Raw genomic sequence first — 72,089 nt, 5'->3', positions numbered from 1 at the left:
CAATCCGAATTCCAATTCCTATTAACCAAACCTTACCAATACCTTAATAACCTCAAATCCAATCCAATCAATCCATATCAAGTTCAAATCAAACTCAATTTGATCCAAACTCAAACCGTATCCAAAATTATACCAAAATTACCAATTAACAGTCCTTCTAATAACAAATTATCCCTCGAATCAAGAGCAATCGAACACCGAAAGCTCTAATACCACTTGTGATTACCTTACTCAAACCTTAGATCTCATATCTGATAGAAAATTAATAACGATTACGGATCTAGTTCATGATGCTCTTATACGGATTATGTATTATTGTTATATATATTAGTTAGTATTAAATATGTGTATGTATAATATGTTAATGAAGCTTGAGAGAAACGAATTGGGCAGAGGTTCGATAATCTAAACTCAAAACTTAAATTAATAGTGGAATAACACCACTATATATAGAATATGGATCTAGTTCGTTACACATTCCATAACAAACTAGCCTCCACTTCGTTACATTACAATAAATGAAACAAAGATAACGAATCACCCCCTGATTCGTTAAACATCCTTAACGAATCAGGAGAGAACATAACTTAAACCTAGTTCGTTAAACATCCTTAACGAACTAGTCGATACTTTAACGAACTACATTAATGTCTTTAATAATTAATACATTAATTAAAACGACAAATACATTAACGATAAATACAAAGACTCTAGACGCAAAACCGTGTACTAAAAAAAACCTTTCTTTTCTTCTCCGACGTACTGTTCACCGGAAAAACAAACACCACGATGATCAAAGCGCCAAAACCTTGGATCTATGATATCACAACCGAGCCTAGAATAGGTCAATAGGCTCTGACACCAATTGTAAGTTCTTAGAATGGATCTTTCAAAGTGATATCAACGCTCTCGTTGTTATTGCGGAATATAACACGAGATGATTCAAGACAAACGAATAAAACACGTAAAGAACACACATAAGATGCTTCAAAACACACGTATACTAACGTTGGGTGCTTAAGCTCTTTCTTACACAAACACACGTTCAACAATGATTATGAACGGCCAAGCCTTTACCCTAGATACAATACTTGTATATATATAGGGACTATACCTAAGCCCAACAAAAGCCCAACGTCCACCGAGAAGCCCACCGAAATCATAGAGATCTCGGTTTACACATTTACCCAAAACATAATACAAAACAAACGCAAACCAAAGTACAAACCAACTAATATAGACCCAACAATATTAGTAGTAATTGATCATCTTAAAATGAGAATGATTGGCAATGTTGTGAAAACGGATTGTCGACATTCATTCACTAAAATCGGTTATTTACTTTTCAAGTAGATAGCCCATTTAAAACAACTCTTGGATAGTTATTACATGAGTTATATAATTGTCCAAGAGTTATGTGGGTTAATACTTGGTAATTCAAGGTTAATCCTTTACAACTTAACTAATCTTAATTGGTATTTTAAGTATAATACAAAGGTTATTTTTACTAAAATATCAAGGACAATTCACTTAGTAATTTACGGGATTGTCTCATCTTTAAAGTAAGTTATCTTATAACTACTTAATATAAACCACTTACTCACATAAAATGATATTTTAGTGGAGGTCATGAAGTTATGCATATCTTTTTCTTTAATTATCATGGAATAACATGACTTAGAAATAAGGTGTTATTCCCACATTTAATTACCATAGCAAGCTTATATCACATGATGACCAATTAATTGTTAAACCAAGTTAAGAGGAGTTTTAACCAAGATGATACACTTTTATCCTTAATCATCTCTAAATATTGTTTTTAATTTATGCTTTTAAATTTCTTTTACTTGCCAAACCATAATTACTATGATTTTTACTTCCGGTTAAAAATAAATATAACGATTTAGTAGTACAAATCAAACGAGTGTGTACATGGATCGATACTTGGTTCATACCTATAATTTACTACATATACGATAGGTAAGTTTGCCTATTTGTGCGTGGTTTAGTTAAGATAAAAATCATTTTTATAAATTTAAAAGTAGAAAATGTGTGAAACAAAGATTTAAAAAACTTAGAAGCTTTTGTATACCATCTCTCACGCACACCAATAAGCTTAACGAACGACACGGAAAAAGGTCGTGTCAGTTTAATAGTATTCGTGAACGTCTGGTAACGTCCGGCCGATTATGTCCGTCCGATAATGTCTATTTAATAGTGTTGTGTATGTTGAAATTCCTTGAAAAATGAAGAATTTGAAGCTTGTTTCTCGTGAAACACTAGAAGTTTGTGGATTTCGAACACCAAAACATTATTTTGATATGATTATGTGTTTGGTTACTACGCTAAGCGTTAAGTATTTTTGTATATCATGTGGTGTAATTTTCATTAGTGTTTATGTTATGTATTTTTATATGTTTATGGTTGTTTGTCCATTAATGTTCATTAGTGTCCATTGGTGTTTGTTTGTCCATTAGTGTTCGTTAGTGTTCTGCTGACCATTAGTGTCCGTTAGTGTGCATTTATAATACTAACGAACGGACACGGACAAAATCAATTCCTTAATGAACGGACACGGACACAAATTTTTGTTTGGTAGGATGTTAGTGAACCGCCCGTTTGTCCGATCAACGCTTAACGGACAAACACGAACAAGGTCTTGTCCGGTTCGGTTCGGTCCGCTTGCAGCCTACATGAACTCAAGCGGCTCGAAGCCAATTTTTGTAAACTTAAACAAGTTACATGGTGACAACTCGACCTATTCCAACCGTTTTCATGAACTTAGCTTGCTGGTTCCTCACATTGTTACCCCTCTTGATCGAGCCATCGACAAGTATATTTTCGGTTTGCCTTACTGCTACTATTGCCCTTGTTACCACGCTTTCTGAATATCATGTTAAGGTCGGGACTTTGACGTGAAAGTGTGCTAAGAAGACCGTTGAAACAGATTCGATCGAATCTCCTGGTGGGGTCAAGGCAAATCATCTTCGAACCCCAACCATTCCAAAAACTACCAAACCAAGAAGCGTAGGAACTTTGCTGTGACCAACTCCACCCCCCCCCCCCCCCCTCCTCAAAAACCCAAGAAACTTCAACCCAATCCAACAAAAAGGCCTACACTAGAGTTTTCCCTTCATGTAACATATGCAAGTTTCATCATTTCCTACTTCGCAATGCCGACAGTGATTTAGATGTAGTTGTTTCAATCATTTCGTTAACACTTGTCGTGAACCTGTGTAAACTCAGCATATGGCTTAATCCATTGCTCAACCACTTGCTCAACCTCGTGCTTTTCCGTATACCTAACCATTCTCAAGCTTACCCGACTACTCAAACTTGCTACAATTTTGGTGATCCAAGTCATCTTCGCAATGCATGCCATATACTTGTGTATGCGAATCAAGTTCAAGTCTACGCAAACCAAGCCAACCAAGGTCAAACATGTCAAACTTAAACCTATCCAGCTCAAGCCTTCAACCAAGCTCCTTGTGTGCAAACCCAACTAAGCTCCTTGTGTGCAAACCCAACTGATCCAACCTATTCAAGCTATTCCAACCCAATCAAGCTCATTCAACCAACCTCTTAGAGATTAAACCACTCAAGGTACCCGTGGACGAATGTTTTATGCCAATGAATTTCAAGTAACCAACAACTAAGAAGTTGAGCTACCAACAAGAAGACATTTACCACAACTCATATTCTATCTTAATTATTTTATTTAATTTAATTTTTTTTGAAGTTATTGTAGTTACTCCTTAATTAATTATTAATTTGAATTATATGTTTGGATTATATTACTCAATATCAATTAATCTATCCTCATTAGTGCGCGTTTCTCTCATTACTATTGTATGCGTGGTTTATTTTGTTTTCATTACTCAATTTCACTATCTCAGTATTTGTGATCTTTAAGATTTCATTTACTTATATTTTTTTTTTTGAGCTTTTTATGATACTTACGATGTTGGAATTTCTTCATTGTTTTGTTGATCACTACCTTGAAAGTTCTAGTTATAAAGATTTTCATTTGCTTATGACAATATTTTTGGCTTCAAAGATTTTCGTTTATTTTATTAATCTAAAAATTGTTTTGACTTTATATTATCCACAAACTATATTTTAAATTTTGGGTAGTTTTGCTATCTAAAACCCACACAATGAAACATATTATGTGAACCGTTCGACGATCTAAGCAATTATGGGTCGATACGTAATTATTTAAGTCCTCGTATGGAAATCGTACGACATACGATTGTGTCAAATAACTCACAACCTAAGGTGATTTTGGGCAACGGTGCAAAGGAAATATGATGAGGGCGTCGTGGATACGCCATAGTACTTTCTATATGTAAATGTTCTTGTCATGTTTTCATTTATAGTGTTTTTCGAGTCATTCGAAGACTGTGTTATGTGATTTTTTTTATATAAAAATCTTTTTATTTTAGTAAATGACTTATGTTGTAGTTCTTCCTTAATATTAACTGGGGTGTGGAAGGAAACGAAGAGGGGCATTTCGTCGTTTCATACAAAACTAAACAAAAAAAAGTGGACGGTGTTAGTTAGAGTGGTTTCAATTGCAACTTACTTGAAACAGCAGGGATTAAAAAGTGTCGATTTTAAACTACTCAACGGCAAATGCACTATAGTGTAAACTAAAAGACCCAAATTGTAGAATCAAAGAAAAAGTCAAGAAACTTACGAAATTGAATATTTTCCAACTATCCATTCTTTACTTGTTAGCATTAACTATCCACTATAGTGTAAAATATTTTCCAACTATCCATTCTTGACTTGTTTATTATTAGTCACTCAATACGTACATTTAAGCACGAGTACAAAACTCAATATTATGTTGGATGGGGTGGGGGTGGGGGTGGGGTGTGTGTTTAGTTAATGGTAAGATAGGAAGATAGTCACTTAGTCATGGATAGAGGCGCACAACTTCAGTTTTTCAAATATTTGATTTTGGATATAGAGTCGTGTTTAGGTATGATCGGGTATTGATAACACCAGAGTCGGGTTCGAGTCTGGGTATTGACTCTAAAAATCATACCCTATGTATCGGGTTCGGTTTAGATTTAGAACCATGTATTCTAAAATTGGGTATTTAAATAACATATTTTCGGGTATTAGAAAACCCTATTTTCGAGTTTTTTCGGGCTTTTTATGTAATATTTTTCGGATATAGATTGTAATTTTTAAGAAGATGCACTTTTTTGGGCTATTTTTTGGGTATTTTGCATGTATTTTTCGGGTATTAATCGGGTATTTGAGAACCCGGTTTCGGGTATTGGAAAAACTAGGTTCCAGGTATGGAACCGATTCGGGTTTTCGGGTATTACCGGTACAAATCGGGTCCGGTTCTGGGTAGAGTACGGGTTCGAGTATTAAAAAGCCAGGTATAAAAAAACCCGGTTTAGAAACTTTTTTCCGAGTTTGATTCCGGGTTGGGTTTTTGTGCACCTCTAGTAATGGGTTATAACCTTGTCGAAGGTAAAAGTTAAATTTCGTAATTAAAAATAAAAGAAGTAGCAATCTCATTAATTTATTAATTATTGATAATTCGATTATTACTGATTTGTAGCATTTTATAAACTCTTAGACGACATCCACTTCAAGGATTAAGAGCAATAGTGGTACAAATTGCCGTTAATGTGTTGACACTAATACAAGGTCGCTAATGATGACGATGATGAAAAAAAAAAGGACACCTACTAACAATGTCGTCATTTACAGTGTTAAGTTGTCAATGATGTTCGATGATCTGTATCGCGTATTTTTCTTCGCATTCCCAATATAACCAGTTTTTTATAGTTACATACATATACTAAAAATACATGTAGATTTTTCCAAATGCATACCAAAACCATCTCTCTCTCTCTCTCTATATATATATATATGTAAGGGTAAGTTAAAATAAAAAGAGATAGTTTTCTAGGAAGAGTAAGAATAAATCTTAGCCATTAGATCATGTTAATCAATGGTTGAGATTTAAAATTACCAAAAACCGTCATAGTTTTCTAGAATTAATCTTCCACCTCTATAACCAACATAGTTTCCTAGAATTGTTCTTTCACCATAGGTTGTAGTGCCACATGTCAAAAATCTATTGGTTCTTATCATTTTTAGGAAACTCTTTATTTTTATTTGAACCCTTTTCTATATATATATATATATATATGTATATATATATATAGAAAAGGGTTTAGATAAGAATAAGTAGTTTTCTAGGAATGGTAAAAACCAACAAAATTTTGACATTTGGCATTACAAATAATGGTGAAAGAATAATTTTAAAAAACTATGTCGGTTATAATAATGAAAGAGTAATTCTAGGAAACTATGTCGGTTATTAGTAATTTTAAATCTCAACCATTGATTAACATGATCCAATGACTATGATTTATTCCTAGTCTTCCTAGAAAACTACTTATTTTTAGGATAACCCTATATATAGGGGTGGGTTATAATAATAAGAAATAGTTTTTTAGGAAGAGTAAGAATCAATCTAGGCCATTGGATTTACTATCTAATGGTTGAGATTGATAGTTTTTATACTACCAAATAGTTTCCTAGGACTAAGGATTTATGCTACATAGTTTCTTAACTCTAAATTTTGTGTTATTCCTACTCTTCCTACAAAACTATGTATTTTTATTTTAACCCTTTTTCTGTATTATATATATATATATATATATATATATATATATATATATATATATATAATTACATAAATGTTAACTAGGTCATCTAATTTCTTGTTTAAGTCAAACATAAACCAATTAAAACATCAAACCAGTTACTCCATATCATCATTCGCCTCCTTGTCCGTATCATCGTCGTCGCCTTTATTTGAAGGCTTATTCGAAACCATAAATATGAAAGTAGTTCTTTAAAACTCGGATCTTGAAAAAACTCGCCAATAGATCGATCCAACAAAAAACGTTATACACTATAAGTTAAAACAAAAGTACATACTACCAATGCAAATACTTTTAAACTTGACTAAAACATTTACCAATATACAACATTTACGAGAAGGTTCAAAATGATCCGAACCCATTTTGATACATTTAACACGTCCAATTTTTGGTATACTGAAGTTCACCCCGGCCATCATTTTGACAAGTTCAACAGTTAGATGGTTTAAGTCAAAGGGTAAAGTTTTTCTATGAAAGGAAACAAAAATAGGAAGGATGAGAAGGATTTGTAGCAATACAAAAAAAACCCCTTAAAAAATATAAAAAGAGATTAAAAAAAATCATAATTTAAAATTTAATAAGAAAACTAAAAAAGTAAAAACAAAAAAATGTTTCAACTATCTTTCTCGTTCTAAAAAAAGGAACAGCGTTGAATGACAAACATCATTGTTTTTTTATTATCATTGTGTTTTGTGTTTATTTTCGTCATTGATTGTGTCTTTTTCCTTGATATTGTGTGTTTTTTCCTTGATATTGCGTCTTTTTTTCCTTTTTATTGTGTTATATATTGCTTAACATTGTGCTATATTTTGTTTGGCATCGTGTTATATTTTGCGTTCTATTGTGTCTTTTTTAGTTATAATTGTGTTTTTTTGTTCATTTTTGTCGTTGTGTCTTTGATCTCGGCATTGAGTCATTTCGTCAAAAAAAAATTTATTTTTTTTACGGGAATGATGGTGAAAACATTTTAGTTTATTTAATTTTTTCGTTTTTTATTTATATTTTAAGTTCTGGTTTTTTTTATTATTTTGTTTTTGAATTTATTTTTAAGGGTTTTTTGTATTGTCACAAATTTTTCTCAAACTTTTCATTTATGCCTCCCTTTGTATTTTAACTTTACCCTTATAAATCTAATAAGCATTCACATGAAATTAACATAGCTAAAACGTTCCAAATTCTCAAACGAAACGCACACTTCAAATAATTTACGATACATACCAATCTAAACAGCATACCAAATTCACAACACATACCAAATGAAACATAAATATATTTTTGAACTTAAACGCTCTCGGGTTGTTCCCTCTCTCGGATGGCACAACCAGATTCATTCTTGGGATATTAGATTTTAAAAATCCAAACTTTGGCCTTTTAACCGGTACTAATCCCAACTTAATAAATTTTCTAGCTTAATCCCAACTGTTATTCTATTGGCCTCCATTGAGCATTTTTTTAAAGGAAACTAGTCTGGTTAGTTTTAAGGCAAAATATGTCATTTTTTCAGTTGTGGGAGACAAATGAAAAATGTTATTAAATTAAAAAACTCTCCACCACAACCACCGTTGCTGTCGGTGTCGTCGCCACCACCACCACGGCCATGGCCGCCACCACCACTTGTTTATGAAGAGAGGGTTTGAAAATTTATATGATAATTATTAATTAATACATATAGTGATGAAAATATAAATAATACATACTATATGCAGTTTAATTAAAAACAATGTATAAATATTATTATTATATAAAAATTGATTAAGAATAGCAGACGGGCTGAGCTTGGGCTTGAAAACCACTCACGAGTCAAGCTCAAACTCTATGTAAGTTGAATGAGCTGAGCTCGAGCCAAATCGAGCTCGGGCTTGGCTCTGCTCATTTGCGCCCCTAGTTGGAGAAGAGAAATTAACATGGGTTATTTTGCCTCAAAACTAATTGAGTTACTCTACGTTAGAAAAAGACTCGGTGGAGGCCGATATGTGAAAGTTGGGGTTAACATAGGGAATTTCTTAGGTTAAGATTATTTCCGGCCAAAAGACCAAAGTTTGGATTATTAAAATCAAATTCCCTTCATTCTTTTGATGAATTGTAAAATATTTTACGTTTGACTCGTTTAAATAAAAAAAAAATCATGACTTATGGATCTCATCAAACCTAGATAACCATGATATTCCACCTACTTTCATCCTTTTTTCGTATTTTCACTTTCGTCCGCCACATTCACTCGCTGCCTCCCCTTCCCGGTAACTAAACCTAATCACAAATCTTTAAACTCAATTAACCTAGTCCCCAATTACCAACAATAAAACTAAACAAAGCAATAATCCTTACTATTTTTCATTCAGCTTTCTTTCAATTTTGAATGTGTTTTCTTGATTGAAGGCTTTGCAAATAACAACACTAGTTCAACACTTCAACAACCACGACCACAACCAACGATAACACTATCAACGACGGTTGCTCCGCCGTTGTGAAGGATTCCATAGTGGGCCCTACCAAGCGTGCTTTGAAGAATTGCTTGCCAAGTATGCTAATTTTAAAACTTTTGGCGTATGTGAATCATTGAAGCACAAGAATACTGGAGTACTACTCCATTCCCTGTTATATCCTTTCAATTACATTAACTCTTCTCCTTTTCTTTTCAATTAACTAATATTTTTTATACATTAATATGTTACGACGATATTGGGATAGGGAACAATGTCCGCTGCCTAAACCAAAGCCTTCCCAAGGATGTTGGGGTTGTAGGTCTCTGAGACGGATCTACAACAGGATTATCACGAACTCTAAGGGTGTGGATTCTTCTTAGTCTTCATGTACGAGTATGAATAATACGTAAACGATATCTAAAACGGTAAATACCACAAAAGGATAAACACAAAAGGATTTCTCATGGTGATCTTTAACAATGTAATTATAAACTAGATAATTGAAGAGGTAGGTTCCCGCAAAGCCCAGTTGGACCCACAAGACTCACCTTGAAGAGGTACATCTACGCAAAGACCAACTGGATTCGCAGGACCCACCATGCTCAGAGAGATGAAGACCTTACACGCAGTAAGCCAGCTGTCCCCGCAGGAAAGCCTCCCTTGGTACAGTACCCTGCCAGTCCCCGCAGCTGTGGGTACAAGCCAAGAAGGAAGGCTACCCGCACTAACAGTAAGGCTACACGTATAAGGCACTAACTCTTATACTTCAGTAATGTCACCTGAAGAAGGAATGAGCAGGGCGGGAATATTCCCGCCCAAAAGAGCCAGTCCGTACGCTTCTAGAAGATCTTTTGTACTATACCTACCAAGGTATAGACAAATAGACAAGATCTGACAAAAGCAACCCGTGAACCAATCACAGGGTGACAGCTCACTGACAATAGTACGAGGAGGAGCACGCTCCAGTACAAAATGTCACTATCAGCCGCTGCCTACCCACCAACTCCCATCATGGCACGAACGTAGCCCATAGTTGGTGGAAAAGGAATATTATATACAGCTGGTCGTACCTGCTTGGAAACCTACCTTCGGCTATAAATACTCCAACACCCTGGAACGGTATCATTATCTTCTCTCTAGCTATTTCTCTCTATATACACTTATATTCAGAGCAACCTAGTCTGATTCTCACGCCGGAGGGTGGTCACAAGGAGGAACCCCCCCCCCCTTCTCAGTGACGAGCTTACGGTGTCTGTTTTGCAGGTTGAGAAGAATAGCCATCTTTGCCGGACCTAACCCTCGTGGGAAACATCTACTTAACCCTAAGATTATCCTTAATCTGTCGGGGTCACTTAGTGTTTCTTCATTGGCGCCATCCGTGCATTAAGCTAGAACTTACTCTTCTTTTTCTCAGTTTTTTCAAACTTCTGGAAAGATGGTTAAGGTTACTCCGATGCCAAAGCCACCGGGTAACCAAGAAACTCCGGTAACCACAACCCCAGCTACTGGGGGGAACACCAGTGAATACACGATTGTTACGAACACTACCCCGGTTACCCAAGCCGGGGCAAGTGCAGTAAACAATCCTCTCCTGGGATTCATTGATACCCAGTTGAGGAAACAACAGACGAGACTTCCCCGATAAACACCAGAACAAGTTAAAGCTTGGGCGGAAGCACGTCTGAAAGAATTCCAAGCCGAGTTGGACGAACGTTACGTTCACTCCAACAGGCCAATGACAAATTCGGAAGCACTCGACAACAGCTCAACACGAGCAATGATTGCGAGTATGTGGATGATGAAGATTGGGAAGAATCTGACAGTGACGCAAACCTACGTCATAAGGCAAAAGGGAAGCGTAAAGAAGCAGACTTCCACTCGAGAAGAAATTTCGAAGAAACTTTCAAACCAAAGAACATGGGGGGAAATCCACGTGACTTCTCCAAAACTTTCAGACCAACTGTTGCGAATGCGGGAACGTCCAAATTTGCAAGGGACATTACGGAAGCAATCGCTCCAAAGAGTGCCAAACAGATGTCCAACATAGGCACTTACGATGGCATATCTGACCCGGACGATCACATGAACAGATTTATAGCGGGGGCAACCGTCAGTAATTGGACGGAACCCACATGGTGTTACATGTTCCAAATGACGCTCGTCGGGGCAACCAGAGCGTGGTTTGATCGTCTACTGGTCCACCACATCTACGATTGGGCAGACTTCCAGCACAAATTCAGCCAGCACTTCAGTCAACAAAGAAAATATACTGAAGAGCAATGGACGATCCTCAACTGCATCCGAGAAGAAGATGAATCTTTGCTAGACATCATCACTCGCTTCAACTCAAAGAAGCTAAGTCTGGGCACTATTAGCGAAGATCTTGTTCGAGCCGCTTTCATCCAGGGCGCTGAGTACCCAGAGCTCATCCGCACGTTGACAGGTAAAGATGGCATGCCACTCACGTGGGATGCCATCATGACGGCAGCTAAACGCTTTGCCGAAACGGAGAAGCAACTGGGTAGAAATCTTCCCCAGAGCACAAACCTCTACACCCAGAGAACAAGAGAAAATAACGTCCGTACCGGCCGACAAAACAAAAAGAGGAAGCATGGTATTTGGCAGTCAAGGGTAAACTTTGACACCTCATCCAGCTCTCGCCCTCTCTTAGGCGGAAGGGACAACATGCAGTCGTCGAACCGGAATCCCAGATGGACGCCACTCACCAAAAGCGTCACCGAGATATTTGCCACCGAGAAGCTCCCATGGCCAAAGGCTCCAATAATCCGACAGCGTCAAAATGCTGATCAGAGCAAATCCTGTGACTTCCACGGGACAAAAGGCCACACCACGGAGGAATGCACATCCTTGAAGGATGTCGTCAAAACATTCGTCAAAGATGGGAAACACACACACCTCGTGGCGTCAATCTAGAACGGAGGGAGGAAAGACAATCGGTACAAGGGCAATGGACGGAGGCCCGTCGACATCAGCATTCACATGGTTCACAGCAACATCAGAGAAAGAAAACGACGAACAACAGAGCCAAGTGCGTGGAAGGAAGCAGAAGTGCGCTTCCCGCGTGTGCCATGGGGGCCCAACAAAGAAGGCCCCATAGTCATCAAAAGCCAGCTGGGGCACCACATCACCTCCCGCACCCTTGCTGATAATGGCGCTTCATCAACGGTCATGTATAGGCAGTTCTTCGACAAGCTAGACGACGAAGACAAAGAACGCCTAGAAACAGTTTACGCCTCGATGGAAGGGTTCGACGGCAGCACAAACACCCCCTTAGGAATCCTATCTTTCCTCGTCACTCTCACGGACGGGAAGTACTCCCGCACAGAAGACGTGGACTTCGTTGTAATGAGGAAGCCACACCACACATACGACATTCTCTTCGGGAGAGATGGGATGGCAAGATTTAATGCCGTGGTGTCTTCGGTCCATGGTATGATGGGATGGCCAACAGCTGAGGGCGTCGCTATGATCACGGGCATTCCCCAGGTATGCATCGCATCTGTCTCATCTAAACCCAAACCAAAAAAGGCTAATCCAACCACCTCTGAGCCAGAAGAATGGGCCTTTAATGGCAAATACCCTGACCAGGCTGTTACCATTGGCCCAACGATCACTAATCCCACACGCACCTTACTCAAACGCTTGTTGCAAAAAAATGCCGACATCTTCGCGTGGACACCAGCTGACATGACTGGTGTACCTCGAAGTAAGGCTGAGCATAAGCTCAAGTGTGACCCGGCGTTTGCGCCGGTCATACAAAAGCATCGCGTAATGGGTGCTGAGCAGGCTAACGCGTGTAGAACCCAAGTCAAGGAACTCCTTGACGCAGGCATCGTACGCGTTAGTAAATATCAAACATGGGTTGCAAATCCCGTCATGGTACCAAAATCCAACAAACAATGGCGCATGTGCATAGATTTTAAAGACCTAAACAAAGCATGCCCCAAGGATTGTTACCCGTTACCCGAAATTGACCTTAAGTTAGATTCATTAGCACCGTTTCGCCTTAAATGCTTCCTTGATGCGTATAAAAGGTACCATCAAATCCACATGGCTGTTGACGATCAGGATAAAACCGCATTTCGGACGCCCGATGGCACATTTTGTTACCAAATGATGCCATTCGGACTAAAGAATGTCGGATCTACATACCAACGCCTGATAGAAAAAGAGTTTCATTCCCAAATCGGGAGGAACTTGGAGGTTTACATGGATGACTTGGTCATCAAAAGCCTCGAGCCAGTGGCGATGTTGAAAGACATAGAAGAAACTTTCAACACGCTCAGAAAGATAAACATGAAGCTCAACCCGAGCAAGTGTTCCTTTGGGATGGAAGATGGGAAGTTCTTAGGAGTCATCGTTACCAAAGATGGCTTCAGAGCGAACCCCGAAAAGGTTGAAGCCATTATGAAAATGGAATCACCTACTACCATCAAACAGGCTCAGACACTGAATGGACGACTAGTCGCACTTAACCGCTTTTTGGCAAACCAGGTGGATAGGTCGTTCCCATTCGTGTCAACATTGAGAAATTGTTTGAAGAAAACGCACTTCCGCTGGACACCAGAAGCGGAAGCAGCCTTTCAAGAGATTCGGTCACGCTTGATCGAACTCCCAACACTCACAGCACCAGAAGTGGGGGAAGAATTAATTCACTACCTCTCCACCACAGACAGAGCAACTGGGGCAGTCTTACTAGTAGAACGAAAGGGCATCCAGATGCCCAACGACTATGTAAGCCGCGTCTTAACAGACGCGGAAACCCGGTACTCCACCCTGGAAAAATTAGTCTTCGCGCTTGTACAGGCTTCACGCAGGCTAAGACGATATTTCCAAGGCCACCCAATCACCATTCTCACCAACTTTAAACTTGCAAACGTTCTAGGCAAATCCGAGTTGTCAGGGCGCCTAGCCAAATGGGCAATTGAATTGGGAGAATACGCGATAAAGTACAAGCCAAGACCAGCCATAAAAGGCCAGGTCTTGGCCAACTTTATTGCAGAAGTCCCCGCTTCGCGGGAAAAAGAGTGCCAGGAAGAGGCTCAACCCTCTCCAGCACAAGATATTAACGATGTCTGGCGACTCTATACTGATGGAGCAGCCAACAACGAAGGTTCAGGCGCTGGGTTGAAACTAACTAACCCAGCAGGCCAAGAATACACTTACGCTATTCGGCTGGATTTCCCAAGTACGAATAACGAAGCGGAGTACGAAGCATTCTTGGCCGGATTAAGAATTGCGCGTAAGATGGGGGTAAAAAACTTGGAAGCCCACGTGGATTCCATGCTAGTAGCCAACCAGATAAACGGGACGTACAAGGCCGTGAACGACACAATGGCCCTATACCTCGCACAAGCAAAAACCCTTATGCGCGATTTCAACGATTGCAAAGTTGTGCACATCAAGCGAAGCGAAAACAAATCTGCGGATGCGCTAAGCAAGCTTGCATCATTAGCCTTCACCCACTTGGGAAAGGACATCCGCGTTGGACTTCTTGGAGCACCATCAGTCCCGCACAAGGAAATTTGTGTCATCCAAACCGGCACGGAAACATGGATGACGCCAATCATAAATTACCTTGCGACGGGTGTACTACCAGAGTCAAAGACACAGGCAAGAAAGATACGCTGTAAATCACTGAACTATCAACTTGTTGATGACATACTTTACAGGCGTAATTTTCTTGGCCCACTCCTCAGATGCGTTGACGACAAAGATGCCGACTACCTCCTAAGGGAAGTACACGAAGGCATCTGTGGAGTACACGCAGGTCCACGCGCAGTTGTAGCTAAGCTAAACAACGCGGGATACTTTTGGCCGAGGATGCACACGGATGCGCTGGCCTACATCAGAAAATGTAGGTCCTGCCAGCTCTACGCACCCAACACGCATCGCCCGAAGAACAAACTTGTTCCAGTCACTTCTTCATGGCCATTCCAGAAGTGGGCCATCGATGTTACAGGCCCATTTCCCACAGCAGCAGGGAACGTTCAGTTCCTAGTGGTAGCCATCGACTACTTCACCAAGTGGATAGAAGCAAAACCCCTAGCCCAAACAACCGCAAAAAATATCAAAAAAATTATTGGGAATTTATTATTTGTCGTTTTGGACTTCCACAGAATTTGGTGAGTGATAACGGCACCAAATTTGCTGACCAGAAGCTACAAAAGTGGCTGAAAGAGCTTTAAATCACCCACACCTTTACCTCAGTGGCACACCCGCAGGGTAATAGTGAGGTGGAAAGAACAAACAAGAGCATCGTCGACGGCATAAAGAAAAGACTCTTGAAGCATAGATCCGGCTGGGTGGACGAAGTTCCACATGTCCTTTGGGCAAACAGAATGCTGAAAAAAGCAAGCACGGACGAAACCCCATTCAGCCTCACCTATGGCACTGAAGCCATGGTTCCAATCGAGATTGGTCTACCCTCACCAAGAGTCATAACTCAACCAGAAGACAATGAGGCGGAAAGACGGTTAGACCTTATGTTGACCGAAGAGCGCAGAGACTTAGCCGCAGCGCGTGAAGAGAAATACAAGCAACAAATGCAAAAGCACTACAACACGCGGGTAAAACTCTGCAACTTCAATGTCGGAGACTACATACTGCGTAACAACGAGGCTTCGAACCAGGAGCGCCCAGGAAAGCTGGCCCCGGTCTGGGAAGGGCTATACATTATTAAAGAAGTTCTGGGAAAGGGCGCATACCGGCTCGAAAGGCTCAATGGCACCCCCATCCCAAGAACATGGAATGGAGCTCAATTACGCAGATGCTACATGTAGATCAATTCCAAACTTGTAACGAACAGGCCTAGAGCCACTTCTAATGGAAATGATTCTCCATATCACATTGATGCTGATAGCCTTACCTTTATACTTATGATCTGACCACACTGATATGCCGGTATTCACCGCATAAATAAGTGAGGGAGGAAGTAAGTCGTTGCGTGTGGAAAGCGACACAACCCGCATAAACACAAATAAACAGTAAAAATTTCTAAGGAAAAGATGAGGAAAACCTTCACTCAGGTCAGATATAGATGAAGTTTGGTCATCCTACTAAGTGAAAGTGACGGTCCTACTCGCACAATCATGATAGAGGAAACAGAACATTAACCTATTATCTGACACGCGTCGAAAGGTTAACTTATTCAAAACACTTAGAAAATTGCTAAGTTAAACTAAAATATGCATGAGCAAATCATATAATGTTTATAAGGCAAGGCATTAACAAAACATTTATATTCACGATAAAAGTTATTCAAACATTACAAAATGGCTAGGTATCTACCCGCCTACAAAAAGTGCAAATCTATCCTAACGGCTTGGAGGAATCTCAAGATTTAGGCTTCGGGACCACTCCCTCCAAACCCACTTGAACCCGCACCATCAGTTGGCTGCGGCTGTTCAAGGAAAGCTTTGAGAACAGCTAGCCCGTCATCAGCAGCAGCAACCTCATTCACCTTTTCCACGACCGGATGAGAGAAAGCAGCATACTGGTTCACAGCTTGGTCATAGGCCGCCTCAGTATCAACATCGTGTAGAGGAAATCTGGAAGGCGAGATACCTTTCTCTGCAAATCCTAGGCCAAGTAAGAAACCAACTTTCTCTCCATCCTCATGAGAAGCGTTGAGGGCTGTGCTCATGGCATCATCATAGGAGGTGTTCGCGAAAATTCGATGCACAACCTACAAAAAAAAAAAAAAAACTTTTCTAAGTATAAAAAGCAAAAAGCAAAGAATAATTGAGCTATGCGTACCTGCAGCAACGCTTCTCGTAGAAGCCAATCCTTATTAGACAGAGCCCCTTGAAGGGTAGCTTGAGCTTGATCGCGTGCGCGTTCGGCCTCATTCTTATTTAGGTTGGCAAGCAACACTTCCTTGGCAGTAGCCTCCTCAACGCCTTTAAGCTTGCGCTCAGTGCGATCAAGCACACCCCTCTGATCCAGAAGCTCCTGTAGCTTCTTGGCGTCCTCCAAAGCCAAAGCCTCATGAGCCTGCTGAAGCTTCTCCAGTTTATCTTTCAGTTCTTCATTCTCAGTGCGTAGAGGCTCAGCAACAGCTTCAGCTTTTGTGGCCCTTTCAGTAGCATTACGCGCAGTTTCCTTAGCCAACCTAAGCTGTTCATTAACAACTTGAGAAGCCTTGGAACGGGCCTCATGCCTAGCTTGCATTTCGGCCACAAGATCCTTGAAGGCCTTTTCTCTCTCAGTAGCGGTGGCGGCAGGCTTTTTGTTTTCTTCCCTCAGCGATCGCACCTAAGACCCCTCTAAGCTACGCGCAGTCTTTAACTTATCGTTTTCACGACAAAGTAATTCGACACGCGGCTGCATCCGGGCGAGTAGAATTCAGAGCTCGGTGGACAACCTGCCTTCCTGGTAACTAACCATTGCCTCCCCCAATGCACCACTTGGAGCGGCATGGCGCGTCCAATCGACGCAGTCTGCAGCCGTCCTGAGAGTTGTTCCTTGGCGGATATTCCACCTTGGGGCATAAACCACATTGGAATCCGAAACTGCAACAACAAAAAACAGTCAAGAAAAAATGACTAAGGATGGATAACAGGCCAAAGTAACCCCACGCACCTGTAGGGTCGATAACAGGCCGATAGCCGCTAAACTCATCACCCGAACCTAAAGGATATCCATCCAAGAGGTCAATGAGATGGGAAGGAGGCAAAGATCGGACCCCCTCATCAATAGAGGTAAGTCTATAGGTCCCAACTCTAAACATACCTGAAGAACTGGCCAAGGACGAAGTAGTCGTTGACACCGAATGTGACACCGTAGAAATCACAGAGGTAGAGACCATTGGAGATGAAATCATTTGAGATGAACTCATAACCGTTGCAGTCGCTGCAGATGAGCTCATCGCAGATGAGCTCCTGAAAAAAGTCACCGCCGGTCCGGTGAATGACGTGGTAAATATGGCACTGACGGCTGGCGAAGAAGTTGAACTGCTCAACGCAGCAACGAAAGTGGACACCATCGTCGGCACAGCAACCATGACAGACGACGTCATAACCGGAACAGTTGCTTCAACAGTAAAAGCAACAGAACCAGTACTAGAAACAGACACAGCCACCTGGGTCATCGCCTTGGATAGGTTGACCAAACCTATCGTCGTGGGTCCTGAACCAACTCCTCCCGCACCACTCTCCTCAAAAACAGATAAGTCTACTTCTGCATAAAGAAAAACCTTAAGATATCAAAAACGAAGGCGGAAGGAGATGCGGAAAAGGTACACAAAAAGTACACTTATTGGTTTTCTTGATCTTGAAAGCCCTGTTAAGCGGAGATGGACCCGATGAAAATGGCCTCTTCACGCCAGTTACCTTCGCAATGCTTAGCGGCTCGGAAGTGACAGTCGTTGTCTCAACCTCTGAGATAATGGTCTCGTTACCACCACCAAGGTTCCTCGCCGCCTCCTCACTCTCAGTCTCGGAATCAGACTGATCCCCCAAGTCAACGAAGGTAGCAACCTTTGTTTTGCCCTTCACGCTAGCTGTCTTCTTTTTCCTTACAACAAAAGGCCCATCTGCGGATCCCTCATCAGAAGATGACAAGATCAGAAGAATTCCAGCAGAAGTGTGAGCGTGAAGAGGACGAGGATTAAAGAACTCATTACCTGTCCGAGTGGCGCTTAAAATCTCATGGCCTGGCGGGCAGACCTCTACGAACCTATCAGCAGTTTTCTCCAAAACGGGCAACTCGTTCTCATAAAGATCACGAGTACCCAACCGCGTTGGATCACCAATCTCCCGCGGGTGCAAAAGCGACTGTAATTCGTTCCCTTCTGAAATAAAAATGATAACAATGTTAAAAGGAAAACCCTAAACCAACACAAAAGACGGGGCGTACCATAAGGAATATAGTTCAAACCGTATTCAAGAACGATGGGTATTTGCGGCGTCCCAGACCCGGCGTCCTTCCACACGCGACTCATCCCAAGCATGACCATCCCAGATTCCGAGAAGCGATAATTAGGAGTCTGAATCTGGGAAATCTTGGTGAACCACTCCGTCTCCTGGTAATTGGAAGCCGGAAGATTAGGAAGTGCCCTCCCATTCTTGAACGTCATCGCAATGGGAACGACACGAGCGGAAATATAGAAAAATTCATGCTTCCAAGAACGAAGACTACGCTCAGTAGTACAGATCTTCAAACCCTTGATCCGAGTGACAAGGGTATACCAACCCTGGATGCACCTCCAAGTATAGAAGGTCATCAGGCGGTCGACTCGAGGCTCGGTATCCAAAATACGGCACACCCATTCGAAATGGCAAACTTTAGCAATTGCCATTGGGTGCACCTCTGTCAAATGAACACTATGTTTCTCCAAAACACGGTATACGAACTTTGTTAATGGGAATCTTAGATTCACATATATGAAGAACGAAGCGTAAACCCCAATCTTGCCCTTAGGGGCGTCGTATACCGTCTGGTTGGTCTCCGACAACTCCGGCTCATAGGGCTCCAGCATGAATTTCTTGACGATGTAATTGTATACATCGAGAGAAAGAGTACACTGACACTCGCCAGCAGTACTCTTATCGTCCTAATCGGACGTTGACGTCGGGTTCTCGGGGAAAACGTCGGACTCTTCGACGTTAACCTCTGGGTCATGAGAAGAAGAAGACATTTTTTAATGTTAAGGATGAAAGAAAGCGGTTTCAGGAGAATGCTCGCCGGAAAAGATGAGAATTCGCTGGAAATCGCTTAAAAGAAAAAGAAGAGTGAAGTGAAGATAATGGACGAAATACACCCTCTCCACCTTATATACTCATCGCAATGAATGCGATGAATTTAATGCGAATGAGAGAGAAAGTGTAGGAGCAATGACACAGCAACACGTGTGGATAAAACAAGCTGGCAACAGATGTCAGAATGGTGCGTGCCATGAAACTCGCGCCCACACACCTGAAAAAGCGTTTAAATTGACCACATGCTGTCACGTCGTCACAACTTCCTGCAACCGTCAGAAGACGCCATCGTCCTTTCAACCGTTTGGACTGTCCTTATCCTTTCACCAACCCTCCGAATTTCAAAAAGATTCAAAAAGATTCAAAAATAAGAGGGAATATACCCCTTTACCTTGGAAAGAAAGAAACCATAAGACAAGTGCGGGTACAGTGTCAAGGCGAAACACTTCACATACTTAGCACTTGCAGGGAATTGAAGCCAAGAAGATCGATCTTATGGGCCATGCTTGCGGAAAGAGAAATAACACCCCTGCATGGCGGGAACGTTGAGAGCTAGATTGTTTGAAGCTTCAAGGTGGAATTGGTTGTTTAACATAACTGATCACTATGTCTAAAACTACCAAAACCTCGTGGAGAATCTACACAAGTGAAACTCAACGCTCCCGACTTGCGAAGGGGGTTACACACCTACCCGCATCATACCCAAAGATCAGGCAGAAAAGTCGGGAATTTTCTGTAAGTGACATTAGGAAAACTGTGGGAAGAATCCCCACGGAGAACCTTAAAAAACGAAAACCCCTTTCTAAAGCCCCTTGCTTAAAGTCCAAAAGTTCCCCTCACTTATTAAACAATTCATGAGAAGAACAATGGACTGGGGGGACTTGAAGATGTAGGTTCCCGCAAAGCCCAGTTGGACCCACAAGACTCACCTTGAAGAGGTACGTCTACGCAAAGACCAACTAGATCCGCAGGACCCACCATGCTCAGAGAGATGAAGACCTTACACGCAGTAAGCCAGCTGTCCCCGCAGGAAAGCCTCCCTTGGTACAGTACCCTGCCTGTCCCCGCAGCTGTGGGTACAAGCCAAGAAGGAAGGCTACCCGCACTAACAGTAAGGCTACACGTATAAGGCACTAACTCTTATACTTCAGTAATGTCACCTGAAGAAGGAATGAGCAGGGCGGGAATATTCCCGCCCAAAAGAGCCAGTCCTTACGCTTCTAGAAGATCTTTTGTACTATACCTACCAAGGTATGGACAAATAGACAAGATCTGACAAAAGCAACCCATGAACCAATCACAGGGTGACAGCTCACTGACAATAGTACGAGGAGGAGCACGCTCCAGTACAAAATGTCACTATCAGCCGCTGCCTACCCACCAACTCTCATCATGGCACGAGTGTAGCCCATAGTTGGTGGAAAAGGAATATTATATACAGCTGGCCGTACCTGCTTGGAAACTTACCTTCGGCTATAAATACTCCAACACCCTGGAACGGTATCATTATCTTCTCTCTAGTTATTTCTCTCTATATACACTTATATTCAGAGCAACCTAGTCTGATTCTCACGCCGGAGGGTGGTCACAAGGAGGAACCCCCCCCCCTTCTCAGTGACGAGCTTACGGTGTCTGTTTTGCAGGTTGAGAAGAATAGCCATCTTTTCCGGACCTAACCCTCGTGGGAAACACCTACTTAACCCTAAGATTATCCTTAATCTGTCGAGGTCACTTAGTGTTTCTTCAATAATCACACGGAAACAGCTGGGGGCGAATGGCACGATTACCTAAACCCTAGAGACGGACTTGACTTATGCTCACATCAAGTTCGCCTCTGTTACAGATCAACTCGCCACTATCTAACTTCGCTTAATATCAACTTCGCCATAGTAAATAAAACATAAAGTAAAACATTTAAATATATTGTACCAAATACAGACTCGATTACAAACATATATCAATGAACTACTAACATAAATATGCACCAATATGTTGGTATCAACCGAATGGCTTGATAGATTGTATACCCATTCCAACTCAACTTAAAAAATAGGGGGGAAGGGTCAAAAGGAGTTAGAGCATTCTCGGTACTTTTTTCAAATTATGTGAGGGAGTTCTCCATTTTTTAAGAGATGGTTAAAAGTGGTTGTGAGATGAGATGAGAGAAAATGTTACTGTTCACGGTTAAATTTGGAGAAACACATTGTTCACCTCTATAATTTTTTAATGTTTTTTTGAAAGTGGTTGTGAGTAAATGAGAGAGAAAGATAATGATAAAAGTATTAAAATGTATTACTTAATTAAAAATGAAAGAGAAAAGATGGTGTTTTTAGTTTAATTATAGAGATAGAGATAGAGAATGGATTGGGAATCAGGGACGGAACTACAAGGGGACAGGAGGGTCCATTGACCCTCCGGCCGTCGGAAAAGTTATATATCTGGTATACGATGTCGAAATCCTTTAGGTAGTTTGACCCTTCAAATAGTTGGCAAAGCAGTAGAAAACTAAGAAACGTAAAGTGAAGAAGACTTATAAGAATTTTTCCTGGCAGACTGAATGAGGTTAGTGTGGATTTTGATGAAGAATAATAATAAAAATAATAATAATAATGGAGAATTTATATGTATTATAACTATTGGAGTCTGCAACGGTAACATTACACTGACAAAAGGTTACAAATGTGGCTTATTTCAAATTTACTTTGTAAACTTGATTTTATTTTATAAAAACTTTTTTTACTTGTATCCTATTGAATTATACTTTGTAACCTTTGAATTTAATAACTTCTGCTATTTTTTCAAAAATATTTCTATGCATTTAACAAAATATATGTCACGCCCCGACCAAAGGCGGCGGAACATGCCGGGGTGCAACGGATTGCCCAAATACACAAGACGTTAGCGACAATATTTAATCACTCATTTAATTCCACAAAATCATAAGATGTTACATATCATGTTCATACAATAATCATAACAAAATATAGAAAATAATATATTGTTCATTTTTGCTAATATCCTAACGGTCTTTGATAGGGTTTTCTCCAAGTCTCGAGTCAACCAAAAGTCAAACCTGTAACATTGCATAAAATAAAGTTTATCAACACAAAGGTTGGTGAGCAATTTCAAAGTTTTGAACAATATGTATACAATAGGAAATTCCACAACTTGTATACGAAACAATAAATAATAGCAATAATTTGGATGAAATGAAATAGCTAATAAGAATACATTAGCGACACCTTGCTATAAGAGAATACCAAATAGTCTAGAATTTTGTATGAAATCGTTAATAAGAATACATTAACGACACCTTGCTATAAGAGAATACCAAATAGCTTAGGATTTATGAATCAACCCTCCAAAAGCGGTAAACACAATAGCACATAAGCATGTAAGCATAGAACACCAAATCGAGCATTTATTTAAGTAAAGTATATTTTAAATTGGTGGTTAAGACTCAAGTATAAAGCATTTAGTTTAAATAAGTATGCAATATCACCCCAAAACGAAAGATGGAAAACAGGGTATGAAAGTACTCACGTTCAAGTAATAAACTTGAAAGATGGATGATTTGGAGTTCAACCAGAACGACGGGTTTAATGAACGAAGCCTAATTAAAAAAAAAGTCTTGAATTAGGAAGGTTGTCTTGAAAGTCTTTTAATAAAATAGATATTGAGAAATGTAAACAATTAAAGTTCAATGTTTAAAATGTAACTAAGGAAGAAATTATAACATTAGTCCTTTAATTATAAGTTTGCTCGAAACCGGGTTAAAGTATCTAGCCTTAATATTTACTCAACATATGTTAAGTAATAAGGTGGGTAAAAATGCAAGAATGCAAGTCCCTTTATAATATAGATACTATAACGGGTTTTAACGAGTGTTCGGGTTGTTGGTTCGGGTCTTGATAATTGGTCAAACTCAAAGTCAACTTTCCAAAATAATAAATGTTATGAGATAACTCAATAAAATTTAATAACACTTAACCAAGTATGTAGTTCTATTGTTTTAGAACTAACAACGTCCGTTAAATGAGTGCTCGGTTTGTCGGTCCAAACTTTGTTATGAGATCAAGTTGGATCCAACATTTCCAAGTACTTAAGAAAATAATTAAAATCAGTTTATAAAGTATTTTAAAGATTTATACAAGTCTTGATAGCTAAAAACACACTTGTGTGTATTAAGCGAGTAAAAATCGGTTTAGTTTGGTTTGGTTTGGTTTGGTTTCCACCTCACAATAAGTTCATGGATGGTTGTCACATGCCCAAATATCAAAGAACTCGTATAATAATTTATAAATGATGATACTTTAGTTTTACAACCAAAAACTTAACAATAAAGTCTTTAAACGAAAGTTCGGTTTTCGATTCGGATCTTGTTTCGGGTCAAGACCGAGGTTATATTATACAAACGTATAACCATAGAACTTATAAAAATGATTTTAGAAACTTAAATCTAACATAAAGCATGTTTAAACAATTATTTAACAAAACTAGTAAACGAAGTTCGGTTTACGGTTTGGAGCTATTTACGGTTAAACCGAGGCTAGTCTCTACAAACCCATAACCATGAAACTCAACAAATATGAAATACAAACTAAAATGAGCAAAATTTAAGCATGCTTAGTAAGCAAAAACAAGTTATATAATTATATATATATATCAAGGACTACGTGAGTCCTCCATGAAGCCTTGCCTTACGAGGCCCGACACTCTACCGACCGAGACCGAAGAAGTGACCACCAAAGGTAACAAGGGGTGTATATTATAAATATGTTGTACAACAAGCTTAAGTAACAAAACAAAAATTAAAGAATGATTGTTGATTGATTAGTAAGAAACCTTGAAAAGATGAAGTTGTGTTCTTTGTTTGGGAGAGAAAAGATGAAAAATGAACAAGGTGGAAATGAAAGAGATGAGCTTGTTTATATAGGGAAAGAGTGGAGGGTTGGTTATAAAGGTTCTTTTATGGTTTGCATGAAAATGGGTACAAACAATGCATAATAAAACAAATATAAAATCCAATTTTTTATATATTTTAAATGACAAAAATCCAATATTTTATATATTTGAAATGTTCGGGTTACAAACGGGTCAGGTTTACATAGTAAAACAAATACAAAAGTGACCAGAAATTGACGAATGTCACAATATATTTGTACTTAAGGAATCATTTTTACTAAAGTGGACTTTTTACAGTTATTTGATTTTCCTTAAACTCTTTTGGATGCTTCTATTAAAAGATATAAGAGAAATCTGCAATTTGCCTCCCTGGGTTATATCGCCGCTGGATGGGTTAACCACTGAAAAATATTTTGCGAACTATGGGCCACTATGTTTCTCCGGCGGGTTCTTCTGACTCATGCCGTCAGTTGACCCGTCGTTGACTCGTTAAAAATAAGGGAAATTACTATGTTACCCTTGATTCCTTTTATAACAAAACGATCTACCCTCTTTCCCTTTATGATTCCATCTCCGGCGATTCCCTCTACCCCGTAATATTCCATTTTCCGGCGACCGATTGACGGATGTCTCAATCCAAGTCAAGTCAATTCTCCTCGGGTTCACCTTCCAAGCCTTCCCGTGCAGATGACCTTTGTGTGAGATGCTCATGTAGTGCCGCGACATATTACCGGATATCCAGGACCGATGCAAACCCGGTTCGTCGATTCTTGTGCTGTGTAAGTGTTTAATTACTGACGAGTTAGGGTTCTAGTCTGTTAACCGATGATGATTTGGTCTGTCGTGTGGCTTAGGTCAGTTTTAGGGGTAATTGTTCTAATCTGTGAATCGAATTAGGGTTGTTTGTTTGTTAATATATTTAGTCCGTTACAGAAGGGGAGTTGTGGATGGCTAAAATGGGCTGATGATCCCACATGCCCTAGTTGTGAAAAGGTAATTCAAGCAATGATGAAGATGATGAACAAGAAAGATGATTTTGCAAGAATAAAAATCAAAGAAGTAACAAGCTTGAAGATGTTGCTAGGAATTAGTTGGTTTTTGTTCTTCGTTTATGTGTGTGTTTATTGATTAGTTGTTAACATCGTCTTTGTAGTATGGGATAATGTAATCTTTGTTGTTGTTATTTTAGTTTATGTTAAATTTTAGAGTTTCTTGTTTCATCTACTTACTTTAAATTTATGTTCCACATTATCAGTCATGTTGCAGCCATGATGAAACTGAGAATGTTGAGTTAGGGAAGGATGAAATTGAGAATGTACAGTTTGACCAAGACAAAAGTCAAATGGAAGACAAGGAATATCAATTGGGTGAAGATGAGTTGATGGCTTCTTTAGTGCAAGAAGATGACTTATTTAGACCAAGTGAAGAACATGAAATGGATCCTGGTGATGATTATGACCCTGAGGTTGTGAAAGCAGATTTCAAGTACACCAGTGAGCCGGAAGAAGATTACTATCATGATCCATATGAAGACGATCCAGTGTGGGACACTGACTAGTCAAATGATGATTGTCATTGGAAGTAACATTGTACTTGGTTTTCTAGTATTGTTTGCATTTGAATTATACTTTAATTTGACATGATCAAATGTATTATAATGTTTGCATGATTTGACTACATGCTACTAGTTTTAAAAGCATTAAACACAAACTGTGAAAATAGCATACAAACCATCATATCCCAAATCAAACACACATTCTACAAGTCTTAAATTGTTTCAAACACAAACCATGATAACACACACATGGTACCAGCAAGTTCAAATAAAAGTCTTAAATTGTCTCAAACACACACCATCGATCTTACTCAAACACACCTTGTTGACATCATTATGGTTGACTTGGTGCCCTGCAAGTTCTGATGTTGTATCCGTAACCTCCACATCTTCCACAACTTTTTTGATGCCCCAACCTGGTAAGTCTTCCTCCTGCAGAAAACACTTCCTGAACCTCTTCAATCTTCATCTTCCTCTTCTTGCTAGCTGCCAATTTCTTCTTCTCACCTAGTGCCTTCTTCCTGCTCTTATTCGGTCTGCCAATCTGAATATGATGTTTAGGTGGAGTTATTATTGTTGGGAATTTTGAGGGTGCCCACATATCAGGGCCTGGTATGGGCCTGATTTGGTGCTTATACACCTTCTTCCAAGTGTCTAACCAGTAAGCTTCATCAACCCACTTCTCCAATGGACCGAAAGGCATGTTGTTTTCTATCATGTCATATAGGGCTGCCACAGCATTTTTGCATGGCATACCTGTCAAGTCCCATCTCCTACATGCGCAAGTCCTATCCTCCACATTCACCACACATTGGCTTCTCAGACTTTTAACCTATGAACATAATTTCATATAACAAAAGATTGGTTGTAATATCATAGTCAGGCAATATTCATACCTGATAAGTCACTTCATCAACCATCATAACCGTCAATTTGCTTGCTTATGTTGGGATTTCATCCCATGCTTTTGTTGCTTGCAGTGTTAATGGGCCCCTTGCAGTGGCTTGCATCTTCTTCACATTCACAATCCTCATGGTCATATACTCTCTAATATACTCCAAGCATGTAATGATCAGCTTTGTCTCCTGCACCAACAAGTTGCTTGTTGAAAGATTCACAAAGGTTGTTCAGCAACATATCACTTTTTGCCCTTCCTGAAAAATGTGATCTTGGACCATCTTGCTTTCGGGATCTCACTAAGCCAGAGAAACATATCAACATTTGTTTTCTTAATCTCCTCCATTGCCATGTTGAAGTAGGGGACAGAAGTGGCCGATGCTACCCTATAAAACAAGCCTTTATACAAATCTCCCCTCCAGGTTTGCCTCAAATTCTCATGGATGTGTCTACAACAAAACCGATGCTTAGCTCTAGGGGAAACACTCTCACTACTTGAATAAGTCTCTATAACAGCCAAATCAGCACAATTAGTGTACATGAGTTAGCCTATTACAAATATATGCTAAGTGTACATACCTTTTGTCGGTCACTTATGAAAGTAAAATTGGCATCATGAGGCAAGTCAAGATCATCTCTAAGGAGATCTAAGAACCATTTCCATGAGTCTGTGCATTCGGTTTTCACTATTGCAAAGGCAACAGATACAAGCAATTGTTACCATCCGTCCCGTCAGCAGTCAAAATCTGTCCGGGGTATTTCCCTTTCATAAAACAACCATCCAACCCAAGAAGTTCTCTACCAAGCAATTTAAATCCTTTAACCAAAGTAGCATAACACACATATATCCTTCTAAATTTCCTTGTTTTAAGGTTAGGGTTAGCACATGGTTCAACATCTAATTTAATGAAACTACATGGGTTTGCTTTAAGAAGCTCATCAATATAGAATCTAAGGTGGGTGTATTGTTTGGTGTGGTCACCATCCTTCCTTTGCAAGGCTATTGTCTTAGCTCTTCGCATCTTGGATTCAGAAAATTGTACTTGATGCATCTGCTGGAATTTGGCCTTCAATTCCTTGGCAGATAAGTTGGGGGTGGTTTGTAGCTCAACCTCAATCTCTTTGGCAATAGTAGACATTATGTACAGACCAATTGTTCTACTTCTAAGACACTCGTGTTTTTTTGGAATGGCCTTCACACACCAATTATCCTCAACAGATTGTCTTGAGATGTGCAGCGTCCAAGGGCAAGTGGGTTTCATATCCCTTTTTCTAACCTTCAAATTTTCCTGACTTAACACATTTGGCCCCTCACCAGCAATCAAATTAGGATTGGTCCCCAAACAAATCACCCTAAACCTTAAAGGATCATTCTTCTTGATATACAAATCTCTTCTGCCATGAAGAGCATAACTCTTAACCATCTCATTCAATGTTTCCTTTAATGGTATTAACTGACCAACAAAAAATGGGCATTCATCATCATTATTCCTTTCCGTCCCCTTGAACTTTCTTACCTGACTATTCAAGACACTCAAGCCCTCATCATCAGAGCTCTCATAGGTATCCATGCAAGGATTTAAACCATCATCATCACTAATATGATCACCTACTGCTTCTACCACATCAAAATCTACAATAGCTTTATACAACCTCATGTCAACTTCTACATCCTCCAAGGATGTTTGAAAGGCCCGTATACTCAGGATCACTTTCATCTGATCGATCACTATCATAACTGTCATCATCTTCTTTACTAGAACTATTTTCACCACTCTCTTCATGAACACTTTCACCACCCACTTCATGGACACTTTCACCACCCACTTCATGGACACTTTCAAAACCAGGTACAAATCCAGAATTATATACCATAATTTCAGCACCACTAGTCCTGCCATGTTCTACAAAAATCACAACAATGTGACTACCTATACCATCACTACCTCTAACCATATCACAAACATCTTGAAAATGATAATTTTCAATCAATGGCTTTAAACCCAAATCCAAACTGACACGCGGATGTTTGTAATGAAAACAACAAGCTATACCACAACCATATTGTAACTTACAGAGTATTCCAACCAACAAACTTTTACAAAATTCAAAAACTTGAACATCATCGACATAAGTGATCTTCCCCCCCTTCGTATCTTCGTTGCCCCTCGGTAGCGAAATACCCTCTATGGAAAAGTTTTATGGTGAATGCATGTGAATAAATTTCACCTATAACAACCGATCATTCAACCTGTTAACAACATACAAGAAAATAAACAAAAAAGTTTGAGCAAACAGTAACACCTTACCATATAGGTCATACAGGTCACAATACTTACTGTCCGGCCTAATAGAATACGAGGTCGGCATTGCGATGTATGCAAATGTGAATTGCGATGTTAACGGTGATTGGAAAAATTAAGGGTTCAATGTTCGAACGTTGGCCGATATTTGGGTTAATGGAGAAAATAGCCCTAATTCGGGGGTTTTATTGAATCAGGGGATATAAATAGTGCAATGACTAAATTACCCTTCTACATTAACAGTCAACGACGGGTCAACTGACGGCAGGAGTCAGAAGAACCCGCCAGAGAAACATAGTGGCCCAAAGTTCGCAAAATCTTTTTCAGTGGTTAACCCATCCAGCGACGATATAACCCAGGGAGGCAAATTGCAGATTTCTCAAGATATAATTTATACCAAGACACGTTATTATTTGCTAAAATTCTTTTTTCATCAAAATACTGTTTAGTATTATGAAGGTGTGTACATAGTGAGTATCATTTCTCATGTGGTTTAAAGTTTGAGTCTCACAATAAATAATGATTTTGATTTTCAAATATGATTAGATGAGTGTGTATGTGTGTGTGCGCTTTGTTGTTTTACAATTGGTTTTCATGCTTTTAGAGTTTTAGTTATAATATAAAAATTGTATATGTTATATTTCTATGACCCTCCAGGTAAAAGTTTCTGGTTCCACCACTGATGAATGTGTAAGAAAACGCAGTATGTGTTTACAGAGTTAACGTGAAAATGTGGGGTGCCACAAGTAATATGGCAAGTTGTTACGGTGGTTATAGCCGCTACGATAGAGATTGGCTCTGATAGAGTTTCCGACAATAGAGGACTCCATGATGATTTAAGGTGGTGGTTAAGGGGTGTTCCGATGGTGAGCAATGATGATCGTGAAGTGGAGAAATGGAGAAACAGAGGTGTTTCCAGTGAGTTAGGTAATCAATGGTGATTAGGGACGATGACGATGATGGTGGTGGTGGTGGTGGTCGAGATGGAGATGGGGATGGAGGTGGTAATGGTTGCCACATAAGCAGGTAAGTCAACAAATAACTAAGTTTTTGTGTTGCATAAGCAGCCATATTAAACTAACTATGGTGCTGTTTGTTTTTTCAGATGTAAAATGTATGTAGTCTACGGACCACGTCTGCATACATCTATAGCAGAAGAGGTGGACCAAACCTCTGCGGTCTGCAAGAAGAAGAGTGTTTGCTTTTTAACGTCTGCAGACTGCTAAAACTTTCAAAATATAACTTTATATCAAAAATACAAATTATCCAGCAACAATTAAAAATACATAAACCCAATTTTAATACCAAAAAAATATAAATTATCCGGCAATAATTAAAAATACTAACAATATCAAAATACATAATCCAAGATTAACATGTATGAGAATCATTAGGTCTTTACAAACAATCTATAACAAAATTTCCGGCGTTAATCTCATAATCAAATCGTCAAGTTCCCTCAGTGTAGCCCTTGTCGAGTCTTGCCAAATCTAAATAAACAAACAAATAAATACAAGTTAGAATAACCCGAACAACCCAAAATAACCCAAACTAATGCAAACAAAAATTAAACAACATGACGCAAACTAACCCAAACCAACCCGAACTAAGACACATAGGTACCATTTTAAAAAAAAAAGAAAAAAAAAGACATACATATCTAAGTTACAATTAGATAACATACACTTAACAAATAAAGAACCAAAGTGACATCTTCAGAAACAAAATGACAGCTCACTCAGGCATTTAATCAAACACTTTACATGCGCCTCAAAAACAACATAGAAACATGACAACACTATAGAACTTGTAGAATAAAAATGACAGTCACAAACAAAATCTTCTAACCTATTGACAATAGTTTGCAAACCAAAAATAACATTAAGAGTCAAGCCAATCAACAAAAATAAGTTAATATACACACTTTAAATAACAGCTTAAGGTAAGAAAGTTCAAGATTAATATATATATATATATATAGGGGTAGGTTAAAATAAAAAGAAATAGTTTTCTAGGAAGAGTAAGAATAAATCTTAGCCATTAGATCATGTTAATCAATGGCTGAGATTTAAAATTACCAAAAACCGCCATAGTTTCATAGAATTACTCTTTCACCTCTATAATCGACATAGTTTCCTAGAATTGTTCTTTCACCATAAGTTGTAGTGCCCACATGTCAAAAATCTATTGGTTCTTAACATTCTTAGGAAACTCTTTATTTTTATTTGAACCCTTTTCTATATATATATATATATATATATATATATATATATATATATATATATATATATATATATATATATATATGCTATTAATTTAATTTTGAGATCATGCTTACCTTAATTTTCGGCGAAGGAACAGCGTGGAAGGCGAGTTGCGGCGTAGGCAGGGCGGAGCAGCGGTGGATGGACGGAAGTGCAGGAGTAAGGGGGCGAACGAGCGGCGGCGAGGTGGAGCAAGGTGGTGGCAGCCGAATCGAAGGTGGGCAGGGGCTGACGGGATTTGAGGGTTGAAGAAGGAGGTGTATAGGCTTTAGGTTTGAGAGAGCTTAGTGAAATAAAAGTTGAGAAGAGGCTAGAAGTAATATGAACAACACTTCTAGGAGATGAGGACGCACAGAGGTTTTTTAATGAAATGTCTTCGGAAAAACAAACACACTGCAGACCACAACGTATGCGCGGCGCAGACAGAAGTGGTCTGGAAGAGCTTTTGAGGAAAAACAAACAGCCCCTATGTTAGACTCCGTTAAGAAAAAAAAAGTTTGATGGAGGAAAATTGGTTGAAAATTGGAACTATTCAGATACATTTTAAGTTAGGTTTTGCAACTACCAATAAATTAAATTACGTTAGGAGTATTAAAATATAATATGATATTGATATATTTTTGGACTTTAAAAAGAGTAGATAAAATAAACAAATTTGAGGGGACACTTAAAAGTACTTTGTTTTTCAGTTTTACGTTCTTTTTCATTAAAACATTATATACAACTTCTTAAAAGTTTTTTCGGTTTCAGTTTCCCTTTTATAACATTGGTCATAAAAGTAACGCAATATGCCAATATATGTGTGTATAGATATGGACAGGTTTAAGAGGGGACTCACGAAAAGTGAAGAACTCTTCCTTTTTACATACTAAAAAAATTCATTATTTTATGTATAAAACACATTTTTACATAATCTTTTATAGATTTTTACATATAAACACATGTAAAAGCCCTTTTCAAAAAAAAATATATATTTTTTAATTTTACAAATTTCGTTTTTTTGTTGGAATGTCTTCTATATGTATTTATAAGCAAACAAGTCTTAAAAATTTTATGCTAAAACTAATTTTTTACATGTGAAAATCGGGTTTTACATTATTTTTTTTACATGTAAAATGAAGAGTTTTTCAGTTTCTCACATTTTTTATTTCCCTTTTGAACCTACCTCTATATATATATATATATATATATATATATATATATATATATATATATATATATATAACTGCTTATTAGAATTGCTAAACGTGCTTCATTTTTCTCCTTTTTTTACTAAACGTACTTCGTGCCTCAGGTTTACACTAATTCAATTTAATTTTTTTTTTCTTTTGTCAATGGGTCATCTTTTATTATTATACTAGTTTGAGGCCCGTATATTACATGGGTAATTGTTGAAAATTTTAAACTTTTACCATTAAGTGAAATACAATTAACATATTGATCATATATTGTTAATACAATTACAATTAAATTAAAATTATTGAAATTACATAAATAAGATTACACAAATATGTTACAAATAGGTAAAAATTTTCTTTTACACTACATTTGTGATTGAATTAGCACGTATACATTGTTTATCAAAAATCAAAATTTTTAGTCCATGTCTGCTTGTAACTCTTAACAAAGTAACATATATGTCTGCTTATAACTTTTGATATAACTATATATAGTTGTCCATGTGAAAAGTTCTCTAAGTACATACCAACTATAAATAAATGATAATATATGTCCATGATACTAATAAAAAAATATTCATATACATAAAATATTATAGCTTTTAATCAATTAATATGATGTCACTTGAAAACATCTCCTCATGTTTATCAAAAAAAAATGATTATCCCAAAAAACCATATACCTGAACTTTGATGATATAATTATCCTTAGAATCTTTTCAATTTGAAATTGATTAATGATGATAAATTTGTTGTCATTAATATTCTGTGTATGACAAAATTTTAATTGACTTTATATTTTACAATTAAAAATTGTATAATTTAGCAACATAAAAACCGAAAATTTAAATATAACAAAATGATTTATTTATTTCATATGAATGTAATTGCCAGGAAAATGAAAAATACATAACATTAAAACCATGTTCAAATAATAGTGAATATTCTGAATTAAAAGAATATTAGAAGATTTAAAGTTGGATAAAATGAATGTAGTGATTCTTATTTATAATCGTTAAAGTAGGGCTGCCACTTTTACTCGTAACATGAAACTCAACCCAAGAAAATTCTTACCTGAACCCAAACGAACCTGACCGAGAAACTCGAACCCAAGAAAATACTAACCTGAGCCAGAACTGAAGTAATTCGGGTTGGTTCTTGGGTCCGAATAGGTTTCGGGTCAACCCAAAAACTTTTAGTTTTTAAATCATATGTTTTTTTAGGTATTAAAGGCTAAGCCTTAGCCGCTGGGCGCTGGCGTTATCAGAATTTAGTCTAAGTCGATTGTTCTCATTCCACATATTATGAATCGAATGTTTATAGTTTATTATCTTGAAAATAAACCATAATAATCACTTTAATTAACACTTCAAAATTCACTAATCGTATATTGTCAATCTATATGGAGAATACTTATTATATATTAATGGATTTAGTTGGAATAAAAATATAATTTTAATGTCATATATTGAAATGACTTAAAAGATAAGGATCATATGTGAAAATTGGTTGAAAAAAAGATGAGGAGGGCTATGATATTGATAAGTGGTAAAAGTTGTAGGCTTTTATTAGAAGAGATAGATTTATTCAATAAAAGAATATATGACATGAAAATATGTCCATTAAAGAAAAGGTTCTAAGGCTGGTTTGTTGTGGAAATATGTCCATTAAAGAAAAGGTTCTAAGGCTGGTTTGTTGTGTGACGGTATACCCCGGCGTTAAACTCACATGCCCGTGATGTGACTTCGGTTTTGCGGGAGTGGGGACATTTTCCGAAGTTAATATTCACTTTTCTTATTTTTAATATAATATTGATAAGTGGTAAAAGTTGTAGGCTTTTATTAGAAGAGATAGATTTATTCAATAAAAGAATATATGACATGAAAATATGTCCATTAAAGAAAAGGTTCTAAGGCTGGTTTGTTGTGGAAATATGTCCATTAAAGAAAAGGTTCTAAGGCTGGTTTGTTGTGTGACGGTATACCCCGGCGTTAAACTCACATGCCCGTGATGTGACTTCGGTTTTGCGGGAGTGGGGACATTTTCCGAAGTTAATATTCACTTTTCTTATTTTTAATATAATATTGATAAGTGGTAAAAGTTGTAGGCTTTTATTAGAAGAGATAGATTTATTCAATAAAAGAATATATGACATGAAAATATGTCCATTAAAGAAAAGGTTCTAAGGCTGGTTTGTTGTGGAAATATGTCCATTAAAGAAAAGGTTCTAAGGCTGGTTTGTTGTGTGACGGTATACCCCGGCGTTAAACTCACATGCCCGTGATGTGACTTCGGTTTTGCGGGAGTGGGGACATTTTCCGAAGTTAATATTCACTTTTCTTATTTTTAATATAATATTGATAAGTGGTAAAAGTTGTAGGCTTTTATTAGAAGAGATAGATTTATTCAATAAAAGAATATATGACATGAAAATATGTCCATTAAAGAAAAGGTTCTAAGGCTGGTTTGTTGTGGAAATATGTCCATTAAAGAAAAGGTTCTAAGGCTGGTTTGTTGTGTGACGGTATACCCCGGCGTTAAACTCACATGCCCATGATGTGACTTCGGTTTTGCGGGAGTGGGGACATTTTCCGAAGTTAATATTCACTTTTCTTATTTTTAATATAATATTCACTTAAATTGCCATCATCACTCTTATTATCAAATTAACTTATAAGCTAACTTTTTATAGACAAACACTTGGCTAAACTCATAAAAAACTCTCATGTGGGTATGATTATTTCGCGATGCCTAATCCATCTAATAATAATATTTCATCAAGACATAAACCCGAAAAATATGACACATAAGTGAAATTCAATACATTACGTTAAATTGAAGAAACTTTAATGTGAACTTCGGACCACCCACTAATAATAAGAATTACTAACTTTGATAATTTAACTAAAAAAAGTATTTTAGATGTTAGGGAAGATTTACCTAATAGTTGTATTTTTCCTTTGTTGTACAAAAATTACACATGTTACTTTCCTTAAATTAAGAGAACTGATTGAAACGTTTATAAACTTTAGTAATTATAATATTTATATAGTGATTGTTTTCTTTAAGTTTAACCTGAATTATGAGCTAATTGTAGATAAAAGAAATTCAACTACATAATAATAAAGTTTTATAAATGTTTTTGTAAATTAACTTAAAGAAAACCACTATATATGGATTAAGTTTCGTACATGTTCCACTTATCATAGGCTTCGGATGTCACTAGTGTGTTTTGTTGTATGTCGTCGTATTGGGTGAGGAGGCATGGACTGTTTTTATTCGTTGGTGTCGGTTGTAATTAACGGTTTTAACGTCTTGCTGGTATTTTAATAAAAAATTTGTTGGTAGTTTAAAAAGAAAATTTCCTTTACGTACCCTCAGGTGAGAAAAATAATAGACATTTATGGAATTATTAATGAAACCTTTTCATTATTTTAAATGTTATCCCTTTATATTATAAGTCTTCCAATGTGGAATAACTCATATATGATTTGATATATTTAGTATTTTGTTACACGCCACATTCGACTTGAAACTTCTACTTGTCCTATAAATGCATCCCTTTTGATTCATTTGAAAATCTCTCTCACCATTTTCAGATTATTATTCTTTACAAAAGTTTTCCCAACGAATACTCACTCATGGCTTCATCTGTCTTTGACAAAGAGGTAAAGATGGTACGTTCTTTCAAATCTTTCTAGCTTCTACTATTGTTCTTCAACATTTTATTTTGTATAGAAAAGAACCCGATAACTAAACTGTGCATTTGTGTGACGAAAAAAGGGTTGGCCACCAAATGTGACTAAAAATCACAAGAGTTGCAAAATTAACAACCCCCACCAATCCGGTCACAAAATTTGCATCCACTTAAATAACACAAAGCATTCGCAAATTTTGCAACCATTTTGTTAACTTGGTCGTAGAACGGCTGAAGAAATTAAAAAAAAAATAGTTAATTAAACATTAAATTTAAATATCGATCGCAAAGTTGTCGCAACATATGAAAAACGAAGTTAAATAAAACAAGAAAAAAAATCAATAGCACATCGTTCCATTTACATTTATTTTCAAAATACCCAGATTTCTAGTAATAAATTGCGCAACTAGGATTTATGATCTTGTTATAACCTCAATGGGTTCGGGTTCAACCTGAGTACAAAGTCATATTTGGTTAATAAGGTCTAAAAGGTTTATTGATCCTAAGGGGTGCAGATACATAATAGGCATATATAAATTATTGTACGTCAAATCTTTAATTTTCTGGTCGAGAAATTTAAGAAACCGTACACATCTCATGTAGAATTACCATATGAAAGTGTAATATATGTTGGTTTTCATTTTTCAGGTAACAATGGAAAGAATATCTGGTGGGATGAAAGTGATATTAAACAGACCAAGAAAGCTAAACGCCTTAAATTACGAACTCGTATGTTTACTTTTCTTGTTAATTTCTTCTTTGTATGTTACGTATCATCTCCAATAAGTATGTTTACTTTTCGTGTTAATTTCTTCCTTATATGTTACGTATCATCTCCAATAAACCGATTATCGTTTTGCAGATTGTTCAAATGTTAAAGATGTTTGAATTGCATGAGAACGATCCCACAATCAAATTTATCATTTTAAAGGTAACAACTAACGACTAATTATCTACAACCACTATTATATAATCCTAGATATGTCCCATTAAGTATATCTAACTACGAATAATTAATGTTAAGCTCTTATTCTTTTAATATGAGGTGCTACTCGTTCATCTACTTATTTTAGTTATTATTTTTTTTCTTTTTATTTATTTTTTGTTTTACTTTATAGTTTAAACTTTAAAACCTCTAATTCATGTGGTTAAACTTCGTACTAATAGGGAAATGGAAAAGCATTTTGCGCGGGTGGGGATGTTACATCTCTAATAACACTTACAAGCGCTGGTACATAGTTTTATCATTTATTATATAAGATTTGTGATTACATAAGTTGATTAATAAGAGATGCATAATAAATTATTAAGAATTTGTCTTAAAATTACCTTTATGCTCTTTTGTTTTCTTAATTATCAAGGAAATTGGAGCTTCGGTGCAAACTTTTTCCGGAAACAATACAGTCTAGACTACTTAGTTGGAACCTATAAGAAACCACTTGTAAGTTAATCACACTTTCACGGTATTTTCCATAAAATCTTGTAACCATATATATGTGTTTACCTTTGATCGGTGCATTTTTATCATATATATATATACATGATAGTGATTAAAGGGATTGTATAACAAAAAGCAAACAAAAGTACAAGATTGTGTACGCAATTATGCAACTTATGTAATGAATTCTCGTCTTTTTTTTTAAAGACAATAATACGTACTATACAGATTAAACATAAGAAATGCCTTAAATATAATGTGAATATACAAAAGATGTGCATTTTTAATTAATAAAATGGTGGATTTAAACAAAGAATCAACAATTATATTCCTTTTTAGTAATTTTTTTATATATATAATTAATCACGAAAATTTCATTGTTATTTTAAACTTTTATTCATCCTCATCAATAGTCTAGATTGATTTTGTACAATTTAACCAAAAAACTACTTTTTATCTCATATGTGTGTATATCAGTAATTCATTGTGCGTGTTATTGATTGGCCGATAAACCATAGATCGCTCTTATAAACGGAATAGTAATGGGAGGAGGAGCTGGATTATCTATGAATGCGGCATTTAGAATTGTGACAGAGAATACGTTATTTGCAATGCCAGAAACATCAATAGGATCAGTTCCAGATGTTGGTTCCTCTTATTTCCTGTCACGACTTCGAGGGTTTTTTGGTAAACTTATTCCTAAACTAGAATTCTATACATATCGTTTGATATGCAAGCATGTCGGGCCTCTATTTTAACCGTTAGTGTCCTATCTATAGGCGAATATGTGGCACTCGCTGGGGTACGATTGAATGGACTTGAAATGGTTGAATATGGTCTCGCGACTCACTATGTACATTCGAAGGTAATTCGCTTAGCATGTGATAGTTAAAGTTGTCTCATTTTATCACAATACTAATTAATGGTTTGATTTCTTTGAATTGTTATAGCATTTAGCTTCACTGGAGGATGAACTTAGCATGATGGCTTCATCAGATGCAAAGAACAGAACAAAAATCTCTGAAATTATTAACAAGTATGCAAATAAAAGAGACACTAAGTTAGAGAACGCAAATTCAAGGTAGCTAATTTTTTATTCTTCCATTTTATATGTATACAATACAAGTCACACTTTTTATAAATTTTCTTCATATGGAAACATAGTCACTCTTTTTCAGATGACTCTCTTTGTACACATTTTTCTTTAGAATATTTTTACGGAAAATTACAAGAACAAAAATTGTACTAATCAATGTTTTTTTAAAATTATCAGTGGAAACATAATTTTCCTTCTTGATGTACGTTTCCATGTGCGCGTATGTGTGTGTCAAAGCATGTATGTGTATATACGTATAGTACTTATTTATGTGTGTATTTATGTATAAATGCATGTATAGTCCCATGTTCTCGCTAGCTATATGCATATCACTTCACGTGTAGATACATATATGATATATGCATGTATACATACATGTACTTATTTAAATATGTATCCACATACTTACATATAAATTATCATGCTATACCAATGTGTATTCGATGCTAGGCTTGAAATTATCAACAAATGCTTCTCAAGAGAGACCGTAGAAGATATATTATCAGCATTGGTAAGTTCAGTTATAGATTACTACCCAATTATTTACAATTTCATGGAAAGAAAACTTCTGAAAATTGATTATGATTTATCTTTGCATTCATTTAGGAAAATACAGCTGTGGACAGCAACGACAAATGGATCTTTGATGCAATAAAATCGATAAAATCGAATTCACCTCTATGCATAAAACTTGCATTGAAATTGGTAACCGAAATGAATTGAAATTAATCCAACTTGAATTATGAAATTTGCTGAAGTTATTTGTATGTTTTCGTAGATTAGAGAAGGCCGATCACAGAAACTTGAACAATGTCTTACTCGAGAACATCTTGTTGTTAGTCATCTTCTTCGTAGAACTGTGAATGGTGATTTTTACGAGGTTTGTTAATCGCAGATTAATTAATTCCCAAGTTCATTTGTGTGTTTATAATATAAATATTGTTGTTTGAAAATAGATGTAATGAGAACTTCACTAATTGCAGGGTCCAAGAGCAATGCTAATTGACAAAGATAAAAAACCACAGGTAATATTTCACAACTTTGGTTTTTATGTTTGCAAATTACAATTATTTGATTAAAATGAACAAAAATTTGTATTTAGGGAAATAGTTAGTTTAAAAGTTGATCATTTAATGACCGAGTATGTTTAGCGACTCTTTCTGGTTTTGACAGTGGTCACCGTCAAAGCTGGAGCAAGTGAATGAGGAAATGGTGAACAAATGTTTCTCCGCAATTGATGATGAAGATTGGCAGCCATTGCGACTGTTTGCAAGACCAAACCCGAGCCATGTTGCGCTGTCAATGATCTAGCAACTTAATTGTGTGGCATTATTTCATATCATATTTATCTACGAATGTCGATGAATATGTTTCAGGGTTATGTAGCTAATGTAATGCGCCTATATTCTAAATAACGAAATTAACCAACTAAGTTCAGTATCAATGGGTTGCAACATACCAGAAAATATATAATTTAAATATAGAATCAAATCAAAAGAAACAATGTAAAAAGTTGAAATACTGAATATACATAGAGCCTTAAAAGAAAGACCAAATTTTAGTCATTGAGACCTTTTAATGATAGACTGTACGCTCTAATACCTTCTCTAAACATGAAGTTATATCGAGTCATAGATTGGGTCCTCGATTCTAAAGAATATTATATGTAATAACTAATATATATATATATATATAAAGAAAAGGAACAAAATATAATTAAATAATAATATTAATAATAATTTTGGTTCAATAATGTCACTCAAAACCACACAAGCTTCTTTTATTGCTCTATTATTGTTAAAAAGAAATGTAAATGTTAATTTCTTTTATAAAAATTATGTGACTTTAACCAAATATATATGAAATCTAAATTTTTAAAGGTTTTATTTTTTAAAGTTAATTATATTGAGCAGTTTTAAACCTCAATTTTTCTTTAATGATTTTACTCTTCAAAATTGCTTAACACTTTTGTTTAAGCTTGAAAAACATGATCACACGACACAAGTACACAACCGAATTATCTCTTCATTATCCTTGTTTTTGTTTATGTGAGGCCCATTATCAGTTTCGGTTTTAAGCTCATTCAATATGCATGATCAGGCCCATCCATATTAAAGAAAAAAAATGCCTAATGACAACCGAAGGTTACCAACCTCGGGTTACAATAAAAACACTTATAAATAGTGTTCAGGAAATCCGAAATCCGAACCGAAATCGAAACTCAAATAAATCGATTCAAATTCTTATTCTGATATTCGGATCGGATCAATTCGAATATCCGAATAACTATTCGGATTCGGATATGGAAATTTAAAAAATTCGGATTGTTCGGATTATTCGGATATCCGTTTAATCCGAATAAAAAACATGTTTTTAGTGCTATTTTCCGGTTTGGTATATTTATTAGACTATTATTTGAAGTTTAAACTTAAAATTTGTGTTAAGAGTAATTCGTATTTTCCGGTTTATATGTTTATTGTGATTCTAAACTATTAAAAGTTAGGAACAAAAAAATAGGAAAATTTTTTAGGTTTATTTCGGATTATTCGGATAATTTCGGATTATTCAGATATATCCGAATCCGATCCGAATTGAATTCGGATAGATTTGGATCGGATAGGAATATTCCTAATTCGGATCGGATCGGATTTCCGGATAGGGTCCAAAAATTTTCAAATCCGAATAACCCGAATAATCCATTATCCGATCCGATGAACACCCCTACTTATAAATCAACTTCTAATATATAAAATACTTTATTTTACAGTTTAATTTGTAATCTCGTAAAGATACAATCAATGGATTATAGTTGAACAATTCAAAGCATGGTAACATCTGTTACAGAACTACATCAATGATATGATATATAAAAATAAAAGTTACATATGATTATTGATATTTGTACACCTTGATAACAGAACCCTTAGCCACTTGAGAAAACACTCCGTTCCCACTAGATACCAGTAAACTACACATGTTATTTGTCATTGCATGGTGTTATGTGTTCGGAAATAGTTGCATCAATTTGTGAAGGAGTTTTGTTTGATATTCAAAACTTGGAGATTGGAGGCACCGTTTTAAGGGATTATACGAACCATTATACACTCGTAATTAGGCCATGTGAATATCGATCGAACACTAATTGTACAAATTGCTCATATGAATTTAAAAAATAAAAATCTAGATAAACAGAGTAAATGAGAGTGAAAACGAGCAAGCCGGAGGTGATAGATACAGAATGAGAGAAAAATTGTTGTCACCAAATGGTGCCATGGTGGCAACCATTTTGTACCAACTTTTCAACATATATAAAAAGTTAATAGTTTAGAAGTTTTACGAACTTATCATTTAAGTTTAGTTTAACGTCAACCATTTACGTAGGTTTTATTAATTTTGTAGCCAGCATTTTAAATTATGTGTAAACTTTTCAAAAAATTTGACCACTTAACATTTTTTTTGAACGATCTGAACTTTTTATCTAAATATTTTCATAAATATTTGAACTTGAAAAACTGGTTTGAAAGCGCAACTAGATCACATTCACAAATATGGCTATATGAAAGTTGTCGTTCGAAAAAAAATAATAATATGGCTATAATCGATAGACATATTTATACACATATAGTGCCTAGTGTAACATTACACGGAAATAAACATGTTATATATTTTGCAACACTTTTTTTGTACTTAATGTATGTATCCGACTCTCGAATTACACAGATTCGTGCACATTTGTCCATCAGATATTTACATACTCGTTTTTCTTAGCATCAATTAATAGCAATAAAATTAGCCAATAATAATATCATCAAATGTAAATGATCACAGTTTAAATCAAGAATATAAATAGTGATAAATAATCAAGATTAGACTTTCCTAACCTTGATTTCAATTTCAATTTCAATTCAATGGAAAAGCTTGAGACAGAGCCCTGATGAAGAACATGTCTTGTTTGTAATCACATCATAGAAAGTATCCACAAGCTGCCCTGCAAGTGAAGCTGGATCCTCCATTAAAGTATCCACAAACACTTTGACTATTTTAACCTCCTGTTGACTTGCCCTCAAACTGTACCAAGTTAGAAACTTTTTCCTAAAACCAGTGTCCACGTGTCCTTCACATTCCAACCATCTGATTATTTTCACATAATACCCGAAATCTCGATCATCCAACTCGTCCGGTTCATCCTCATCAAGATTCTTTTTTGATGACTTTGCTCGGGCTTTTCTTGCCAAGATTGAATCTTTAACGCTTTCCGTCTTGCAGGGGGTGATTGGTAATTTAGCAGAGGTAGTGGGGGCAAAAGGGTCATAATCTTTTTCATTATTTTCATCATTTATTGAATCTTTAATACTTTTCTTGATGTTTACAACATCAGTGGTTACAACCACCTCTTTGTCCTTCTGTTTATTATTATCATTATTAACAATATTATTGTTTTCATCTTCAACTGATGACGGATTCGAAAGGCTGCTAGAATTCGTTGGCGGGCTTTTTTCATCATCGTTTGTCGTTTGAAACGACATTTCGTTTATTCCAAGTTCACGTGTGTTTTCAAAGTGAACAACTTTTACAACATATTGGGTTGATGGAGTTAAACCTGAGAGCACGAACTTGGTACAACTTGGTGCGAATAATGTACAAGTCGGTTTCGTAGGGTAATCTGTTTCTTTGGCTTTTCGGTGCCATAATATGTATCTATGTGTTGTGCCATTATCTGTAACGGGTTGATCTCTGGAGTCCATAATTATAGAAATTGATGTGGGATAGATGTTTTCAAATTTGACAATTGGTGTCAAAATTTTGGGATCTGATGCATCTGTAAATAAGAACATCAATAGATTTGGTAACGGGTCAAAATGGGTTAAACGGGTTGGCTTGAGTTGACCTTACAAACTATCAAATAAGTTAAATTTCTAACTAATAATTCATGTGCCGAATATGAACACAAAAAATTTAATTATTTAATCATCTTTTGGATACACTGGACCTATTTACCCGTCTCCATAAAAGTATTTTCTTAAAGAAAATAATATTTTAGAAGCATATTGTAATTTTTGTCGTCGAAAACTCAAGATATTAGATTAATAACAGATACCATAAATATGATGCGGTCGGTTTGACTTCAAAGTCAAACTATGCTTCCTTTGGAATGGAGTTACAGGAATAACCAAATATGCAAAAATATCTAAAACACAATATAAATTAGGTAGAAAAATCAATGGATCGAGTAACGGGTCAAAATGAGTCAATTTCAGCACATGCCAAAACAGGTCGGGTCGAGATGACCTTGAAATCTTTTTGTCACCAAGTTAAACTTCCAAAAACTAATTAGTGTGTCAAATATGATCACAGAAAATTTTAATAATTTAATCGCCATAGGATCCTTTGACCCATTTGACCTTTTTACATATAAACTGCTTTTAAGATCAAACCATCTAACTCATAAGTTCAAAGTCAACTTTTTTTATTTTTGTTTGTTAAACTCCATAAACATGAAAACTTGAGTTGAATGTGAAGACAAATCCATATCAAGTTTGACAATGAGCAATTCAGTTTGAGAAAAATATCCAAAAAAAGGAGAGAGAAAAACATACCACTAAATGCCATGTTAGAGAGAACTGAATCGAGTGACTCGACTGCAGAATCACAAAGTTTTTGAACCTCTTGTCCAGAAGAGAGCCGGTTGACTATACCTCTGGCCCGTTTGACCGGCAAACCAGTCAACGGGCCCACATCCGCTTCGAGTTTCTCCATTGCTTCATTCACAATTTCATGAAGCTTTTGGTACTTGTGGGTCCCGGCTAAGAGCTTTTGGCTTAAAGAAACGCGATAACACAAGATGTCAACTCGTCTAGTGTCCCTTGCTATTATTAATTGTTTTCTCAAACATCTGCATATGCGTAAGAGTTTTAGATCACAATGAGCGAAATTGCATAACCCAACACTATATCTATATGCATGAAGATAACTCACTAAAGTAGTTATTAATTACAAAAAAATACATATGTATGACAAGTCAAACGGGTCAAATGGATAAAATCGAAAAGTTTCATAAAAACAAGTCATACGGATTGAAAGTCAACCAGTGACTACTTTTAGCTTATAATCTGTTGTATTCAACCCGTACTAAAACTCAAACAGGTCAAATGGATCAAATCTAAAAGTTCAGCTAAAAGGGAACAAGTCAAACGGAATAAAAGTCAACCAAAGACTATTTGTTAGCTCATAAAACCGTTGTATTCAACCCGTACTAAAAGTCAAAATGGTCAAATCTAAAATTTCAGCTACAAGGTAACAAGTCAAATGGGTTGAAAGTCAACCTAAGAATAATTTTAGCTAACGAAACATTTGTATTCAACCCTACTAAAAGTCAAACGGGTTAAATGTATCAAATCTAAAAGTACAGCTAAAAGGAAACAAGTCAACCGAGTTGAAAGTAAACCAAATACTACTTTTAGTTCATAAAACCATTGTATTTAACCTGTACTAAAAGTCAAATGGATCAAACCTAAAAGTTCGGCTAAAAAGAACAAGTCAAAAACTAAAAGATAACCCGTTCAATTCTAACCAGTTAACTAAGTTGCCGAACACGAAAAGATTATTACCCAAGTAAATCATTCACTTTACCACACGAAACACAATAAAAGCTCCCATCAAGTCCTCGATTCTTCCCATCTCTCAGAATCCCCGATTTCTCATGTTTTAACGCACATTCAAGATGACACGTCATCCCACACGAATCCCCAACATATGGTGGATCCGAACCGCAAATCAACCATAAACTCGGATCCTTATTATCATCAAACTTTTGACAAATACAACAAGAACACCTTTTACAAAACTCCCAAGCTTCACTTAACTTCGCTCTGCAAGCCGAATTCTTGCAAAACTCGACATTATTCTCATCCAAATCCACAAAATTATGATCCGATGCAATGTTTAAACGATTCGGGTGCTCGGATTTCCTAGGTCTTTTGGCAGATCTTTGATGATCACTTTCTGATGATTCATGATTTGTCATGATATTATCATCTTCTTGTGATCTTTTTTCGGATACAATTTTCAAAAGATGTTCGATTATTTTTAATTTTGTTAATCCGGTGTATTTTCGTTCCTTTCCCATTTCTGCACAGAGGATTTGGAGAATTTCTTGTCGGCTCCATGATTGTAGGAGCTCGGGTGCACCGTGTGACCATTCGGATACCTCGTACACGATTTCTCGTTTTTCTTCCATGCTTAATTTACTGCATCTTGATGGATCAAGAACAAACCCTGAATAAAAAATTTCACAAGTATTATAATAATGGAGATTTAATTTAACATTTTATTTCTAATAAACAATTGTTTATGTTATTTTATATAGAAATAGCCATTAAACTAATTTCTTCATATTTGTTTTATCTATTTTAAACGTTTACATACACATGTTTAGAAATATAACCTACACATGATTTGCAAATGTATAGTTTACACATATAAACCGATTTTGTTTATACCTTTTAAATATTATAAAAATTGCATTTTAACCATCAAGTTTACATTTAAAAATATTTCAAGACTAAAAAAATGAAAAATAGCAAAAAGAATACTGTTCTACCCAAAGTACCGTTAATGTGTATCTATATCTATATCTATATCTATATATATATATCCTACAAGTACTAACAAAACCTGGATAACTCATGTTTTTATTGTGAATCTTGAATCTGTTGTTGCAAAATATAAGTTCCGTACAGAAGTTAAAAAAGTGGACAGAGCCAGAAACTAATAATAATCAGAACAGGACCAATAATTTCTGTGAATTATTATTAGCTGGCAGATGATGAGAATCACGAGGACATAAAAAACAAACATGCAGTTATTATTTATTAACAAACAACATATATCTGATATATCAATCAAACTCAGATCCGATTAAAAAGGCCACAAACCCATCAACAAAAACCAATCTTTTTTCTTCAAGATCAAATCTTTACATCAAGAAAACACAAACCCAGATGGATAATTGAATGAATTAAAAAACCCATCAAGGAAAATATATAATTTATTGATTTAGTGATTGAATTACCTTCAAAAGAGCAAGAACCCATGATGTTTGTCAAGAACAAGAACCCATCACTGCATTATTGTAATAAAGAATCCATGAATTGGGTGTTTATGGCATGTTATTTAGTACCTGATTCAAGCTGAAATAAAGTGTATGCTTGTGTGTGTATGAGAGAGAGAGAGAGAGAGAGAGATTCGATGAGAAAGAAAAGAAATCCAAATATATTTGAGGGAGAGTATTGGTTGGGGTGAGGGATAAAACCAAAAGCCAAGAAAAAAAAACATGATAAAAAGAATAATAAAGGAATAATAAATGTTAAAAGGCCGGTTCGGTTTTAAGATGGACTATATTCTTATTATTATTGGTGTCAACTGATACTAGCATGAATAAACGGAGTTAAAGAAAAGTAGATGTATAATTATAAACAAGTATTTGTACTTGCGTGTTGCGACGGATCATGTTAAATATGTTGCATGAGTTGTCGAATCAGTTACAAACATATGAGAAAGGAAACCATTTACAATCGGAAATTCATAAAACTGAAATCGTGCAACTTCTTTAAATCTAAATTAGTGAAGTTCGTTGTATGTTTGATCCAAAAGAATGAGATTGACTTAGTGTTACCCACCAAACCTGTTTTTGAGATCGGTTTGTTGTTCAAAATGTTATTATTCTCGCTCTCCAAACCATGCGACATGTGGTTGCAATGACTGTTTGGACCGCATGTCTTTTTTTGTTCTTTAGTAACTCTATCTTATCGAGTAGCTCTACGAACTACTTTAGTGCACGGCATTGGTTATTGTGGGAGACCTTCATCCAGTAAAGTATAATTCACCAGCCCCACTGGGCCGAGTGCAAGACACGACAAATGGCTAACAACATCTGCCTTCACGCCAGACAACACACAACTATTTAAAGCAACCAAAATATCCTTGATGTCAAAGCTAACCTCGTTGGGATGCGGTTCAATAAGGCTTTCCACATAAAACTTTTCAAATCCAAGTGTATGGTTCACCTAGATGTTCTTGTACGTCCTCAATCTCCTTTCTAACTTATTTTATTGTGAACTCCTACATATTGTGTAGTTAGTCTACCGTCAATCTCATGAGTTTATACGAATGTCTTTAGCCTTATTAAGGTTCTCTCTTAACCTATCACGACGTCAAGAGTGTTGTTTGTATGCTATTTTGTAGAGGTAGGGTACCAAAAAGACCCAAATACCCGTAAGTACCACCCGCGGGTCATAAAGAATCCTCTTGTAAACCATCCGCGGGACACTTGGATCACCCGCATATTACGAGTAAGGAGGAACGTCCTCATAACTCACGCGGAAGCATCCTGGTATCCTCAAAAGTCATCCGCAAGACGGTACATCCGTCCGCCTAAACAAGTGGAAGACAATAACTGCGGGACAGCTGTCATCACTCAAGTACTCTCTGGAAGAAAGTTCATGACTCTTACTTGGGGAATACGTGACATACTAACCAATGAACAAAGGACACCTTGACAGGTTGTTATAACCGTGCACATGGTCAGGGTGCGATCCATCCTATCAGCTGGTGACACGTGTTCTGGTTGTTATACCCATGCACATGGGACGTATAGCCCAACCTATCACAAGAAGACACGTGTCCAGGCGGTTATCAAAGATCTTCTAGAAGAAGACAGCTGCCCCAATCATCTTCCATCATCCTTCGGCTATAAATACCTCGTTAAACGGTATGAGGTATTCATTCACTCACATATATTCGAACTACACTTAGTCTCTGTACTTCATTACTTTCTTCATTACGAACGTTACTGATTCTCACGCCGGAGGGTGGTTACAGGAAGACCCCCCTCTTGTTCTTCCTGTAACGAGACTCACGGTGTTTGTTTTGCAGGTTCCGGTCACCGGACTTTGGGAAGCTTTACTCATATCGTGGTAGTAATTATCGTATTGTACCCTGTGGACTCACCAGATCCAGAACCCATACCCTGGGAGTGGATCCGTGTTTCTTCATTGGCGCCATCCGTGATTTGTGTTAGAACAGCAATAGTTTTCGTTGGATTTTGGGTTCGTTTGATATGAGTAAACTTCCTGAAGGGCCGACGGGAACCCCTGCAACTGAGTCACGTGTAACTAACACAGAAGCACCTCCGGGTCTTAGTGTTTTTGCACGCATCACGACTCCAAGTGGCCGTACTCTTGAGCGAGTCACAGCTCCAGGGTCACGGAACGTTGATGTAACACCTGGGGGTTTTACCCTAGAGAACGTCACAACACCAACCGGTACCACCCCCCAGATATGGGACGGGCCTCGGCACCGGAAGGTTCTAATTTGGGTAATCTCAGATGGATTACGGAAGAAACTCGCCGAAAGCGGTCAGTGTTGGATTTAGAAAATGATTCAGGTGACTCTGGAGTGGCGGGATCTCATAGACGTAATTCCAGATCTAGAGTAGCCTTGACTCCTGAAGAGTGGTTCCAAGCACAACAACAAAGTTTGATGGCTGAATACGAGCATAGAAAGCGTAATGAGCAACTTCACGCCCGCACTTTGGATTATGAGGAATCCCCTAGGGGATCTCCTTCTCCTCCACCAACAGTGCGAGGAAGTCAAACCCGTTACAGTCAACAGACGGAACTAGAGTTTGGCGAACTTCCGAGGCTACGTCCTCGTCCTCGCATAAATATGCGGATGCCATCTTATTTAGATGAGTTCGATGGTTACGATTCATCCTACCACCCGTGAGATTATAGTATGTATACCGGAGACAGTACAATGAGTTCTCAGGCAAAAAGCAGCCGTCCGCGTGACACAGTCCGCCATACCGAATACCATAGCAATGCGGAACGAGACTTTACTAAACCATACCGCCCCGCGGCTTTCGCCGAAAAATCAAAATTCATAGCAAGTATTTCCACAGCACCATTTCCCGTTAATGCTAAGATACCTACATCAGTGGGTAAGTATAATGGTATGACTGATCCAAGTGATCATCTCCAGAACTTTATTGCGGTAGGTGGTGTTAGTGGTTGGACGCTGCCTTATTGGTGCCACATGTTCGCATTGACACTAACAGGGGCAACAAGGGAGTGGTTTGAAAAATTACCTAGCGGTGAAATTTCTGGCTGGGACGATTTGGTGAAAAATTTTTCCTAACACTTCAGCCAGCAGAAAAGGCATACGCGAGACCAGTCAGAAATTTTAGACGTCGTCCACCGTGATAACGAGTCCATAGAATATTTTATCACCAGGTTCAATGACGAAAGCTTGAACATTTGCGGAATCAGTAAAGACATGCTTCGTGGTGCCTTCCGCAAAAACGTCAATTGCGACGATTTAGTCCGCACGCTTACGGGCAGAGATGGAACGCCAAAAGAGTGGGACGACCTTATGACTGCGGCAAAGGTGTATGCTAGTACTGAGAAAACATTGAGGAATGGTAACCCGAAGCAAAAGTTTAAAGTTGAATTTAAGAATCCGATAATTAATAGACAGGAGAAAGGCCCTATATGGTCAAGACTTCAGCCAAGTGCGGGAGCATCAAAACCATTTGATGCAAGATCCCTCATAGGCAACAAGAACAAAGCGGGACCCGCAAACCGAAGTCCCAACAATTGGACTCCTCTTTCAAAGACTCCCGCTGAAATTCTAACCACAGAGAATATAAAATTTAGAAAGCCACAACCACTAACAAGAAGATCATTCTTGGATGCTACCAAGCACTGTTCGTATCATGACGACATTGGTCATAATACAAATGAATGTAGAACATTGAAAAAGGAAATAGAGACGGCTATGAAATCTGGAAAGCTCAGACACTTGGTAAAAACTGGAAAACCGGACAATGGGAAAGCACCCATTCGAGACATCCAAGGCCCGAGTAAGAAGCAAATTAAAGATTTGAACGTTCATATGATACAGAGCGAGTCTCATACAGGGAATAAGAGGAAAGAATCTGATGATGAAGAGTGGAAGAATGAACCAGTGATCTTCCCTCGAATTAAAGGAGGCCGGAACAATAAGAATCCCCTGATCGTCACTTCTCTCTTTGGACATTATCGTTCTCACAATTTCTTCTTCGACACCGGCAGAACGTCGGACATCATGTATGAACAATGTTTTGACCAACTTGACGAGGAAGATAAGGAAAGATTGAAACCCATTCACGCTCCAGTGTCTGGGTTCGGAGGGGAAATAATGCATCCTCGGGGCGTAATTTCATTTCCAGTCACCCTAAGTGACGGAATTCATTCTAGAACAGAGGAGGTCGAATTCCTGGTTTTGCCGGCAACATCAAAACATGACATTATCCTTGGGCGAGAAGCGATTGGTGATTTCAATGCTCATCCGTCCACAACACACGGTGCAGTAGGAGTCCCAACTTGTACTGGCATCGCAATAATTCATGTTAATAGGCATTGCTTTACAACCGAAAGCTCAAAGCCCAGCAAGATCCCAAAACAAACTTTGAGGACTGAACCGGAAAAGTGGCTCTTGAACAAAGATTTCCCTGATCAAACTGTAACAATTGGACCGGCTATCTACGAGATAGTACGGACTTTCTTGAAACAATTATTATCAAAGAATGTTGATGTTTTCGTATGGCAACCTGCGGGCATGACAGGTGACCCGCGGGACATTTTGCGGAACACAAACTAAGGGTAAAACCCGTTGTTTACGCCAATTGTTCAAAAAAAACGTAAGATGGGTCCGGAACAAACAAAAGCAATGAATGAACAAGTCCAGGACCTCTTGCAGGCAGGCATCATCCGTCCAATCCGTTACCAAACTTGGGTCGCTAACCCAGTTATCGTCCCCAAAAGCAACGGGGCATGGCGGATGTGTATCGATTTCAAGGACTTAAATAAAGCATGTCCCAAGGATTGTTATCCTTTACCCGAGTTAGACCTCAAGGTTGATGTTGTAGCACCATTCAAATTTAAGTGTTTCTTGGATGCCTACAAAGGCTACCATCAGATCCGCATGGCAGCGGGCGATGAAGACAAAACATCATTTCGTACCGATCAAGGCACCTTTTGTTACAAAATGATGCCTTTCGGACTGAAAAATGCGGGACCCACGTATCAACGATTGATGGACATAGCATTTAAAGGTCCAATTGGTCGAAACTTAGAGGTTTATATGGACGATCTTGTAATCAAAAGTGTTGAAGAAGATCAGATGCTGAGAGATATTGAAGAGACTTTCGAAACATTGAAAGACATTAACATGAAGTTAAATCCAGCCAAGTGTTCATTCGGAATGGAAGAGGGAAAGTTTCTGGGTGTGATTGTCACGGATGCGGGCTTCAAAGCTAATCCAGACAAAGTTCAAGCTATAGCCCGCATGCCTTCCCCGTCCTCCCTCAAAGAAGTTCAGACTCTTAATGGCCGACTGGTTGCTTTGAATCGATTTTTAGCAAATCATGCAGCCAAGTCTCATCCATTTATCTCAACACTAAGAAATTGCCTTAAGAAAGCACATTTCAATTGGACTGCGGAAGCAGAACAAGCTTTTTTGGAAGTTAAAAAATATTTGATGGAGCTCCCTACGTTAGCAGCACCCTGTGAGGGGGAACCATTAACGTTATACCTGTCAGCATCAGACATTGCCATCGGGGCCGTCCTTCTGACAGATCGAAAGAATATTCAAACACCGATCTACTACATCAGCAGAACACTGTCGGGCCCGGAAACAAGATACTCCATGCTTGAAAAACTTGTTTTGACACTAGTCTATGCTGCCCGACACCTCCGCATGTACTTTCAAGGGCACCCCATCAATGTTTTAACCAGATACAAGCTCAAAAATGTTCTCAGTAAGCCCGAATTATCTGGCCGACTGGCCAAATGGGCCATCGAACTAGGTGAACATGCAATAGAATACAAACCTAGGCCAGCAATCAAAGGGCAAGTGTTGGCGGACTTCGTGACAGAAGTTCCGCATCACAAGGAAAAAGAATGTTTAACCGAGCAACAACCCCAAGCACCTCCGGAATTGGGACAAATTTGGTCCTTATTCATGGATGGAGCTTCAAGAAATGAGGGATGTGAGGCAGGCCTCAGGCTGGTCAATCCCGAAGGCCATGAGTTTACATATGCCATAAAGCTGGACTTCAAACGTACCAATAACGAGGCAGAATATGAAGCTTTCTTGGCAGGCTTGCGGATAGCCAAAAAGCTCGGGGTTAAACATTTAGAAGCCCGAGTGGATTCCATGTTGATTGCGGGACAAATCAATGGTACATACAAAGAAAAAAACGATATCATGGCTTCATACGTATCACAGGCAAAAGATTTAATGCTCCAGTTCTCTTCTTGCAAAGTCATTCATATAAAGAGAAGTGAAAACAAATCAGCGTATGCTCTCAGTAAATTGGCTTCAACGAACTTCGAACATTTCGCCAAGGACATCCGCATTGAAGTATTAGACCGCCCGTCTGTTCCGCAACATCAAGTTCTAGTAATTCAAACGGGAGTAGAATCCTGGATGACACCCATCATAGCATACTTGTCATCCGAAGCACTTCCGGAAGGAAAGGCAGCGGCCCGGAAGATAAAGCACAAAGCCTTGAACTACCAGATACATGACGGTGTTTTATACCGACGTTCCTTCCTCGGACCACTACTTCGATGTGTGGATGCTGAGGACGCGAATTACTTAATCAGAGAGGTTCATGAAGGCATTTGTGGTCTTCACACGAGTCCGCGGATGGTTGTAGCAAAGGTAATGAATGCTGGGTATTACACTCCGGGGAGGCATATGGATGCTGTACATGAAATCAGAAAGTGTGATTCATGTCAATGCCATGCTCCTAACACGCTTCGACCAAAAAACGAGTTTGTTCCAGTTACTTCAGCTTGGCCATTCCAGAAATGGACAATTGACATAATGGGACCTTTCCCTGAAGCCCCCGGACGTATCAAATTCCTGATAGTAGCCATCGACTACTTCACAAAGTGGGTGGAAGCTAAACCGGTTGCTTCCATAACAGCAGCAAGTGTTAAAAAATTCCTGTGGGAATTCATAATATGCCGGTTTGGCCTTCCTCTGGAACTCGTTAGAGATAACGGAACTCAGTTCGCGGACAGTGGGCTACAAGAATGGTTAAAAGAATTACATGTTTCTCAAACTTTCACCTCAGTAGCCCACCCGCAAGCAAATGGTCAGGTTGAACGAACCAATCGACCATCAAAGAAGGAATTAAGGCCAGACTAGGAACTAGAAGGACGGGTTGGGTTGACGAGTTACCCCACGTGTTATGGGCTTTCCGCACCCAAAAGAATTCTAGTAATTCCGAAACCCCCCTTTAGTTTAACTTATGGCACAGAGGCCATGATTCCGGCCGAAATCGGAATCCCATCCGCCAGAGTCCTCATGATCGAAGATAACGATCAGGAACTCCGGATGAACCTTAACCTCCTTGAGGAAAGGAAGGAGTTGGCATCAATCCGCGAGCATAATTACAAACGCCATTTACAAAAGTACTACAACTCGCGGATCCAAATATGTGAATTTGACGCGGGAGACTTTGTCTTCCGCAACAACGAAGCCTCAGGACAAGAACCCTTGGGCAAGTTGGCCCCAACTTGGGAAGGACCTTATAAAATTCACAAAGTTTTATCTAAGGGTGCCTACAAGTTAGAGAAGTTGGACGGGACGGAGATCCCTGGAACTTGGAATGGGGCCCAACTGAAAAAATGTTACATTTAGTTGTTTTTCTTTCGGCCTGCGAGCCTAGCTAAAAGACCACAACGTATGTAATTTCATTTCTTGTAATTCGGCTTATGCCTCAGTTATGAAAATTTTCATTTCAGTCAATCGAGACTGGTATTATTATGTAACCCTTTATTGGCATACAAAGAAGATCCTACCAAAAACACTTATATTATGACAAAATAAACAAAGTGTAAAGGATGCAAAATTAAAACTTCTTTATATACACAAATGGGATTACAACAAAAGATCAAGTTACAAGAAAAAAGAAAATTCTATCTATAGAGCGGCATCTTCATGTTCCGCATTGTTACCTCCCGCATCTTCAGCATGATCTTCTTCTTCTTCTTCTTCTTTGTTTTCTTCATCGAGATCAAGAAGAGTCTTTAATTGCGGAATGCCATCCTCCTTGTCCGCTAGCCCGGATATCTGTTCCGACAAAGAAAATTTCAAAGAATCAAAGTCCTTTGATTTCTGTTTAAGAATGGCAACAGTATCCTGGCCAGCTAGAACATACTCCTCAGGAAGCTTGGAAGTGGAACCAAACTGATAACCTTCTTTAAAGCCCAGTTGGCGACCAGCTTGCTTCGAAGCTTTGAGGAGGATAGCAACACAATTCCCAAGTTCATTACTTGCGTGAACATCAACAATGACCTGTTGAATTAATCACATATAAATAACTCTAAATACTTAGATTATTTATACAAAAGTAGAAATACATACCTTGGGAATGGCTTCTGCTAACAGCCATTTTTGGTCCGCCTTGGTGCGGACAAGCTCCATCTTATGTTTGGCGCATTCCAAGGCTTGATCACGACTTTTGACGTTGAGATCAGTCAAGCGTTTGTCCTTGGCCGCCGATTCAGCTCGAAGGGCCTCCAATAACTTGGCTTGTTCCTCCAAATGTTTCTGGAGAACAGCCCTGGTTTCTTCAGCAACGGACCGAGCAGTTTTCTCTGCCTCCAGGGCCTGTCTGGTCTCCCTAGCCTCATTCATAGCCTTAAGAGTTTCGTCTTTAGTATCGGAGGCGAAAGCTGCCAACTCGTCCCATTGCTCATTCATCGATAACCAGTCCCTGGTTATCTCGTGGGTCGTGGAAAGAGAGTTCGCCAAGTAATAAGAGTGGGAGTTCAGCAATTCTTGGCGAACACTGAGGCGGCGTCTCTCCTTTTCACCATGCGGGAGACACTCCACCAGAAATTCAAAACATGTGTCCACTTCGCGGAATGTCGAATCCCGACGGAGGGACCAGTTAGGCTGGTGTGGGGTGGGATTCTCCCCCTCAGGAGGAGGAGAAGTTGGGGAAGCATAGGGAAATGTGCTTATACCCCCTTGATCTCTGAAGTGGTGTACATTATGAGAAGATGACACCTTAGCATGAACAGTGGTATCGGTCTCATTCTTCTTCAATGGAGAGTCGTCAGCCACAATAACCGGATCTTCTGCAGTGTTAGGAGGCGGTGGTGGCGGACGAACAAGAGAATCCTTTAAACCGGAAATACCTTCAGACAGGTTATCCAAGTTCACTAAAGATCATTAACAATGGGTTAGAAATTCTCCAGTTCAAAATAAATAAAGAGTAGAGACAAAATTTACATACCTAGCGAAGGGTCCTCCGCATCAAGTTGTTCTAAACGGGCTTCCAAGGCGGAAAAGGTTATTTTCTTGGATTTTTTCTTCTTTAAGGTAATCTTCACAGGATTAACCTTGCGCTTACCCACCTCCTTGGAAATACCCACACCAACAACCGGACGTTTACCCTCAGCAGCAACATCATCAGGTTCTGGACCCTCAGCTTCCACAGTAACATCGACGTTATCAGGGTTGGGTTCCTGATTAGTCTTGGCTCGTTGGCGGGTAAGACCTGCAGTAGAGCTCATAGCTTTATTAGCGTCAGTTGAATAAACTTCTTCGCAAAGTGATGACTCCTCACTGGACGAGAAGAGCACAATCACTCCGCTAGAAGTAATAGCAGTTACAGGTTTGGGTTTCAAAATGCCCTCATCTTTCTGGATGCATTCTTTTAATGTATGCCTCACCTTTAGCATACATCGCCTCGGACACTTTGGGTTCCGGGCGGAAAGCTGCGGGGAACACGAAGTTATAACGGGTGCGCTCAAGAAAGGACGCATCCCTTTTATCGATTGGGCGGCGCACCATCATTCCCCCCTTGCGATCCAACAAGGTGCTAAAGACAGAACCTTCACCTACACAAAGCAAGGAAACAAATTAGAAAACTCCTAAGGACAAAACAGAGATAACAACAAACGTACTCTTGTCGGTTTCCTCATAGTACGGTTCCAGAGTTGGAAATGGCCACAATCGACTCATCCTCGCACTCACCATTGCCCCTTCGTGGATTGGGCGCATGGGAGTCAGTGTGGAGATCAACGTTTGATACCATGCCTGATCTTCATGGGCGGAAGCCACAACCACTGGCATAGCCTCTTTTGCCTTCCACTTATGCATTGCGAAAGGAATAACATCCTCTCAGATCCAGAAAAATTTAGGTTTCCAGCCATGGAGGCTACGGAGCCATTCCGTGCCTATAACCCTCTTCTCCACAGTCGCGAAGCTATACCACCCATCGCGGAAGGTCATCTTGTAAAAAACGGCAAACATGCCAACAGATGGTTCAAGGTTGCGGGTCTGGCAACAGAATTCGAAGTGTCGAATCCTTAACATCCCGAAGGGATGAATCTGGGAAAGGTGAACCTTATAAGTTGTCAAGACCTATTAGACAAACTTAGTAATCGGAATCCGGAAGTTCCCCGTGGTAAAGTGGTCTATGTATACAACCATTTTCTTTGGAGGCGGGTTAGTAGCGATAGAACCACTAGAAGGAAGTTCCGGTTCCCACTCCGTCGTCAATCCATAAACATTAACGGCATCATTATAGTCTTCTTCTTTAAGACAGACTTCAACCTCATTGATAGTAGGGGTACTCTTCTTTTCTTTATCCATCTCAGTTTCGAAAAAAAGATGAAGAAATTGTAAAAAAGATGAAGAAATCTCAGAGAACGCTGAAAAATCTCAAATGTTTGGAAGAAATCTGAAAGTGATAAAGGTTAAATGGTAGTCACAAGGATTCTATTTATACTCATCGCAATTAATGCGATAAACAAAGTGTCAGAGGAAAGAGAAACCGCGGACCCCCAGATGATTGACACGTCAGGCGGAAAATTCAAGATAATGAAAATAGGCTGTCAAAGGCGTCATGAACATCTTATCAGCTGTCCTCAATAAGTTTCTCTCTCCGCCACGTCATCATACTTATCCAAATTTTCAAACACTTCAAAAAGTTGAAGATTTCTGATATGGTTTAAAATATACATGTTATTATATAAATAGTTCCTACACTTTCAAGTATTTTGAGCCAGTTTTTTATTGAATATATTTCTATTTGGCTCATAATTGGATTTTAAAGATTAAATTTTTAAACGAGCTAAATTAAAGTGTTTATGCTAAACTTGAGATCACAATGGCATCAAAGTAATAATTGGTGGAATAAATGGTCACAGATTTTGTGAAGTTTCATGTTTACATGATTAATAAAAGATAAAATTTCACGTTAACCATGTTCCAATTACTTATGAGTTTTATTTTTTACAAAGTGCAGGGTTGCTCATTGAAATATTTTAAATGGGCTGATGATTAATGGACCCACAAGAATATAGAAAGAAAGAAATAAATAAAACCCTACCATATTATGAATATAAAGAGCCGATACAGAAGTCATACGGAGAATATAATTTGGAGGGTTGAGGAGTTTGGGTGTGGCGCTACAGGAGAACTCGTGACGTCAAAAAGGGGGGCCGCAGATCAAGAAGAACAACAACGCGGGTTTACTTTTGATTGTTAAGCTGCTTGGTGGAATTCTTTAAAAAAAGACCTTTTGTCTCAACGTGAGAAGAAAGAAAGCAAAAGAAGGTTATTATTATTATTATTAATTTCCTGGCTACTGTTACAGTTGGTTTGTTTTATTAGATTTTTTTTTATTATGAATTATTTTTGTGAACTCTATATTAGTTTTGTTTCGTATTTAATTATGAGTAACTAAACCTTTATACTACCTAGGTTTTGGTTGAACACTATGTTAGATTAATGGTTTGATGAATTATTATTTGATTTTTGGTTGATTTGGTATTATGGTAAAGTTTTTAATTGGTTTGTTCACAATATTGTTGAGTGATTAAATCTAGTTTATTACTTTAATATTTCTTCCACTTGTGTTTAATAGTTTTTGTGATTGTTAGACACATGGTTAGGTTGTTTACTTTGTGTTTTCAACTTGTTTGCGGTTTATGGTCGAAATAACCGTATGAGTAATTTATAAAAGTTTATTAGATTTTTATTGTTCTTTCACTAAAGAGACCGGGAGGTGATTTAGTGTTGTGTCATCTTTGTCTTTTTCGGGTTTGGGTAATAATTGCACGAGAGTGAGTTATCCTAGGTCCCTAAGATTATTGTGATACAAGTTGTGTTCAAACTAATTAAAAATACCCTCTTTATATTAATATATATTGTATTCAAAGAGACCGGGAGGTGATTTTGGTTGTGGGGTACCATAATATTATTAGGCAAGGTGAGACCGAGAGGTGATCCAAACCTTTAACAATTGAGCTTCACATGTCATTAGAGTTCTAGGGTGTCGTTGGTGAGGCTGGGAAGCGATCTAGCGTACTTTGGTGGTCTTTAGTGTCATATTTTTAAGATATTGTTTTTCAACCAAGTCAAGTTCGTTAACTATTAATTTTAACTAGTGGTATTCCATTACCTAGGTAATCGTTTCTCATATTCGTTTTAAAACCAAATTTTTATAAAGTTTTATTTTTAGTTAATTTTTAATTAGTTAAGTTTTATTGGTTTAATTAATATAAAAAAAATCTAAAAATAATGAAAAGAAAGTCTAGGTTAGTGATCATTAAGTTTAATAATTATAGTTTACCCATAGTGTCCTAGGTTCGATATCCGTTCTTACTTTCTAACTACATTGCGACCGGTACACTTGCCGATTGTGTGTTTTTTTAGGTGAATTCGGTAAAACTTGTTTTTAATATTATTACCGCGTTTCAGCACATCAATTTCAGAGAAATCTTCTCAAGAGATATAAAATATCAAAAGCACTTCTTAAAGGTATTTTCACCAGACAAGCAGAATGTATGCAAAAAGATAAAAAGAGACTTTTCTCATTAATTGTCCAAAAATTAATTACACAGAGGGAAAAGAAAATATTACAAGGAGAAAAACATTAAAGCCTAGTCTAAGGGTTCGAGGCTGCGGGGTCTTCCGAAGCCTTTAATGATGTGTCTTCCGAAGAATCGTCCTCAGATTCCTCCCCAAGGTAACTCTTTAACAGTTGCACACCGTCGTATACAGAAGCAAACTCCGGAAGCGCATCTTGCAAAGCAAACACCATAGTGTCATGCTCCTTGACCCGGTCAGCACGATCTTGTTTGACGTTTACACCGTATAACGGATGATCTTTAAATGTGCGGTTGCTCCGCGTATAACTCACTCCCTTATGAAATCCCATAACACGCCCGAGGGGTGAAGAAGCAGCCATCACGTTGGCAAAGCTATCATTCAGCTCCTTGCTTCCTTTGATATGGCGGACGACCTGTTAAGACAAAAACATAAGTTCCCAGTATCAAAGAACAGAGTGAAACAACGAATGATAAAGATTTACTTACAGCATCAACTCCCCGAGTAAGGAACCATTGACGGTCCTTCTCTGCACGCTCTGCCCGCGCTCGGAACTCCTTTGATTCCGCAATAGCTTCCTCATGAGCTTGAAGGAGAGAATTATAAGCAGTCTGAATTTCAGCAGCACTCTGATCTTTAAGTTTGGCTTGCTCCTTCTGCAGCTCCAGCTCCGCTTCAAGATCGTGAATCCGTGCACCTTGAAGGGCTACTTGATTCTCTAATGAAGAGTTAGCCTCCTTAGCACGAGTCAACTCATCTCTTTCCCTTTGAGCCTTAGCTCGAGCAGCTTCAAGGACAGAATTTTGCTTTTCACAAGCTTCCTTCCATCGGCGAGCAGGCTCAGCGTTGCGATCTTGCCCACCTTTAAGAGCGATTTCCGCGTAAGATTGTTTCCATTTAGCGGTTTGGGCGGCAAGACGATGCTCTTCAGCCTCTTTCTTGGCAGCCTCAGCGGCCCGCCGAGTTCTCCCACTTTCCCGCCTAAGGTACGCCATTCACTTAGGACTTCTTGGCTACCGGCTAAGGCATTGGCCAGATGGTAGGCCATGTTGGTATGCAGGTCATGGCGGGAAAGGTCACGCTGATATGCCATTTCAGCGGGCGGTACACAGTGTTCAACAAATTCCATACAAGTTCTCGGTTGGGAAAACCGAGAACCGTTAGTAATACCCCATGGAGGGACAAACAACTCGTGCTTGTCACCTAGGCCTGTATCTCCGAAGTAACGGGAAGTCGAAGGCCTGAACCGAGTCAGGGTAGAAGAAGACTGTTGTAAAGAAGGACGAAGAGGAGACTCCTCAGTCTGGAAACCTTCCTCGTTAACAACAGGATTGTTTTCCTGATCACCAGTACCACCCCCAGCCTGAAAAAGATAGTCAAAACGAGTATCAGTTCCCAACTGGACATGAACCTCCCTCGTTGCAGTATCAGCCGGCGGAGTTGACACCCTGTCTTCCATGGCAGTTTCAAGGGTCGATTGACCCTCTACATTAGGGCCACTCGGCGGAGTGGATAGATTAATCTCAGCATCTTCCCTTGGAAGAGGAGATGGTGGTTTTTCAGTATGAGGGGTTGGTGTAAATAGCTTTTCAGAAATATCCTCACTAAAGATCAACGGATCTACATAACAAAGTTATACTTAGTCAAACACTTATAAAAGAATACAGTATTAAAAGATGAACACATACCTTCAACGATGTCTTGGCGATCGGCAAGACTGTACTGTGGCTTCTTAGGGCGGTGAACTTTCCGTTTCTTCTTTGATGGTCTTGCCTCAGAATCTACAGTCTTCCCGCCTCCAGAACTTGCCTGAGAAACACATAAAACTCTTCTTCTCCAATTCTGTCAATAAAGATGAGACAGGAAAATTCAGGCATATCTTCCTCAGAGTCTCCCTCCTCTTCGGAAACAGAGAAATCAGAAGTATCACCATCATCATCGTCTGATGATATAATGGAGATCATCCCGTCGGGAGTAATGGCAGTAAGAGGTGGAGGGTTTAGAACATACGCACCTGTTTCAAAGGTGGCATTGGAAATTACGGGTTCAACCCGAACCTTCTTTGGAAACAAAAATTGGGACTTGGTTTTGTCAAGAATAGGCTGGTCCCCTGCCTCGCGGATACTCTTACGGACACAACCTCTGTCCTCAAAAAGAGCGTTAATCATAGAACTCTGACCTGAAAAAGATAGGAGCTTAATCATAAAAACATTCAAGCAAGCAAAGAAACAGTAAAAGATAACTTACGCTCATTTAAGTCTACAAAAATAGGCTCCATAAATTCTGTGGGCCACAAACGGCTCATGCCCGCCCACACTAGCGCTTCTTCCGGCAGGGCTCGCATGGGTGTTGGTTCCATTGTGAGTACACGATACCATTCTTGACCCTCATGAGCAGCAGTAACAATGTCAGGAAGGGCAGAATTCACCGGACGACAAACCATGTTTAATGGCACCACGTCCTCAGAAACCCAAAAGAACTTATTCCGCCAGTCTTTGGATACCTTTTCAACTTCATATCCGATACATCGATCAGAAAACCCTTGACACGTATACCAACCATTGCGGATGGTAACACGGTAAAAAACGGGAAATCGATCAATATGTGGCACCATGTCACGAGCTATGCATACAAATTCATAATGACAAATTCGCATCATAGCACGGGGATGCAGTTGGGATAGATGGATCCCATAAGCGGTTAACACTTTTTGGAGAAATCTCGTTATGGGTAAACGAAAATTCCCATGAGCGAAATAATCGGCGTACAAAGCCATTTTCCCAGGCGGTGGGAAACTGGCTATAGATCCAATGGATGGAAACTCTGGTTCCCACTCGGGTGGAATACCATACGTTTCCAGTAACTTTTCATATTCTGAGTGGTCCCATGCAATTTCTATCTCATCAACTTCAGTCTGTACGTTCGACATTATAATGGATTGAAAGGAAGATATATGAAAAGTTCAGAAAGAATTAAGTAGATAATCAGACGAAAGGAGCGATAAAACTTCAAAAAGAAGGAGCATCTCCCTATTTATACTCATCGCAATTAATGCGATGAGATATGCACAGTAGAGAGGGAAAAACATCACCAACCAGCGACTGACACGTCACACGGGAAATTCAAAAAAGAGAAAACGTTGTACAGTCGGGTACAGTGACAGCCGTCAAAAACGTTCCATCATCTATTCACGCGCCTGCAAGTGGTCAACTTGTCCTTTTTCATAATTATCCATACAACAGAAGATATTTTCTACCTAACCTCCGAACAACAAAAATCCCCAACATACATTAAGTCCAGAATTTCACCCGCACAAAGACTTAACGCGGAAGAAACACTGGACTGGGGGGACTTGTAGAGGTAGGGTACCAAAAAGACCCAAATACCCTTAAGTACCACCCGCGGGTCATAAAGAATCCTCTTGTAAACCATCTGCGGGACACTTGGATCACCCGCATATTACGAGTAAGGAGGAACGTCCTCATAACTCACGCGGAAGCATCCTGGTATCCTCAAAAGTCATCCGCAAGACGGGACATCCGTCCGCCTAAACAAGCGGAAGACAATGCCTGCGGGACAGCTGTCATCACTCAAGTACTCTCTGGAAGAAAGTTCATGACTCTTACTTGGGGAATACGTGACATACTAACCAATGAATAAAGGATACCTGGCCAGGTTGTTATAACCGTGCACATGGTCAGGGTGCGATTCATCCTATCAGCTGGTGACACGTGTCCTGGTTGTTATACCCATGCACATGGGACGTATAGCCCAACCTATCATAAGATGACAAGTGTCCAGGCGGTTATCAAAGATCTTCTAGAAGAAGACAGATGCCCCAACCATCTTCCATCATCCTTCGGCTATAAATATGTCACACCCCGATTTAGGGCCTAGGCGTGTGACCACAAGTTGGTACCACTTTTGTAAATACATCAGAGTTGCGGGTTTTATAGCGGAAGTCTTTAAAAATATGATTACTTTGAAAACTTATTAAAAAGTCGGGTTTGAATACCCGTTGGATGTTTCAAACACATTTCTTTATAAAACATAACTCTTTGTAATATCTTGAAATAAAATATCTGAGCCATCAGATAGCATCTAATGACTATATCTCCAATCTTCTATTCCTTCTTGCTTATTTAACCTTTCTTGTTCCCTGTAACATGGGGGAAAATACGTCAGCACAAAGCTGGTGAATAACGCTGACTCTAAAATCTCTTTTCAATACCTTTGTGATACCAACAATAATACATTTGCGACTACTCATTAGGCACCCAACTCAATTGGGTTCAAATTACCCTAAGTACCATGTACAATTAATTATATACACAAATCATTTCTCATAAGCTTCCGGAGACATGTTTATGATTTGCATGGCCTCGGGAAAATGCCGAGTCACCATATATGTTTGGATCCAGACACATGTATACTCTTAATCAGAGTGTCCGTTTCTTATTATTGTACACAAAGTTTTTAAGGATTCGTAAATCCTATGCAAACATTTTGACTCAGTATAAAAGGTTTGGGGCGTATTCACCTTTTCTGTTTATAATCAGTTTCTGATACTGATTTCTGTTTTCTGATTCTGTTTCTTGATTGGTTACCTCGGACCTATAGTACGAGAATAACATTTGTATAAATAACTAGATCAGCGATCTAGCTTCAGACCTTTAGTCCGTTTTTGTATAGCGTTAACCTTGATAAAAACATATGTTTATTCAAAACATTTGGACCTTTAGTCCCTTTCTTTATTTACCAATTATAGGCTACGTTTCTTCTTCAGGAAGAAACGTCTATACTGAGTTTCTTTTTCAAGAAGAAACATTAATCAACTATATTCTTTGAATATTATATTTCTTAACAATAAAGAAATACTATTTTAGTTATAACCTTTGCTTAAGAAAAGTTATATGATTCTTAATCGTAATCAAGGTTTGGCTATAACTTCGACTATGGTCTAAGCCATTTATAATAATAAAATAATAACTTAGGCAGAACCCCTTACCTCGCATGGGTATTCGGAGTTATATATTCCTATGCTTATACGGGCAGCACTTCTACTCTATGCACGTCTATCGAGGCGTTCTTGATCCACCTTCCTTGGCACGCAAATCGAGGCAATGTTCGGTTGTCGGGTCGTGCACGTACTTCAAGAAAGAATGTCGGGTTTCTTGAGTGGCACGCACTTCAAGGAAACACCTGGTTTATGGCACGTATTACGATGTGTTATTTGTCAGGTCAGTGGCACGCAAAACGGTGTTCGGCACGCAAAACGAGGTAGAGAGAGTGAGATTCTAGAGAGAGAGTGGTTGTGGGTGTGTGAAATGAATGTGCCATGGCCACCCTATTTATAGCCGTTTTTGAGTCCTATCACGTACCGCGAGGGGCCCCTTTTCGGATTCCGTCGCGTACCACGACCAACACAAATCGCCACGTGTCCTGACACGTCTGCCACGTGTCGCCACGTGGTCTGACACATTATGTCACATGTCCTGGCCTGCTTCCACGTGTCGCCGGAGTGCGACACGTGTTGATGACTCATCAAGGCCCATCGTGTACCGCGATGGCCGTCCTCTTGGACTTATCGCGTACCGCGATGGGTCCCTTAATTTTATTTTTCATTTTTAGTCCTCGTCTTTGATAGCTTGACATTTCTAGTCAAATTCTCGTTGTCCAAAAATACTAAGGCGGCTCGTGGCGATGCGAGCGTGCGCCATCAAAGCGCCACATTGCGCCCAACACCCTTCGCCATCGTCCTCGTCCTCGCCCGAGCGCGAGCGCGTGAACGTCGGGTGCTACGCACCCTCCACTAGGACCACTTGGTGCGTGATATTCATAAAAGAATATTACTATGGAAAATCTCTTCCTTATAAAGAGCTTCCATTTCTTTACCACTTTCCATGTGGGATAGGTTTCACATTTCTTATTTATACCTTGATGGAATGCTTCCACTTTCTTGCATCCTTCCATGTGGGATGGAGTTTCCTTATTTCTTTCTTATTTCTTTCATGTAAGAAATTTTATTTAGGAAATATTTTTATTTCCTTATTTTTCTTAAATTTCCTTATTTAATATTTTCTCATGTCTTGTCTTGATATTATTTTTGATCCCTCAACTTTCCTAAGTTGTCAAATTTGGATCGAAATTTTGGGGATGTTACATCCTCCACACCTTGAAATGAATCTCATCCTCGAGATTCGTTGTTTGAAGTATGAATGGTTCTTACCTTTCAAATGTTGATTAGATTCTATCTAATCTGGTTCTTTGTTGTTGCAGAATAGCTAGGGTCTTTATTTTGTTGCTAACTTACATCCTTGAATGATGTAACCAGTCAATAGTTTAGAATATCATTAGTAAATATAAATTGCTAAACACATTGATCAGTTGTGTTTAACTATTTACCTTACCGTTATGTATTCTAAATATTTACTGATGTTAACTACATTCTTGTTTTTGATTCAATCTGTCGAATCTATTCCACTATATTGTTGTTGTTAGATTCAGTCTATTGAATCTATTCCATTAACTTGTTGCTTAGATTCGTCTATCGAATCCATTTTATCCTTGATCTTGATCAATGATGTTCTCTATAGTACCCTTTGACTTAATTTCATGCGTTATACTTAGCGATTGTATTTTTCTTGAATATATTCGAGCTCTTTTTCTTTGACCTTTTGATCAACCTTACCAGGTAGATATTCTTGTATGAGCTCCTTTCGATAATATATTGTCCTTGCATATATATATTTTCTAATGTTTGATATATCATCCTCTTGGATGATAATTTTCTCAACGTTTTCTTTGTTATAAGTTCAGATGAACTTTTCAATATGTGAACCTCTTGTTTGTACTTTAGAGGTAACAAATATAAGCATTTTTGTGTATTAACACGATCTATATGCTAATATTTCATTTATAACTTAGGGAATTAAATACCCTTCTTTGATTACAAAACTTCTCGTTTGAAAACGAGTTACATTTATTATACTAGAGTTAGCTAATCTATCAAGACATTCCTTTGATACGATCTTGTCATTTTTTAATCTTGACTAGCTTTTCTTTTCGGGCATTCAGTCTTAAAGTGACTCGTTTCTCCACATGTAAAACATACTCCGAGCTTCTTACGACATTCATCTATTGTATGTCCTGCTCTCTTGCAGTATGCACAATTGCTTGAATTTTCTAGTCGACACTTTCCAGTATGTTTTCTTACACAAGTCTTACATACTGACTTGGGAGTACTTTCTTCCTTTCCTAACTTCTTGGAATCTTTTGGTTTCTTTGTTTTATCTTCTATCTTTTCTTCTTCTTGATTCCTTATCATACTGTTGATTAAGTATTCGGCCAATTCCATAGCCGAATCAACTGTTTCTGGCATATTGGATCGTACCATATCTCTTATTTCTCTCGGTAGTCCATATATGTAACGAGTTACTTTATTATATTCCGGAGTTACTAGATGTGGAACCAGTCGGCAGTATTCTAGGAATTTAGTATTATATTCCCTAACATTATGCAACGTGTCCTGGCCTGCTTCCACGTGTCGCCGGAGTGCGACACGTGTTGATGACTCATCACGGCCCATCGTGTACCGCGATGGCCGTCCTCTTGGACTCATCGCGTACCACGATGGGTCCCTTCCCTTAATATTATTTTTCATTTTTAGTCCCTCGTCTTTGATAGCTTGATATTTCTAGTCAAATTCTCGTTGTCCAAAAATACTAAGGCGGCTCGCGGCGATGCGAGCGTGCGCCATCAAAGCGCCACATTGCGCCCAACGCCCTTCGCCATCGCCATCTTCCTCGTCCTCGTCCTCTTCCTCTTCCTCTTCCTCTTCCTCGTCCTCGCCCGAGCGTGAGCGCGTGCGCGTCGGGTGCTACGCACCCTCCGCTAGGACCACTTGGTGCATGATATTCATAAAAGAATATTACTATGGAAAATCTCTTCCTTATAAAGAGCTTTCATTTCTTTACCACTTTTCATGTGGGATAGGTTTTACATTCCTTATTTATACTTTGATAGAATGCTTTCACTTTCTTGCGTCCTTCCATGTGGGATGGAGTTTCCTTATTTCTTTCTTATTTCTTTCATGTAAGAAATTTTATTTAGGAAATATTTTTATTTCCTTATTTTTCTTGAATTTCCTTATTTAATATTTTCTCATGTCTTGTCTTGATATTATTTTTGATCCCTCAACTTTCCTAAGTTTTCAAATTTGGATCGAAATTTTGGGGATGTTACAAAATACCTCGTCAAACGATATGAGGTATTCATTCACTCACATATATTCGGACTACACTTAGTCTCTGTACTTCAGTACTTTCTTCATTACGAACGTTACTGATTCTCACGCCGGAGGGTGGTTACTGGAAGATCCCCCATCTAGTCCTTCCTGTAACGAGACTCATGTTTTGCAGGTTCCGGTCACTGGACTTTGGGAAGCTTTACTCATATCGTGGTAGTAATTATCGTATTGTACCATGTGGACTCACCGGATCCAGAACCCATACCCTGAGAGTGGATCCGTGTTTCTTCATATTTACTTGTCAAAATGATTTCTAACAAGTATTTAGCAAGCAAAAACCAGCCACCTTCTATTGGCATCATTATAATGTCACACCAAATAAAGTTAAGTATTTAGCAAGCAGACACTAGCCACATTCTATTGGTATCATTATAACGTCACAACAGATAAATCTTTAAGCAAAGATTGCATAGCTAAATAGATTATGTTGGAGATATGTAGTGTGTGACCATACCCTTCTCAGGAAATGATTTGTGTTCATTGGACTAAAATCGTACTCGGTGTGACTACCCTATTTGTACCATTCCGATAACATCAAATCATGATCTCATGTTAGCATCTTTTAATGTATATTGTATGAGGTAGATTGATCATATTAACTCATATATATTATGTGCTTGATGTGAACTCACTTTATGTGTGTGATCCTTTATGTAACACCCCATGTAAATTCAACATGATCCTAATCTGGAAATGTTAGTTCATAAGAAATGTTAGACCTCAACTATCATTAACATATTTTGGATGCGATAACCGTAGTTCAGAGTACTCCATAGATAAGCGTGCTCGAATATGAGTAGTATCATGGTCGTGATATACTAGGAAGTCTCTACCCAGATAATCGAAAATAGTTTATGGGAAACTAGTGGAAAAAACAATATTGGTTGATATGAGATGCAAGATGTTACAAATGGTATCATATACATTTGTTTACTAGTTACAACAAATCAACAATCTTTATATTTGATTAATCGTATTACTCTATAGAATAGTAACCAAGTTTTGAAATTGTTCCAATCAGGTCATTCATAAAATCTTTTGTTCCAATTAGGTCACTAAAGTTTCTTTTTTATTCTAATCCTATATATTTTACCTAGATAGCATGTTTTGTTCGTTTTTTTATTATTTTTAAATAGCTTAACATTGACAAATTTTTTTAAAAGTGACAAAATTAATAAAAATGAGAGAAAAAAATTTATTTGTGAAAAAATGCAAAAAAAAATAATTTTGTTTTTAGTTTTCCAGTTTTTTTTTCAGTTTTCCATATTATTATTATTTTTTGCAATTTATCGCAAAACAAAACAAAAAATTTAATATTTTTTTAAATTTTCTAGTTTTTATTTTAATTTTTCATTTAAAAAAAACTAGAAAATTAAAAAAAAAGCATAACTTTTTTTTTTGCAATTTTCCAGATTATTATTATTATTATTATTATTATTATTTTCTATTTTTCACAATTTATAATTTATTTTTCTCAATTTTTAAAAAATGTTTTGCAATGTCAAACTATTTGAAAATAAGAAAAACCTACATGACCTACTATTAAGGTAAAATATCTATGATTAGAACAAAAAAAAAAACTTTAGTGACATGATTGGAACAAAAGATTTTATTAGTGACATGATTAAAACACTTTTAAAACTTGGTTAATATTGTATAGAGTTGCCTCAAGTAAATAAGTGAAACATTATGTTACAAGTTTCAAGTTAGTATACTAGCAAACTAGGGTATATACCCGCGTGACACTTGAGTGGAATAACTTGTCACTAAACATAATCAACTTAAACATCAATTTAAACAAACATAATATTTCTTTAACTATTAAAACTTGATTGATTTACATTGTAACTTAACACATCACCATACCAACCAAAAAGTAATAAATTTACGTTGTCTTAATATTAAAACTTTCAAATTACAGGACGTTAATTTGAACATGACAAACATAATAAATTTAAACAACAAATTCAAACAACAAAATACTTCTTCAAACTTTCGGACCAAAACGTTAACCATTTACATTGTCTATATCTTAAAAGTTAAAAGTTACAATAAGTTAATGTATATTGAACAACCAAAAAACACCAACAAAACCCATAAACATGTACTTTCATATTAAACCACCATCAACTTCTTCAAACATTCTACCAAAAGAAACTCATTTTGTTTCACCACCTGAAAATATAATAAAACAATAGCATCCAAATTAAATATACCATAATAACATATTGTAAGACCCCGTTACCGGTAGGCCACACTTGGTGTTGGATTTACTCATAAACACAGTTCTAAATATTAGAGTTAATTAAAACTTTCGCGAAATAACAAAAACATCAATAGTCATTACGCTCAATCATAACTTGTCTTTAAAACATAACTTAAACATGTCTTTAGTTCAAAACATAACAAACAGATTTTCAGATGCCAGCTTCTTTATTCTACCGCCATGCGTCCCCGCTCAAGCCAGCTGCCTCATTCTACTCACCTGCGTGCATATTAAAAGTCAGCTACGCTAAGTGAGTTCTAGTTAATCACATAACATACAATACGTACACTTACCTTCCATTATACATCCGAAGACACATAATAATTACGTTACTATTTTACTTTCATTACATAACTTCATACATACATACATACATACATACATACTTTATTACTTTCATACTATATATATTACTGTTCTTTTCTATCTCGGATATTATTTGGGTTCGATCCCTTCATTTTCTATCTCAGATATTATTAGGGTCTGATCCCTCTTTCCTTTGTCTATCTCAGATATTATTTGGGTCTGATCCCTTTCTTGTCTATCTTAGATATTATTAGGGTCTGATCCCTTTTTACTTCTCTATCTCAGATATTATTAGGTTCTGATCCCTTTCTTCTCTATCTCAGATATTATTAGGGTATGATCCCTCTTTCTTCATCTTCGAGCACACTGTATTTACATATTCATAACGTACATACTTTCTCTAATCAATCATACATATCCATATATTGTACATTCATCTATCATACACATTCATCAATCATATAACTACCTCCCTTGATAGCACGTGCAATATCCGAAGAACGTTCACATACCGACAAGCTTTCGTTCACAATTAAGATATACGTACATAACATATAAATCATACAAGGCATACACTTACCAGTTAAGGTAAGTGTATTAACTATCACATCGAGTATGCACACATCCCCGAAAACATAACAAGGAAATGGGGCTAGAAACTCACCTGAATTCGGTTACGTTCGCCGTTAATAGTTATTCCCCTCTTGAGCTGTGCACGGCTAACTGTATAATGTTTACATGTATCAATCAACTATTACTACTCATATCGTATTTCTATCTTTATATAACCCACAACGAACGGGGGTCCGGGGGCAGTGCCCCTGGCAGCGGGGTCTAGGGGCGGCAGCCCCTAGCAGGGTCCAAGGGGCAGAGCCCCTGGCTGGGGTCGAGCTTGAAAATTTTTTATTTCCATTAACCGTCTTAACACATTTTCCATTAGGATTTTGAATCATTATAAATTTGCTAACTTAAAAGTTCAAGGGCTTATTTGTAATTTATTCAATCTTTATTCTAAGTCCAGGGACTTTTCTTGTCATTATGTTAAACTTCAGTTCGTTATCCGGTCCTTA

General features: G+C 37.8%; 3 protein-coding genes across 3 annotated transcripts; 2 read left to right on the top strand and 1 right to left on the bottom strand.

Annotated features, from left to right (window-relative positions):
* The first annotated feature begins 36,572 nt into the window (after nt 1–36,572).
* Nucleotides 36,573–40,702, top strand: LOC143543747 (3-hydroxyisobutyryl-CoA hydrolase 1-like). The gene is made up of 13 exons (XM_077036000.1): nt 36,573–36,624; nt 37,293–37,373; nt 37,507–37,575; nt 37,812–37,875; nt 38,006–38,085; nt 38,601–38,769; nt 38,862–38,947; nt 39,033–39,163; nt 39,629–39,689; nt 39,785–39,883; nt 39,957–40,058; nt 40,162–40,203; nt 40,352–40,702. Exons 1-13 carry the CDS (start codon nt 36,589–36,591, stop codon nt 40,487–40,489), a joined length of 1,158 nt encoding a protein of 385 aa, XP_076892115.1. The 5' UTR covers nt 36,573–36,588; the 3' UTR covers nt 40,490–40,702.
* Nucleotides 40,703–42,856: 2,154 nt separating this feature from the next.
* LOC143543752 (VIN3-like protein 2) lies at nt 42,857–47,502 on the bottom strand. Its single transcript, XM_077036004.1, has 4 exons — nt 47,250–47,502; nt 45,787–46,453; nt 44,776–45,071; nt 42,857–43,997 (listed from the first exon to the last, which is right to left on the bottom strand). The coding sequence occupies exons 1-4, from the start codon at nt 47,269–47,271 to the stop codon at nt 43,084–43,086; spliced, it is 1,899 nt and encodes a 632-aa protein (XP_076892119.1). The 5' UTR covers nt 47,272–47,502; the 3' UTR covers nt 42,857–43,083.
* A 7,051-nt stretch (nt 47,503–54,553) lies between these two features.
* Nucleotides 54,554–54,931, top strand: LOC143543756 (uncharacterized). The gene has a single exon (XM_077036007.1). It carries the CDS (start codon nt 54,554–54,556, stop codon nt 54,929–54,931), a length of 378 nt encoding a protein of 125 aa, XP_076892122.1.
* Nucleotides 54,932–72,089: the final 17,158 nt, after the last annotated feature.

This window comes from Bidens hawaiensis, unplaced genomic scaffold (assembly GCF_021521415.1).
Source record: "Bidens hawaiensis isolate Kalapana, Puna unplaced genomic scaffold, B.hawaiensis_p1.1 tig00013295_1, whole genome shotgun sequence".
Taxonomy (NCBI): domain Eukaryota; kingdom Viridiplantae; phylum Streptophyta; class Magnoliopsida; order Asterales; family Asteraceae; genus Bidens; species Bidens hawaiensis.
The sequence above is the reverse complement of the archived record's forward strand: the minus strand, read 5'-3'. Positions and strand labels throughout refer to the sequence as shown.

Bases quoted from the DNA above. Each gene is read 5' to 3' on its own strand.
- LOC143543747 (XM_077036000.1), top strand. From the start codon at position 36,589: ATGGCTTCATCTGTCTTTGACAAAGAGGTAAAGATG. The intron at 37,374-37,506 runs GTATGTTTACTT...ATCGTTTTGCAG, and splicing joins ACGCCTTAAATTACGAACTC to ATTGTTCAAATGTTAAAGAT. The intron at 39,884-39,956 runs GTAACCGAAATG...ATGTTTTCGTAG, and splicing joins TAAAACTTGCATTGAAATTG to ATTAGAGAAGGCCGATCACA.
- LOC143543752 (XM_077036004.1), bottom strand. From the start codon at position 47,271: ATGGGTTCTTGCTCTTTTGAAG. The intron at 45,072-45,786 runs GTAATAATCTTT...ACGCATATGCAG, and splicing joins AAAGTGAATGATTTACTTGG to ATGTTTGAGAAAACAATTAA. The intron at 43,998-44,775 runs GTATGTTTTTCT...TCTTATTTACAG, and splicing joins CTCTAACATGGCATTTAGTG to ATGCATCAGATCCCAAAATT.
- LOC143543756 (XM_077036007.1), top strand. From the start codon at position 54,554: ATGATTCCGGCCGAAATCGGAATCCCATCCGCCAGAGTCCTCATGATC.